This window comes from Chenopodium album, chromosome 9, assembly GCF_948465745.1.
Source record: "Chenopodium album chromosome 9, dcCheAlbu1.1, whole genome shotgun sequence".
In the NCBI taxonomy this organism is placed as follows: Eukaryota; Viridiplantae; Streptophyta; class Magnoliopsida; order Caryophyllales; family Amaranthaceae; genus Chenopodium; species Chenopodium album.
The window spans coordinates 628,077-700,165 of NC_137842.1; the positions used below are offsets into that span (position 1 = coordinate 628,077).

The following is a 72,089-nucleotide window of genomic DNA, read 5'->3' on the forward strand; positions in this document are numbered from 1 at the left end:
TTTAATTACAATATATAATTTTCAAAATTGCACAGTTTTTTCATTGTTTTTAATTATTATTTTACTCGTATTTAATAATTTCAGACAAAATTACAAAAGTTTAATTTTAATTTTTTTTACTGTAATTCTTAATGAATTTATTAAATATAAATAAATGGTAATATGATCATTTATCCGTTATATAACATATTTAATGTGAAAAAATAAATTTTTAATATTTTTAATAATTTAAATCCTAAATCATTATTCATTGTTTACCATCTTTTATTTCAATAGAATAACCAAATTCGTTCACAGATAACCTACTACATCTATAGATAAATGATTTATCTTTTCCTATATTTTACTTTATTTTTTTCATTAAAATAATTTAATTCGTGAATTATAATCTATGTGGCATTAAAATTTTAGATATATTAAATGCAATTCGTTACTTTTATCTACGTGGCTGACAGGGTAAAGTCGTATCCCCTAATCAAAAATAATTACCTAATTCACTAACTAAAGTAGATAGGGAAGTAGGGTCGATCTCCACAGGGAAACAAGTCTTTTTACTCCTAATTAAATATTATAATCTAAATTATTTAAGTAATCAATATTAAAAGTTGAATATGAAACTAAACTAAAAAGAGTAGGAAAAGGGAGAAAATAATATATAAAAGGATCTAGGGTATAGGTTCACCAATAAATAATATTCCGGGGCAAAATAGGGTAATCAGTCATTGACATAGCACAAATAACATGATTAACAGGCTCTCGCAATTTATTAACCAACATAGACCTAACAGGCTCTCGCAATTTACTAGATCTAAGTTCTTATTGAAAATAGCCTTTAATATCAAATTAACATCTACTCGATTCATCAATTTAATATTGCTATTTTTTTACAAGCCGCAATTGTAAAACATTAAAACAATTCAATAAGAAATTATCATGCAATACCAACAATCAATAATAGTCAATCATCAATGCATCAATTAACCAGATTGTAAAGGGCTCTCGCTACTTATTACAACCACATAATTAATTTATCGGTATTAAATCTCATCTCTCGAATCTTGACTTAACCATTTATAAATTAACTTGCCTATTGAAACTAGACCTAAACATTAATTCTCATCTCTCGATTCTTGAATCAATATTGTCAAACTCATGCATAAAAGATAGGCCTAATCTAGTCACAGAGCATTAAATCAATCAATAGGAAATTAATCTAGCATTGATAATCAACAACAATAATTTACCCCTTCATATTATTTATTAGATCCCCATAAACCCTAGAAATTAAACTACTCACACATAATTAAATATAGACTAAGCAAAGCAATAAAATAAATCATGATCAAAGGAATAAAATAAATAACTAAGATTAAGGGAAGAGAAATCGTCACCAAAGTAAATCTGGAATTAATCAAAGAAATAAGGACAAAGGTTTAGAGAGAGATTAAGAGAGAGAAAACTAAGTAGAGAGAGAAAGTCTAAGAGAAAGGATTAAGAGAAGAAGAAGTGGTGAAGAAGAGAGAAGAAGATCTCCCCCAAAAGAAGAGACGATCTAAAAACGTATTACGGAGGAGTATTTATACTCCGTACAAAAATCCTAAACTAAAACAAATTAATACGACTCTAATTGTTTCCTAAATAAACACGCGCCCGATCGGGCGAGGCACCGCCCGATCGGGCGCGCCTTTTTTCACCTCTAATAACAATCTCGCGCCCGGCCGGGCGCGCCTCCGGGCGCCAGCCTTTTTGGCCGGGCGGATCATTTGGGCCAATATTTGGACTTCGATTGGGCTCCAATTCTTCGGGCCAATCTGGGTTTCCTCTTTGGGTCTTGAATACTCGGTCCAAACGCCCCAGTATCACCTCTACCGAGCCCTTAATCACCGGTTCGATGACTCCAACCGGCCCTGGGCTATAAAAACTGGTCGTGCTTCTCCAGTGCTCGTGATTGCTCCAAAATATCTCGGGAAAATACTCCAAAAGCATAAATCCCTGCAAAAGTCAACCAAATCTACGAAAACACTAGAAAACACCAATTAGTAATAAAAGTGGCTCTAAAGAGCCAAAAACACTACTAATTATGACCAAGGGACGGGGGTAAAATACTATATAAAATGAATACATCAAACTCCCCCAAGCCAAACCTTTGCTTGTCCCTAAGCAAAGATCTCATCAATGAATCAATAAATATGCTTCACCCCAATAAGTAAAAATCAAGCACAAGCGATCCAGGGTAAATCAAATAAACACGCTTCAGAGTCAACCAATCAAATCCATCCAATTACCTTTCTTCCCTAACAATTGTCAAACAGAGCAAACCACAAGAGCATATAGAATTCAAGACTAGTGCTCACACACTCGACTCTCATTTATGTGGCGAGTAAAAGATGTACTCGATCGCTCTCCAACCACCCCTTTAATGTGAACAATGCCCTCCCAACTCACACTCTCGTGTGTATAAAAACAATGAACGCTCAATCCTACTAGTCGACTCGAAATATGCCAAATCATAACTTGCATTGATAAATAACACTTTCACATTCATACAATTCTATGCACAAAGGTCGGAAGGTCTTTAAAGCTTGTAATGTAAGGCTAGGGTAAAGGGTAGGATAAATTTGGGAATACGTGAGAGAAAAGCTATGCTTAAGGGAGCAATATCCTAATAAAACCCATGATCAAAAATAAATAATGATCAACATCTCCCACATAACCAACTCTAACATCAACCAAATATACTCCAATCATAATAAATAAACCCATCTCTTACAATTTCACTCATAAGATATAATAATGGAGTAATAGAGTGAATAAACAAACTTATTTTCCAAACTTAAAATTTTTTCCATTAAGGCTCAAAATTATTCTTTACAAACCTCCAACTAGAACATTTGAACATTTTTTTTTATAACATCATGCTTTATTTTTTCAAGAAAATATAACTCTCAAACTCATCAAAAATAAACATGATCAACAACAAAACAACTTCTCAAAATCCCACCCAAATTGTGCAAATAATAAGTACACTACAAACTCCCTCACCTCACTCACTAATAGCTCCCCCAAGCCAAGCTTGGGACTAGTAACCAATGGGACAAAATAGGCTTGTAATGTGGCTAATAAACAATAAAAAGTCAAGGCAACAACATGGGTAGCAAGAAGGGAACAAATGTATCTAAATAAATCTGAAAGCTACCTAAATGAACAAATGCCTTCGTCCTCCACAATGTGCATAATAATGAATCATATAAACATTACTTATAGTAGCAAACCAATACTAAAATTCATTGACATACCAGGAATTATGGAACTATCACACATTCCTTACCAAATCAACTAGTCAAGCAGTATATTCACAAATAGTTGGACAAAATTGACGCATGTTAAGGTTTCAAGACAATCAAACATCAAATCATGATCAACTAATCCACAATGCTCATCATCAAATACCAAGAATCAAAACAATTTTCTCAAGTAAGGGCACAGGGAAGCATGATTTACAATTCATTGGAACAAAACTAACCTAAGAAAGTAATAAAATCTATACTAAGAAAAATAAAAATAAAAAGAGAAGAGAGAGAGTGAAAGATGTACCATACAAACACGAGAACCTCCCCCCAAGCTAAATCAGACAATGTCCTCATTGTCTTAAAGGGAAGCTAGTATTCAAGGTGACTACTCTTCATCATCACCACATCAATGTCACCAAAGCCTCGAGGATTGCAATGCATCTCTTTGGAACAAAATTGGGCAAGAAAGAAACAAAGTGTTAGTGGGAAAAAGTTCAAATTTGAGTCAGGTACACTATTCTGATCATAACTTTTTATGTATAAATTATAATACATTGGTTCTAATTTCATTGGAAACTACACTTGAAGAGCTTTCCAACGATAGGTCACACGTAAAAATCGGAAACGCAAAAGTTATGGCCTGTCGAAGTTGACGTAGTTTGCTGACGCGTACGCGCGCCCGATCGGGCGAGCTCTGCCCGATCGGGCCCGTGCTACTGATTTGACGGGGCAGCTTGCTGCTGCTAATTGCCCCGGGATTCCTTTAGCCCTTCGATCTTTTCTCAACTTTTCTAGTATCTGTGCACAAAATCACACTCCCACAAATATAAGATATACTCTCCTCTACCTCTCTAAAACAAAACAAAAAGAAAACACACAAACAAATAAATAAATAAAAAAAAACTAAATAAAAATCAACAAAATACGGGTTGCCTCCTGCAAAGCGCTAGTTTATCAAGGTCCCGCTCGACCATACTCCTTCTCTCAATCGGAAGAATTCAATGCCTTGAGTAACTTATCAAACGCTCCTGCAAACATTTCATTAAGCACTATATAGGGCTTAATAGCAAGCACATTTATCCCTATAAAGAAAAAGTTAGGAGTACATAAAGAGAACTCAAGGGAGAAAGAAAAATGAAAAGAGGGAGATGAAAATATACCACAACCTTCTACTTCCTCCGCTAAAAATTTAGAATTAATAGAACGAACATGGAGGTAGTCATTGTCTTTATCATCCAATAATGACTTTAAAATTTTACCCTCACAAATAACCTCATCATCAACAAAGGAATTATCAACCACCGTTTCTACAACTAATGATTTTTCAATCACCGATTCGTCAACCAATGATTTTTCAACCACAAATTCTATAACCGATGGTTCTTCATCCTCAATAACATTCATATTATTATAGTGTCCATAGACTTTTTCATCAAGAGCCTTCCAATAACTTTCATTAGCAACTAATCGTTTCCGAATATGATCATATGTATACGGAAAGACTCTAAAATCATCCGGAGCACGCACAAAAAACTCACTATAAGGGCATTCAGGATTTTCATGACAAAGACGTTGACAACTACAGTAGTTAGGTGCTGCATAAAAATTATATAATTCTTGTAGTGACATAAGCATGGATATTTTCAACTCATAAAAAAAAAAATATTAAAAATTAAAAAATAATAATAATAATAAATTAAAAATAATCTAGACTCTAATAATAACTAGAAATAAAAATAAAACCGTTTCCCCGGCAACGGCGCCAAATTTTGACAGGGTAAAATCGTATCCCCTAATCAAAAATAATTACCTAATTCACTAACTAAAGTAGATAGGGAAGTAGGGTCGATCTCCACAGGGAAACAAGTCTTTTTACTCCTAATTAAATATTATAATCTAAATTATTTAAGTAATCAATATTAAAAGTTGAATATGAAACTAAACTAAAAAGAGTAGGAAAAGGGAGAAAATAATATATAAAAGGATCTAGGGTATAGGTTCACCAATAAATAATATTCCGGGGCAAAATAGGGTAATCAATCATTGACATTGCACAAATAACATGATTAACAGGCTCTCGCAATTTATTAACCAACATAGACCTAACAGGCTCTCGCAAATTACTAGATCTAAGTTCTTATTGAAAATAGCCTTTAATATCAAATTAACATCTACTCGATTCATCAATTTAATATTGCTATACTTTTACAAGCCGCAATTGTAAAACATTAAAACAATTCAATAAGAAATTATCATGCAATACCAACAATCAATAATAGTCAATCATCAATGCATCAATTAATCAGATTGTAAAGGGCTCTCGCTACATATTACAACCACATAATTAATTTATCGGTATTAAATCTCATCTCTCGAATCTTGACTTAACCATTTATAAATTAACTTGCCTATTGAAACTAGACCTAAACATTAATTCTCATCTCTCGATTCTTGAATCAATATTGTCAAACTCATGCATAAAAGATAGGCCTAATCTAGTCACAGAGCATTAAATCAATCAATAGGAAATTAATCTAGCATTGATAATCAACAACAATAATTTACCCCTTCATATTATTTATTAGATCCCCATAAACCCTAGAAATTAAACTACTCACACATAATTAAATATAGACTAAGCAAAGCAATAAAATAAATCATGATCAAAGGAATAAAATAAATAACTAAGATTAAGGGAAGAGAAATCGTCACCAAAGTAAATCTGGAATTAATCAAAGAAATAAGGACAAAGGTTTAGAGAGAGATTAAGAGAGAGAAAACTAAGTAGAGAGAGAAAGTCTAAGAGAAAGGATTAAGAGAAGAAGAAGTGGTGAAGAAGAGAGAAGAAGATCTCCCCCAAAAGAAGAGACGATCTAAAAACGTATTACGGAGGAGTATTTATACTCCGTACAAAAATCCTAAACTAAAACAAATTAATACGACTCTAATTGTTTCCTAAATAAACACGCGCCCGATCGGGCGAGGCACCGCCAGATCGGGCGTGCCTTTTTTCACCTCTAATAACAATCTCGCGCCCGGCCGGGCGCGTCACCGGGCGCTCCTCCCGCCCGGCCGGGCGCTCCTCCCGCCCGGCCGGGCGCGCCTCCGGGCGCCAGCCTTTTTGGCCGGGCGGATCATTTGGGCCAATATTTGGACTTCGATTGGGCTCCAATTCTTCGGGCCAATCTGGGTTTCCTCTTTGGGTCTTGAATACTCGGTCCAAACGCCCCAGTATCACCTCTACCGAGCCCTTAATCACCGGTTCGATGGCTCCAACCGGCCCTGGGCTATAAAAACTGGTAGTGCTTCTCCAGTGCTCGTGATTGCTCCAAAATATCTCGGGAAAATACTCCAAAAGCATAAATCCCTGCAAAAGTCAACCAAATCTACGAAAACACTAGAAAACACCAATTAGTAATAAAAGTGGCTCTAAAGAGCCAAAAACACTACTAATTATGACCAAGGGACGGGGGTAAAATACTATATAAAATGAATACATCAGTGGCGATATAATTTTTTAATGCAAAAATAAAAAGCAAATCTTTTTTCTTATTGGTCGAAATAAGTATATTTCTTATGTGGCGCGCCTAGAAGTGAAAGTTCGGTTTTCGATTTGGTTTATATCAGAAATCGAAACTGAATCACTCTAATTCGGTTTCTGAATTTTAGAAACCACATCGCACCACTTCACCTTTAAAACCAAACCAAACCAAACCAAACCAAACCATAAAAATTTCGATTTCAAAAAAAAAAAAAAAAACCCGAACCCAACCGATTTTTATTTGGCCTTAATCTGCAATTTTCTAGGCTTCCAAAATCCAAACCATATAAACCAATACTGCAGTAGCATAATAAGATTAAAACAAGTTCAACACTAGCTTCTAATTCAAGTTCAGAGTTGCAAAGGCAATCTGGAAAAAAAATTCACACTTTATCCGGAAAAAAAAATTGTTCAACATTACAACAACTTTAACAATTGAAACAGCAGTAGGATAACAGCAACAGGCAGCAGCATCATATATTGGCAGCAGCATCATATATTGGCAGCAGCTTCGGGCCTTTAACTCTTCAAACCTTCAAAGAATTCATACTGCATAGAATATACATGTCACTAAGGCATTAATAATTGAAAGATTTACCATGCATAGCCATATATAGAGAAGTAAAAGAGCTTAAATACATATAATACAACAAACTTAAAATTCGAAACAACATATAAACACCTCGGAACAACATATAATACAACAAATTTAAAATTCAGAACAACATATAAACTAACTTAAAGTTCCAAACTTAAAATACAGAACAACCTAACCAAAACAATTAAATTAAAGTATTAAAGTATGATGTATAATCTAAAAAACTAGTGGCTAACTAACAAAGGCAATACGATTTGAGATTATTTCGCACCTAACAACAGACATAACAACCAACACGATTAGGGAAAAATAAGAAAATAAAATTAACCAATGGACTTAATTCGAACATTTGGGAATAGATCTGTTATCTTTAAGTGTGTATGAAAGAGTGAAAGACGAAAGGGACATGAGAAAGAGAAAATTAGGGTTTGGGTATATATATGAAAGGGAAATGGATTGGAATATTTGAGTTTTGCACAATTCGGTTTAGAGTTTCGGTGTTCGATTTTTTGAGGCCTCAAAATTAATCAAAACCGAAGTATTATTGTTCTAGATTTGAAATCGATCTAAACAAAAAACCAAAAAAAAAAACTAAACCGAATTGTTAGTTCGATTTGGTTTAGTTTGGATTTCAGTTTTAAACCGTATTGCTTTCACCCCCTAGGCACGCCGAATGCTCCCAAAAAATGCCTACTTTATTTATATACATTAAATATTAATTACTCATGGTTAGATATCTAAGTAGGTAAATATATTGTTTTACAATTTTTTTTTCCTATATTTTGGAAGAAATTATTTTGCGTATATTATCTATCATTTTTTTGAAAAAAAAATGCTAAGGACACACCAGAAGATTACACGTGTCATTGCAAGTGTGTTTTTTTAGTATATAGTTTTTGATTGATGATGATTGATTCCCTATATTTTCACGTAATTTGTTAATTTAAAAATTATATTTATAAAGAAAATAAATTATACTCAATTTATGAACAACTATCTCATAGATATTTGGTCATTGAGCATGTATGATCTGTTTATATTTCGTTTGTAATAGCACTGATTCATATGTGAGATCATAGTAATAGTACTAAGTAGAAGTTGAATGATTATAATTTTAAAATAAATAATGAACTAAATAATATGAAATACCCCAAAATTTCTCTATAAACAGATCTTATGTTCTTCAAAATTTTTTTATTTTATTCAAATTTTTTTATGTTATTTTATGAAAGAGTTATTATTTAATTTATTTGAATGTTGTAAGGGACGCCCACGGAATTAAGCTGGCTGGGGTGTCACCCAGCTCCCCAATTTTCCAAAAAATTGGGAAGCTTTTGTTTTAGAGATAAAACATGATGAAATTTAAAAAATGTGTAATTATGTAAAATTTATGAAAGTAACTATATACTTATGTATGAATGTTTGATTTGTATAGGAGGAGCTAAATGATTCATCATAATTAGAAGAAGAAGGGAGGGACCTACTAAAGGTAATGTTTAATTATTCATTCAATCAATCAAAGTCTTAATCCCATAAGTGGGGTTGGCTAACATGAGCCAAAACTGATTATTCCGTGTAGTCATTGACATAAATATTTCTCCTCTATCTCTTTTGGTCCAATGCTTGATCCTCATGCAAATCCATATACCTCATATCCTTCCTAACTCCTTCCAACTAAGTCATTTTCGGTCTCCCTCTCCCTAATTTAAGCCCTCCATGGTCCCACTTTTCCACTCTTCGGACCGGTGCACCCTCGGGTCTCCGTCTTACATGCCCAAACCAACACAGACGGTTTTCTCTTAGTTTATCTCTGCTTGTCACACCTACTTTCTTGCGAATAACCTCATTTATGATTCTATCTCTTAGAGTGTTCCTTCACATCCATCTTAACATGCGCATTTCCGTAAACTCCATATTTTTAATGTACTCATTCTTAAAAGCCCAACATTCTGTACAATAGAGCAACACTAGATGGTCTTGTGGCAGCCCTATAGAATTTTCCCTTCAACTGTAAAGGAATGCTTCGGTCACATAAAACTCTTGTGGTCGCACTCCATTTAAGCCACCTTCAACTTAATCCTATTAGCCACGTCTTGATTAGTGTCACCATTCTTCTGGATGATCGACCCAAGATACTTAAAACAATCACTCATGGTAAAATTCTTTCCATCCAAACTCACCACTTCATTGCCAATCCCCCTATGAGTACCAAATCGACAAACCAAATATTCAGTCTTATTCCGACTTAGCTTAAACCCCTAGATTCAAACCTTTGCCTCCATTGCTTCAACTTGGCATTAACCCCATCCTTAGTTTCATCCACCAATACGATATCATCCGCGAACAGCATACACCATGGAACCTCATCTTGAATTGGTCTAGTTACTTCATCTAGAACCGTTGTAAAAAGAAAAGGGCTTAATGCAGACCCTTGATGCAATCCGATTGTAATAAGAAAATTTGTTGTCAACCCTCCACATGTCCTCACATTTTTTGACACATCCTGATACATATCCTTCACCAGGTCCACATACCTTCGTGAAATACCTTTCTTCAACATTGCCCACCGAAGTATCTCCCTTGGCACTTTGTCATATGCCTTCTCTAAATCAATAAACACCATATGAAAATCCTTCTTCTTTACCCTATAAAACTCCATCATTTGTCTTATCAAATGGACTACTACTATAGTAGATCTCCCAAGCATAAAACCAAATTGGTTATCCGAAATGCTTGTGCATGCTCTCAACCTATGTTCAATCACTCTTTCTCACAACTTCATAGTGTGGCTCATAACTTTGATCCCTTGATAGTTAGAACAATCTTGAGCTTCTCCTTAATTTGTTTTTATAGACTGGGACGAAGGTGCTCTTCCTCCAATCTTACGGGATCCTTGTGGCCCTCCATATCTTGTTGAAAAGATCTGTTAACCAATCAATACCAATCTTACCTAAACACCTCTACACCTCTATCGATACACCATTAGGGCCTACTTTCTTAGGATTCATCTTCTTCAGTGCAATCTCTACCTCTACTATCCCAATCCTCCGCACATACTCCATGTTGATTTCTTCATCTCTCACGGAGCTGAGGTATCTCCTATCACAACTCCATTACTTCCATTAATCGAAGTACCCATTCCACCTGTCCTTGATGTCTTCCTCTTATACTAGGACCATTTGGTTCTTATCTTTTTGTCACACTCCATCATACCAATATCCTTTCTTAAATCCTGTCTTCTCTTTGCCATTTTATAAATGACCTTTTCTCCCTCCTTGGAGTCAAACTTTTCATAAACCTCTTGATAAGCCTTTTCTTATGCTTGGCGAACAACTGTCTTTGCCTTACTCTTAGCCTCCTTATACGCTGCAAAGGTTTCTTTTTTGCTTAATTACTGATTTCACCTCTTTATTCCACCACGAAGTATCTCTCTGTATCGAAGCTCTTCCCCTTGATTCTCCTAAAACCTCTTTGGCCTCTTTCAGGAAACATTCTTCATTCATAACCAAGTCATATCTAGATCCACCTCTCCATCCCAATCCGCCTCCTTATTTACCTTTTCAGTAAAAACCTTAACATTTTCATCCATTAGAGTCCACCATCTTGTCCTTGGCTCCTTTTGTCTTCCTTTTTTCTTCACCTTCTATTTCAAACAAATAGTCATAACCAAAAGTCGGTGTTGGGTGATCACACTCTCTCTTGGGATGTTCTTGCAGTTTAAGCAACTTTGCCTATCCGTGCTCCTTGTGAGCAGGAAGTCTTTTTGTGTTGCATTTTCTCCACTCCGGAAAGCTATCAAGTGCTAATCCAGCTTCTTAAACCAAGTATTAGCCAAAATTAAATCATAATTGGATATAATCCATAATAGCTTCACCACTTGCGTCCCTCTACCCATGAACACTCTCGTAGCCATCTCGGCTCACCCTAACGTGCCCATTTAAATCACTTCCAATATATAATTTCTCTGTTTGGTGGACACTTTGTACCACCTCATCTAAATCCTCCCAAAATTGTTGTTTCTCTTTTATTCAAACCAACTTGGGGAGCATAAGCACTATAACATTCACCATCTCCTTGCCATATAGCAACTTCACCGTTATCAATCTATCATTTTTCCGATAGACCTCGATCACCTCTTTCGAAAACCTTTCATCGAGAATCAAAACAACGTCGCTCCTAACTCCACCATTCCTAGTCCTATGGCTCTTTTCTTAATTGGTCTATTTACTTCATCTAGAACCGTTGCAAAAAGAAAAAGGGCTTAATGCAGACCCTTCCTCCTCTATCTCTTTCGGTCCAATGCTTCATCCTCATGCAAATCCATATACCTCATATCCTTCCTAACTCCTTCCAACCAAGTCATGTTCGGTCTCCCTCTCCCTCATTTAAGCCCTCCATGGTCTCACTCTTCTACTCTTCGAACCGGTGCACCCTTGAGTCTCCGTCTTACATGCCTAAACCTACTTTCTTGCAAATAACCTAATTTAAGCCCTCCATGGTCTCACTCTTCTACTCTTAGTTTATTTATGTTTCCCACACCTACTTTCTTGCGAATAACCTCATTTATGATTCTATCTCTTAGAGTGTTCCTTCACATCCATCTTAACATGCGCATTTCCGTAAACTCCATCTTTTTAATGTACTCATTCTTAGAAACCCAACATTATGTACCATAGAGCAACACTAGATGGTCTTATGGCAACCCTATAGAATTTTCTCTTCAACTGTAAAGGAATGCTTCGGTCACATAAGACTCCTGTGGCCGCTCTCCATTTAAGCCACCTCGACTTAATCTTATGAGCCATGTATTGATTAATGTCACCATTCTTCTGGATGATCGACCCAAGATACTTAAAACATTCACTCATGGTTAAATTCTTTCCATCCATACTCACCACTTCATTGCCTGTCCCCCTATGAGTACCAAATCAACAAACCAAATATTCAGTCTTACTCTGACTTAGCTTAAACCCCTAGATTCCAACCTTCGCCTTCATTGCTCCAACTTGGCATTAACCCCATCCTTAGTTTCATCCACCAATACGATATCATCCGCGAACAACATACACCATGGAACCTCATCTTGAATTGGTCTAGTACTTCATCTAGAACCATTGTAAAAAGTAAAGGGCTTAATGCAGACCTTTGATGCAGTTCAATTGTAATAATAAAATCTGTTGTCAACCCTCCACATGTCCTCACATTTTTTGACACATCCCGATACATATCCTTCACCAGGTCCACATACCTTCGTGAAATACCTTTCTTCAACATTGCCCACCAAAGTATCTCTCTTGGCACCTTGTCATATGCCTTCTCTAAATAAATAAACACCATATGAAAATCATTCTTCTTTACCCAATAAAACTCCATCATTTGTCTTATCAAATGGACTATTTCTATAGTAGATCTCCCAGGCATAAAACCAAATTGGTTATCCGAAATGCTTGTGCATGCCCTCAACCTATGTTCAATCACTCTTTCTCACAACTTCATAGTGTGGCTCATAAGCTTGATCCCTCGATAGTTAGAACAATATTGAGCATCTCCTTTGTTTTTATAGACTGGGACCAAGGTGCTCTTCCTCCGATCTTGCGAGATCCTTGTGGCCCTCTATATATTGTTGAAAAGATCTGTTAACCAATCGATACCAATCTTACCCAAACACCTATACACCTCTATCGGTACACCATTAGGGCCAACCGCCTTCTTAGGATTCATCTTCTTAAGTGCAATCTCCACCTCTACTAACCCAATCCTCCGCACATACTCCATGTTGATTTCTTCATCCCTCACGGAGGTATCTCCTATCACAACTCCATTACTTCCATTAATCGAACCCACTCCACATATCCTTGATGTCCTCCTCTTATACTAGGACCATTTGGTTCTTATCTTTGACACACTCCATCATACCAATATCCTTCCTTGTCTCATGTCTTCTCTTTGCCATTTTATAAATGATCTTTTCTCCCTTCTTGGAGTCAAGCTTTTCATAAACCTCTTGATAAGCCTTTTCTTTTGCTTGACAAACAGGTGCCTTTGCCTTACTCTTAGCCTCCTTATACGCTGCAAAGGTTTCGTCACTCCTACATTTTCCCAATGATAGCTTAGCATGCCCTTTTTTGCTTAATTACTGATTTCACCTCCCACTATTCTTTTTACACCATGTCTACTTATCTTGATTATGTTACTTATTTACAGTATTATGCTCTTGACTATTTGTTTGTATCTTGTTGGGTCTATTCTCTGTAGATCTATTGGCTTTGTGTCGTTTGTTATATGCGTCGTGCCCCCTGTTGCTAGTCTTGATAATTGGTTTTTTTTTTCTCTATTCATTGTTTCACTTGTCTGAACATGTTGTCTGAATATGTTACCTTTGTATCCAATATGCGTTTTATTCCCTTTTGGAATTTTGATCTCTATATATAGCTCGTTAGTGTATGAGTATTGTGGGACTCTAATGATATCATCCCATTGTGTACTACTTGTTATAGATATCAATTACTTGTAACTTAAACCTTTCAAGTTTTATTTATGCTCAGTTCTGTCTTACATGCTATGTTTTTTTATGCATCTCCTCCATTTCGCTGCTCTTTTCTGTGCCTCTACTCTAGATTAGACCTTTCTCCTATGATTTTTATGGCTTGTTATCTAGATTTATATCTATTTCATCTAATTATGTCTTTTATATGTTTCTTAGCAACTAATTCAGATTATTACCTTGTTTTTTTTTTTTTTTTTTTTTTTTTTTTTTTTTTTTTTGTCGTTTGCATCTCCTTTACGTTAATGATTCAATTTTTTGATTCCCCTCTTTAGCTATGAACCTTGATTTCCATAAAATATATTAAGTATTGTAGCACCTTATTTCTTTTATTTATATGGCTTCTAGATTTTTCCCACCCTCTTACTTTGCTCATGTTTTTTTGGTGGCTTTTTATTGACTTAATTTCACTCCATTATATTGATGTTACTCTTGGTTCATTTCTTGAATTTCCTATTTGAGTTTTTTCAGTTCCATGACCTTTTTCCTTGTATTGTTATTTTGTTATTCATAACTTTGCCATGGTTATTTATGCATACTCTATTTCTTTGGTTTTTATTTTCAGATTCGATTTGGTTACAAACCAGACTTGGACTTTTGTTTGTTTATGTTTCCCTTTGGATCTATTTTTATCTATTTATTCATCTTTCTGATGGTTTATTAATTTTTACTAGCCTTCTGACCCGTACAATGCACGGGTTATTCATAAAAAATTGCATTGAAAGATGAATTATGAAAATCAATAAGCCACTATGGTTATAATGTGTGATAAAAAATATGATTAAAGAAATTTAATTTTTGGAATTGTAATTGAAAATGGGGATTAATTAAAGGAGGGGTTAAAATTAAAGTGAGAAACGGGTGGAGGGTTAAAATTAAAGAGAAAAAAGCAAAAGGTTGAATGGAAGAGGGGAGATGAAGATAAAATGTATATGGAAGATGAAACATATATATAAGTTTAATGAAAGAATTAAAGAAATATACTAATATAGTGTAATAAAAAATTAATTAATGATGTAAGAAGACATGTGGCATTTGGATTAGAGAAAAAGATATTGAAGTGTAATAGGATGGATACTTGTGTTTTCCTTGGTTATAGTTTTTAAATACTAAGGGTCTGTTATCTTACGTTGAGATTCAGTTAAGTTCAGTTAAGTTCAGTTCAGTTCAGTTCAGCTCAGCTCAGTTCAGTTCAGCTCAGTTCAGTTCAGTTCAGTTCGGCTCAGTTCAGTTTAGTTCAGTTCAGTTCAACTCCTAATTTCCTTCTCTTATAAAATATTCATTTCAGTTCAGTTCAGTTCAGTTCAGTTCAGTTCAGTTCAGCTCAGTTCAGTTCAGTTCAGTTTAACTCAATTCAGTTGAGTTAAACTGAACTGAACTGAACTGAACTGATATGGATATAGATATAGATATATATAGATAGATAGATATCGATTATGGGAATTTGGTTCCTAATGGAACTTATGATACTATTCCTTTATGGAATTTTGATACTAGTTCTTTGTGGATTTTTGATACCCTACTTTGTTTCCTATATTATTTATATTCTCCTTTTGGTCTATTTTTCAGCAAGTTTGTACCTTGGTTTATTCTAAGTGCAACATGTTATTTTCTAGACATTTCGACCCTTTTGTTTTACTATGCCTTTTGATTATTACTTGTATTTGTTATACAGATATGCGTACATTGTATATTTTTTTAATCCACCATCATTTGTAATGTTTCTAAACTAAATTTAAAATTAGTCCAGTTTCTAAACTCATTGACTCATTGCACAATAGTATGTTAGAAAATATGGTTGATCTGATATGTTGCACCTACTGCCTACTACTATAAATTGATAAGTTTACATATATTGTCACATTTGTTCTATGATATATCACCCACTTGGCGTAAAAATATATACTTTAATGTTCATTGATACTATTGATTATGGTGCATTGGCACCATACAACGTCTATATGGAGATGTATAAACTTTGTTGGAATTGAACCCATTGCCAGATAATTGCATATGTCATCGATGTCGTAGGTTCTCCGATAAATCAAGCAAGAAGAGCTGGGAAAGATGGTGTTGATGCTATTAGCTAGACAATAGCTCATTTGTGGATGTAAAAACATTTTCGTAATTTAATGTCAAATGTATTAGCATTGAGATCCGAGATATTCAGCAAAGGTTCTCTGTGTGCATTGGTCATAGGAAGAGCTAGGAAAATAGTTGCAATTGAATTGACATTTGTGTAGAAGCTAAGTCTGGTAAAACGTTGTTGGAATCAACATTAGTATAGTTAACAAACTTATAGGCATAAGAAGCGACAAGCGATAGTGTTATACAAGGCTGTGTAACAAATGTTGTTATTTTTACTTTTAATTTGTCATTTCTGTTATTTTTCTCTTGATGACATGTACTTCTACCTTATTCTCTTTCTTTAACACTCACAAATAACATTTTTCTTAGGAGTCCGTGTGAACTCATTAGTTAAAAATAGAGGTAGTAAATAAAGTACTCAATCTACATGATAGTAGACTAGTAGTATTTTGTGATAAAAACTCATTGAGTATTTTTATTGACATGAATACATGATTTTCAAGTGGGAAGATAAATAAGTATTTCAAAAAAAAAAAAAAAAAAAAAGTCATGGTGACTATTAGTTGACTACTCTATAATATTCAAGATAGAGGAAAAAAATAAGGCAAGTTAGGATGTAAACTCGATATTAAAAAGTAATTTTTGTTAAATACAAATGGATCGCGTTAATTGAAACACCCTAAAAGAAAAGGTGAAGCTTGTAACATATATTCTGTACTTTGTATTTCATATATTTATTTAATGAAATTCCAAGTAAAAATAACAATTGTTTTTCACCCAAAGTAAAAATAGCATAAGTGTGGAGTCTGTGGACTAAAGTTTGACAATAAAAAGCTTAATTATAATGAGGATTGGTGGGGTCATATGATAATATAATTAGTAAAATAAGTAATGATATGGATAAGAAAATATCTTAGTATTTGGTTATTCCTAAATTATCTACTTAATGATTGATTGATTAAGTTAAACAAATATTAAAAATGGATCATCCACCAAATTATCCAAACCGCCGCGATACTTCCTCATTTCTAGAGAGAGAAAGTTAGAGAATCATTTGAGCAAGCAGTCTACTCACAGAGAAAGAGAGAGTCAAAAGAAAGAGAGAAAGAAAGGAGAATTTTGATGAATTTGAAGTTCAATTGTTCTTGCAGTTGAATTTTATATGGTGATTTTGGGTCCTAAATTCCTGAATTTGACCAATTGCAGATTAAGAAGAATGAATGAGTCAAGGTTAGTTTGATTCTTTAAGGTAATACCCAGATTATAATTTTTTATACCCTAATAAAAAAATAAATCGTAATTTTGTTCTGGGAATTGATTTTGCTTGAAGCAATTGTTTGATTTAATGCCTCATTATTCATTTTTTCTGCAATTGAATGCATAGATTAATAGAAATGCTTTTGTTTAATTTCTGTTTTAATGGGTATGTAATTTCAATTCGAATTATAGGTTAGAGATGATGAGTAGCAATTACTGTTGCTTAAATCTTAATAAATCCCCGATTAGTCGGAGTCGAGTAGGCTCTAGATTACTGGGTACGCGCCGTAGTTGTATATTGTGGGTCACTCTCATCATGTTGATGTTGAAATATTGAATTAAATGGGGGAAGGATGAAAGAAGCCAGTGATTGCCCCTCCTCTTTAGGCAACTTGGAGGCCCTTCAATTATTATAAATTAAAGAAATAGGTGCAAAGAACCCCAGAAAAAAAAAGTTCTAATTATGTAAATTAATTGTCTTTTTCTTCACACAAGGTGAGTGAAATTGAGGTTGGAGGTGTAAATGAGCAAATGCAAGTAGGGTATTGCTGGGACCAGCTTAGCTGACCCCATCTCATCTTCTGCAATTTGGATAAATCCATCTACATCATTCATCGTTTCCATTATTTGCCTACTTCCTTGTAATTTCCTAATTTTGAAATATTTTTTTTTTGATTTTTTCTTTATTGTTTATACCTACTAAATCGGTATATAATTTATATGGGAGTGAATTTTTATTTTATTATTAATGTTGTTCATTTTTTTGAGGTGGGGGGTTTTTGCATTCTTGATGCTTTCCTAAATTGGTTATATTGTTAGGGCTGGCAAAATATCTAACAGTTTATTGCTATCTTTGTATGAACTTTTCCTGCCAACTGTTGTAATAATCTTTGTGTTTATTTTCTATTTTTGATGTTGGAAGTTTTGATTTAATTTTATTTGGGTTTTAATGGAATTTCATACTGTCAGATGCTTGGTTCAATTCTTTAGAGTTTTCATTAGCATTATATGTGTGCACAAGGGGAATTTAAAAGGGAAGATGTAAGAATAAGAAAGGTGTCGGTTGGGTTGTCATGTTATGATACCTATTTCGTCGTTTCGATATTTCGAAACAGTAATTGCTATAATTTAGAAAGCTGAACTAGAAAAGGAGATTAAAGTTGGGGATTATGTGTCTTTTAACTTTAAGGTAGAGAAAAGATAAAAGCTTGCCTCACTTTTATTGTTTGAATTTTGTTCACCTTCAATCCTGAACTAAAGTTACCAAACATAAAAAATTTACTGAAAGAAAGGGATAGAAACCATCAAAATCACAGTAGGAGTGAAAGACTAGTAAGTTTGTTGTGGGCCTGTGGCTGTAAGTTCTGTCTTTGTCAAGTAGGAATTGGTGGTTGTATACAGAAATGGTAATTTGAGTAATATTTTTATTTTTATGAATCTATCAACCACCAATTAGGCTATTAGCTTCTCTGTTTTGTATGATTTGTTTCTCTGCAGGCAGCAATCCATTTCCCTAATTGTGTGTAGCCTAAAACTCTTTTTTTTTTTTTTTTTTTTTTTCATTCAAGCTCTTTTTTATTTGGCTGAGCTTGATGCCATCTATTTCTTAATATCCACCTGTCAAATCTTGCATATATGATTTAATGAGTGTTACTCTTAAGATATTTTTTTGAGGCGTAACTGAATATTGGTTTTGCTTTCAATAAATAGGTCCGCATTTCACATGACTCCAATTGTTGAGTTATAGTTCAGTAACCTTTCATTCCACCCCCTCTTTGTTCGGGATTTCATGAATCTGATTGGAGGTAGCCGCTAGTCACCGCATCACCGGTCAGCGCTGATTTTTTTTTGAGTCTGCACCTTTCTTGTTTATGAATCTTGTCTGAAACACCTGTATCTCACTGCCCTATATCCTAGTTAGTTATTAACACAGCCGAAGTAAGTTATATTATCTTTTATTTCCTAGTACTGGATCCTGTGCTTTTGAAGCCCACATTGGTCTGGCTGTTGCTTCAATTGCCTAAACCTCAACTGTACTGGCTGAATGTTTGAGAGTAGATTCAAACAAGATTAGATGACTGTAGACGAAAAGGGCGATAGCAGTTTTTGGAGTAGAGAGCAGGATAAGGCATTTGAGAATGCAATTGCCACTCATTCTGAGGATTTGGAAGATAATTGGGAAAAGATAGCCGCAGATGTGCCTGGGAAGACCTTAGAAGAGGTCAAGAATCACTATGAGCTTCTATTTGAGGATGTAAAGGAGATCGAGGCTGGTCGTGTTCCGTTGCCTTCGTATAGTTCTTCTTCAGAGGGATCTTCAGGTCTTGCTGCTGAAGAAGGAAATGGTGGGAAAAAGGGTCAGTTTGCTAATGCAGGTAGTGAACCCAATCAAGGCAGCAAGGCATCAAAGGCGGATCAGGAACGCCGGAAGGGGATTGCTTGGACAGAGGATGAACACAGGCAAGTTTGCTATCTGATTTTGGTTTTGTATTTAGGTTTCTGTGTTCCTCTACCTGCCTGGCATAAGCAGCTGCTTGCCTGCTGCTATTTTTTTTTTTTTTTAATTGGTTTACTTCAGCAAATTGTTGTCACCTTTTCATTGGATGTTTTCATATTTAATTTTACTCTTGTGATTAGTGATGAGGCAAAAGAGAAAACACTGGAACATTCATTTCTCTTCCCCCTTCTCCTCCTTGAGAAAATGCCAAGTAGAGAGATAAGAAATGAAATTGGTGCTGCTTCTTGCTTATATTAGAGTCTTTTGTTTTGCAAAAATAAGACACGGCAGGTTTTTTTTCCATAATATATAAAACTGGCAGCTTCTCATCCATCTTTTCCGTGTCCAAAAGATGCTTATTCATTTAGTCTGTATATAGGTTGGCAGATCTCTATTTACTTATAAGTTAGGCTTCATTCACAATGAAAAAGTTAATATAGCATAAGTCTATATATTGGTGCAGAATGTTATTTTATGTACGATTTCCATTTCTTTCATCAACTGGGAGCTGTATGATGCCCTGATGAGTGGGCAATGCACAAATTTGCACCAATTTGAGGAAGCTACAGTAAAGATAGTCATAGTAGGTTTGCCTAGCTGCCCCCTTTTTCTTGGGATTTTTTTTTCTTCTTTTTTTGATTGGAAGAGGGGGGGGGGGGGGTTTGATGGAAGCATGTCAAGGGAAAAGTCTAAGTTTGTATCATAAAGTAGTTGCTCTTCAAATGAGAATTCAAGTCTATAGTAAGTGGCTCATGACTTTAGCTTGTTGCTGTCACCTGTTATCAATAAATAATTGAATTATTGTTTTAGACATATATCAATAATGCTTTTAAAATTGTGTCATACTGTGCTAGCCAATTAGGTTGTTTATTCTACGAATTTTCCAAACTTCATGTAGTGCAATATGAAGTCGTACTAATTTACTTTTTGTCTGCTCAAGAATTGGTTGGTGAGAGGAGGTAAAAGAAAAACAACTATTGAGGGGTAGATAATAGGAAGTATTAAAGAAGATGGAAAGGGTTGAGTTAGTGGACATAGTTCAATATTGGATTATATTGCAGTGAATAGCAGTGCATATTAATAAAAAAAATTGGAACTTTGTGATTTAGTTATGTTTCAGTTGGGTTTGCAATTTGCTTTTATATAATGATGAAAGTGTTAAGTAACAGGAAGGAATAAGTTTATGTTGAGTAATGCATTAAACACATATATAGAATTGACGATTAAGTTAATTATAATCTATGTATATATTAAAATAGAAAGGAAATATATGCTGATTGTGATTAGGGAGTATCTAAAGGCTGTTGGTGCTAAAGAACAATGGCCAGTGACCGATGATGGAGAGGATCTGTGGCAGTTTTGAGATTAGAAAAAGGAAGGAGGTCTAAATACGCTCGAGTGAGATAGCTAGATGCATTTTTTACCTTGCCCCTGTAAATGGACTGAGATTACTCATGCTTATAACAATAAAACAGAGAGAAAAGATTGGTTCTTTGATTAAACTAGATAATTTGATTTTTGATAAATTGATTTATTAAGAAGAAATAATAAAGATGGAAGCTTGAAAGATAGGTTAATAGCTTGAGGCTATCACTCTCTAACCGTGACTTGAGGCCATAACTCTCCAGGTTTCCCAATACAAATTTTTGCATATCTTCCTTCTACTACTCTCTACCTATTTATATCACTTAGCTAAGCAAGTACTCTCTCAAAACAGCTTGAGGCTATCACTCTTTAACCATGGCTTGAGGCCATAACTCTCTAGGTTTCACAATAAAATTTTGACTATCTTCCTTCTACTACTCTCTACCTATTTATACTACTTAGCTAAGTTTATAAATTTTTGCCTTTATCCCTAAAAGCCAACTTGGCAGCTAATAAGCCAACACAACAACTACAGCAGCTTTAAGGTAGTGCTTCCTCTTGTGGTGGTGTGTTAGCCTACCCCTTTTTTCTACCTCTTGCTGCAACTGTGAAAGATAGGTGGTGTATTGGCCTGATTCTTACAGCCCCCAACAGCTAAACCACCTGCATAATATGAAGAGATTTTGTTATTATGCTTGAGCATCCAGAAAAAGGATATTTAGCAAGGATGTTACTGGTGATTCCTCTAATAATTACAATGAAGAGGAAAGATGTCAAGGAACAAGGTGTTTGTCAAAATCTATGCTGTCTATCATATGAAGCATTTATTTTCAATCGGATGCCAGGGATCACACATCTTGGCCAATATCGGTAGGGATTTAGTAATTATGAAGTCCTAATTTTATGTGGATAACTGTTATTCATTTCTGATTTCTGTTGGGACCAGAATTTTAACTCGTGAAATATGAATATGGGCCATATGGCTCAGTCATCAAGTGTAAGACAGTAATATAGTTTGGTTGTACATTGTGTCAGCTGTCTCTACTCCCTTCTACATTTGGCTGATCTTGTGAGTTAGTGATGCCTTTTTTTATGACAAGAGCCAAGCCTTTTAGTACATGGCTTATTTTCTTCAACATATACATCAGTTGTGAGAAGACTTGAGAGTTGAGATTGTCTTGTAAATGCTCCTTGATGTCTCCTGCTCTTCAGTTGCTTGATTTGCTTGAGAAGATGGTAGGGAGCAGAAGCTTACTATTCTAAAAGCTTTCTTCTGAAGCAGTGTTTCAATTGTACAAAAAATTTCTTTTAAGATCATGCTTTGTACTAAGTGGATGGTCACACCAATTTTATGGATCTTGGGGACAACTGTTTAGTTCGTGCTTACATATTTTAAGACAAACCTGTTTCCACAAGGGTTTTGTTTGTGACCATATGACAAACTCTGATGTTCTAGCGTTCTTATGTGCTGTCAAGTAGTAGGTAGGTCAACAAAAGATCCTCTTTGTAGTTGTATAGAGAAGGCTGTGAATGTCTTCCCCTTCTCTAACTCCATCTGGAGCTAATTAAGGCACTGGGAAAATGAAGAGGCAGAATCGCACCATATTTTATATGCAGTAATTAATAGCAAAATTTTATATGTGGTACAGGCAGCATTTAAATTGCTTGCACAACAGAGTTAGTCATTATGTTCCCTCTAGTTTTAATAACTAAGATTCCTATCGTGAGAGCGTATTTGATCATGGTGCATTGCTGTTTACGTCTTTTCCAGCTAGTGTTATTAGAGATTGGGGTGTCACCATATGGCTACAAAGAGGATGTACTTTAATTCTAATCAAGTTGTTTTGCTTCCTTATTTGAGCATTGTTAGCTGTGGTGTGACTATGGATGTTACTGTGTTGTGCCTTCGTACCTGTGGGCTGACCAGGAATGGCCTGTGGTGTGGCATGGTGGCCTCAGGCCGTGCTGTTTGTGCCATCAAGTACAAAGGGTTGGTCCATAACACAGCATGACCCCACATACCTTTTGTGCTGTGCCTATACTTAATTTTTGTGCTTTATCATACTTTGCTGTTGTGGCATGATGGGAGTTCACTTCCCAGAATTGAGGCCTAGGCATGATCCAGAACACAAAGTGTCATGCTGGGTTAGACCATTCCTTTCTCGTGGTGTGTTCAGACTGCGGCAGCCCAGTGAGAACTTTAATTTTGTCATGTAAATGACATGTCCAGTTCAGACCATTTGTTTCAGAATGATTGCAAGTTCTAGTGTCATGTCTCTTTTGAAAGTCTCTCTATTGTGTGTGATTGATTGCGAGTTCTAGTATTATGTCTTTTATAAATGTAATCTTAGAGCCACCAATACTTTGTTTCTTGTCTTTGCTGTCATATCCTGGAAAGCCTGGGACATTGTTGAAAAGGAGACTCCATGCATATGGGGAGTTCATTGCGTTAGCCATACTTATAGGCTTGCTCATCGTATATGGTAAATACGACTATGTTGTTATGTTTACATAATAGATAAAGGTGTGTAGAACTGTAGACTGGCCTCAAGTATTTCGATTGGAACCTCTATTTACTTAAATCACCTTTTTTGAGAATTCTTTGGTGAAAATTGACATGATTGTGGTAAAAGGTAAATAAGAACTGTGATTATTGATCAAAGCATCAATCGCATGTATTAGGATTCAATGTCACGAGATGGCTTTATAAAGAGTCAAAATTATTTCTGGCTTCAAGTATGTTGTTGCCCTACTGTAGAAGTGGTGGTTGATTTACAACCATCTTGTCATTGATACGACAGGAGTTGCCGTGAGATTCAGGAAAGACCTGTCTGAGTTCCTGCTTCAGATTACCTTCATAAAATGAGTTTGATTGGAATTCCTTTGATGGTTACAGTTGATTTTCTAACTTAAAAGTTTTAGTATTTTCATTTCATAGCTGTTTCGTTGCCTGTCTTAAGCAGCTGTTAACACCTGTAAGTAAAATACTCATGGTGCATGGTTGAAGTATAGGGATCAAGTTCCATGATTTAATTTTGTACACAAGAACCCCTCTACTTTTTTGTTCATTTAGATCACATTGCACAGTGTATGTCAGTTTGCTGTTTGTTCATTTTACTTTTATTCTAGAAACTGCTGTAACTTTGTAAATTAATAATAAAAATTAAAAATTGCATACTTTTTAGCGCTGTGCAATTGAGCAATGAAAGTGGAAACTCAAAAACAGTGTTGTTTATGCCTTCAAAGTGTTCAAGGGACTTACCCATGTGGTTGTATATTGTAACACTCCAATGATTCCGTTCCATTGTTAGAAGGACTTAGGTGGGGATTGAAGAGTCCTAGGATATCGTATAATTACAGGCAACTTCAGTATATTATGAAGTTGCTTCTATTTTGTTTGCGTTAGTTACATTGTTGCCTTTGTTGGGTGTTTGGCTATGTTTCTGTTATGAACCTTTTTGTGTTTCTGGTGGTTACTACTCTAAGTGGGGAGATTTAAGTGGGGTAACACAGTGGTTTTCAACTTATTTAGCTGCTAAAAAACTAAGTTGAAGGAAGAACTTTTACATTATATGTATTATCTATATATCCAATTTATAATTTATTTTATATATACGTTTTGTGACAAAATCCAATTTATAATTTGATATAAAGAAGAATAGTGCTTGAGCACGAAGCATGTTTATGCTATATTTTTCTGTTCAGCTATCATTATACTTTGTATGCGGGTCTCTTATTTTACATTGCTTACCTGTTGCATGTTTTATACTTGGTGTGGTTTTCATTTTGGTGTGTATCTATTGTGAACAGGCTATTTCTTCTTGGCCTGGAAAAATATGGAAAAGGTGATTGGCGGAGTATATCTCGGAACTTTGTGGTAACAAGAACACCAACACAAGTGGCAAGCCATGCTCAAAAGTATTTCATTAGGTTGAACTCTATGAATAAAGATAGGAGAAGATCGAGCATTCATGATATCACCAATGTGAACTCTGGGGATGTTTCAGCATCCCAGGGGCCAATTACTGGTCAGGTAAATGCACCTGCATCTGGGACTGCGCCTGGAAAAACTGAAAAACAGGTTGCTCAGCCCCCTGCTGCTCCTTCAGGAGTGGGTATGTATGGCACTCCAACTATTGGACAACCAATTGGTGGGCCATTGGTTTCTGCTGTTGGGACTCCGGTAAATCTTCCACCTCCTCACATGGCTTATGGTGTGCGGGTACCAGTGCCTGGGTCAGTAGTCCCTGGAGCCCCTATGGGCATGGCTCCTTTGACGTATCCGATGCCGCACACCTCTGCTCATAGGTAAGATAGTTGATGATCAACTATATTAGATGTACAAATGGAAAGGAAAGAAAAGTTTGCTTTTCCCCCATGTTTGGGTGGGTAATGGGTTATTTTCTGAAATGAGTTAGAATATGGTTGCCTTGCCTGGGAATACTAGTTGTACTGAGGAACCTTGGTCACTCAAAAATATCATTCTTATACAAACCTAAAATAATTCATAGGGAGGTGAAACTATGCAGTCTTCTTTAGTTTAATTTGTATAGGCAGCTGTGGTAGGATATTGCTGCTCTTAGGGGGAACAACATTATCGTCCCCTAGTTTATTACAAAGATTGTCGTGCTATAATTTAGCAGCTAATTAGTGCAAGTAGTGTAGGTGCTTCTCTTAGCCAATGTTCATCTGTGGATTGTTTTTTTATAGATCCTTTGAGCTGTTTTCATTTAAGACCTCTTTTATTTGTAATTGGACTTTTTGCAAGCAGTTCTTGTGCTGTGTTTTTACATCACCCGATAACTGCAGAAGAAATGGCTACATGTTGCTATGATAAATTTGTTACTCGTATTATTTAGATATGCTATACGTATCTGGTTGTTATTAATGTTTATTTAGAGAACCATCAAGAACAAATGACATTGACGGAATATGATCTCAAATTTTGAATATCACTCTTCTTGTTTATTGTGTATGATGATCCAGCACTGACGTGCCGCACCTTTGTTTGTCATATTGCACTGACATGCGCCTTTATTGTGTATATAATTGCACAATGTAGTCAGTTAATATGGCTTGTTATTGTCTTGCTGATCTGGACATGCGCCTTATCTAGAAATTCGCATGATATTTTACATCAGGCAGTATGTAATCTTGCACTATATGAGGAAGGAAGAATAACGGAATTATGATTTTTTTTTTTTTTTTTTTTGGACGGAATTATGATGTTAGAAAGGCATGCGACAAAATTAAATGGAAGTTGGGTATTCGTCAAAATTGTAGCAGAGAAGACCATCCATATATCTTGGCCAATAATAATTCTTGGATTAATAACTTCGATTTTCCACAATTTATTTCAATTTCAATCTCAATCTAATCTGGTCTAGTCTGATCAATTGTTTTCTATCTATAATCAGATTATGAATAGACGACGTCCAAGTATTGACATGGCCGTGTCTAACTCTATGATTCTATCGTTTATATATAATCACTTCAGTCTAACATTATGTAGCTACAATCTGCTGATTAAGATAGAAGATCCTTTTGAGTAGTGAATTTAGTTAGTCATTATGTTGCATACTCGGTAAAAAGCTATAATTAGTTTTCTTCGGATATTTTGAGGTGGACAAGCATACCACTTTCTCATACCATTTGTATACCTTAACTTAGAACTTCTCATATCTCAACACGCATTTTATACTGGGTCATTCTGCTTGTAAGGAGCTTGCTTGTTTCGGTTTTGTCGGTCACCTAGTTTAACCAACACATATAGTATAAATATGTCAATAAACGATTCCATGCCTGTATTTGGATACTCTACTCTTAGGCATAAAATTTCCAAATGCTATGTCAATAATAAAGGGAATTTAGCTTGTTATTGTAGCCTTGTAGGATACAAAGACAGTTTGCATCTGTGTTGATACTCTGAAGTCTGTTGAGCTGAAGTTAATTTTACTTCAGTAATCAGTGCTAATTGTTACAGATGGAAATGTTTCGCTCAAGCTTGTTAATTCTTAGCTACTGATTGAAATGTAGTGCTTAATTGGAATGAGAAACATAATTAAGGAGTAATGTACAAAAGCAAATTGCGTGCCATCAAAAACTCGAGGGGAAAAACGTCTTTCCATCTCAGAGAAGCTGATGAGTTAACAGTTACAGAGCTAGCCATTCACTACTGTCTACACCTAGCTACATCAGAATCCTAGTTAATTCGGAATATAACTAGTCTGTAGTATTTCTATAAATGTAGCTTTGTGAGACTGCTTGTTGTAAGCATTTTAATGTTTTGTTGTAGTTAACGAATCCCATGAACCAGAACTCAAATTCATCCGCTGTCACTACTTGTAGATACTTTTGCGAAGGCTTTTTCATGTCTTCACTTGGATCCCATTTTCCGATCTTCATTAATGGTATTACTATCTGCATATACATAGATATTTCCACATTAATTAAGTTATTCAATTCAACATACATCAGTATCAGTACTCAAAAAGTTGAGAGTTAAGTGTTGTTAGTTGCATATTGCAGTACCTTGTAGTGGAACCTAAGAGGTTCTCCTGTGGGGGAGGAAACTTTCGCGATTGGCCTGTCACTGCAGAAGGCGAGTTTCTCTGTGGAGATGAATAGGCGACCTGCTATGGGACCTGCTGTGGTGTACAAACTGCAACGAGAAGCCCTCAACAACCGCTCCCCTTCTCGAAGGCTAAAGATTCTTCTAAACAATTTATCAACCCCTCCTACTAAGCTCAGTTTTCCTTTCACTGCATAGTTGGAATTAAATTGTCAGCAAAAATTAATTCTGATCTATATATTATAAAACAGTAATGAAAAATTAAAGCGTGATTTGAACATTAGTGTACATAAAGGTAACATGTATACACGTACCAAGCTTATTCATCGTGGTAAAAACTGATTCCACTTTACGCTGTTTTGTAGTGATCAATGATTTATCTACTTGGCCGGTAGAAGGTCCAGGCAATAGTTTGACGGTAGATGTTTTTCTTGATTGATCATAGCTTATTTTTGACAACCCATTTCGAAGGAGATGATCTCCTAGCATACTCTTCATATGCCTTGACTTAAACGCCTCAGAAGCATTCATTTTACCTTAATTAGTACGACTAATCGATCTCGATATATTAATTTAAGTAATTTTATAAGACTATAGAGAAGATTGTTTAAGGTGATGGAGAGCAAATAGTGTGTATTTTGGTAGTTGATGGTGGGAAGGGAGTTTGTGAAGGTAAGATTGAATCTATTTATAGAGGTCCATTGGAATATTTTTTGAATAAAATTTAGTGGGAATAAGTCATTAATGACTCAGCAAAAGTAAATATGACTACAAATGATTCCTTGCTAAGTAAGTTGCTGATCCAATTCAACTCTCATACATTTTTATTTGATTTGCTTTTCATAAAGTGATGACGAATTAATATTTAATCACTTCTATAATTAGAGTAAAATAAAGCCATCTTTAATTTATGAACCCAACTTCTAACACTATTGAAGCCAAGGAAGTTTATTTAATCTAATCTTATGGCTTTAAGTATTGAAGTCTAAAGAATATTCTCCTCCAATTAACTCATCCTTATCATGACACTCTCATTCAAAATTATCTATCATACTGTCATATATAACTTCTTGTAACTCACCCCTTATTTCTTAATCGATTAGTAATGATGATAGAAAACAATATATAATCCGTATATATGACTATTATGTTGAATAATGGAGAGACATACAAGTTTAGTTTATTTAATTACATACATGTAATCATACTTAACTACAAAGTTACATTATATCTGGAAAAGTTTTAGTGTTTTACCCATATTTATATTTCGCGGTGAGGTTATACTAGACACATCTCATGGCTGAACTATGTAGGAATGACTATAAGAAAATAAGTAAAGATGGATGATAAAGTTAAAAAAAAGTTAGAAAAAGCTATGAATCTAGGTATAAGCATGATGTTAAATCAACATTATTACAATTCTAATAAATTAAACCATAATCATCTTTTTGATGGACCAACTTATATAAGGTAATGTTTATACTAATTTAGTACTTCTTTTCTGCAAGAAAAACATCTTCACATGCATGCCTACGGCCCTAAGCATGCATACACGTAGGCCACAAAAATCAGCTGATCGGATCAGAGTTTTTATATAAAGTGGATAAGCTAACTTAAACCGCTAATCAAGGAGGTGGGTGTGGCATTGCATCACAAAGTTGTTCTGCCACCACAAAAAGCTCTATTGCCGATAGATTTATCATACTCAATTAACTGCTTCAACTGCTTTTACAAACTGTTATTACAAAACAGGGAAAATGTAACAGAGGAAATCAAGTGTTGCCTGATTGCCTAGCTCATTGTACAAGGGATCAAACATGATGACATGAGGGACGCCTTCTTGAATGTGAAATCTTGCCTGAGATCATGTCTTACTTTCATGATTTTTGTCGTGAAGAAGGTAATTAAATTACTCGTTTAAGTTATCGTTTAATATGAAGTAATTTATATATGAGCAATTTGTATGATCTATACATATATATGTTATACTTCGTATGTTGATATTAGTGTGCATGTGTTGCACGAGACTTTTTAAAACAAGACATAAACCGATTGTTCAATGGCGTGAAAATAAACCTACAATATCGAGTTACAATACTATAGAGTAACATACATACCTACATACAAAATTGAGTTACAATTGTACGTACATTAAAGTACCATACATACATGCCCTCAAAAAAAAAAAAAAAAAAAGTAACATACATGCCTACAATATTGAGTTATAATCCTAACATGATTTTTTGGTACATTATTTCAAATATTATATATGGACTGAATGCTAATCATCATTTAGGATTCGGTGCTTAATGCTAACCTAAAGGTTATAGCTCCATAAAATTAAAGCAACAACTGCTTAGCACTGAAGAATTAGTACAACCACCCAAGCCAACTAATTAAATTCTTTGCATGATCATCAAAAAAGATATATGCTTCATTCAAAAATTAGCCAATCACACAACAAAATCCAACTAAAATTTGCAAGTAATTAATTCCAACAACTCAATCTTAGGTGGGGAATTTGTTTGATTGGACAATAATTTATATTTTGGACGTATATTTCCGGCCTCCAACCACAAATTTACATGAGAATATATTCATGCATGTACGATGTATCACTTTTATAATAGTAATAATGTCTAACTTTTAAGGAAATTAAAGAAGATTTGCTAATATTCATGAAAAAAAAAAGAAGATTTGCTAATATTCATGAAACTATATTCATGCATATTCTTTCAAGGTACATAGGTTACGACTTACGATCATTAACTCCATATCTTAGAAAGCATGGTAGGATATCTTCTTTTTCTTTTTATATTAATCTTTTTGCATTATATAGTTTGTTACTTTTATGTATAATTTTGCAATAATTCTCAAATGTTATTATTGGTTATAGTTCAAATATAATGAATGGTTTCCTTAACAATAGGAAGACAAAATTTGATTTGGTTTGACCAACTAAACTGATTGTTTGTATAATGATAGCATACATACTTTTGAGCTGCCATCCCTCCTGGCATAAATTAAATCATCTTTCTGTTATAGTGTGTATTACTTTATTTAAGCTAAATACTTTGTATTTCATTAATTTCATATGACTTGTGCAATATAAATCAAGAGCCCGCTAAAAAAATATATACGTATATCAAATTGGAGGGGATTACTTTAATTTGCACAAGTATAATATATATGTAAGGAATCATGTTAGATTGTACGGTTATTGAGTAACAATTTTTGTTTAATTGTATGAATTCTCCGAATTTGTTATATTTTGCTTAATTAAGAATGTCTGTAAAACTTACTACTATACATCACACTTACTACAAAGGGGGAATTGATATAATATCTCCAAAATCACAACATATTAATCATGTTAGACACATCTTGTGGCAAACATATATGGGTTCGGATTCTTACGTGCTACACATAATAACTTGTAACAAATTAAATAACAATCATTGAATTTATTGGGACAAGTAAATGGGGTAGAAAAGGTTGTGACTTTAGGTAAGCAATTGGATAAATTAGCAAACAAGAAATCTTATACAATCACTAGCTAAATCTTGAATTAGCTATATACTTATTTTTGTTGGACAGTCTTATTAAGGCAATGTTTAATATTATTGTACTGATTGTTAATTTCTGCATGGAAAAAAAACATCATCACATGCAAGCATGAATATTTGATCGATCATAAGTTTACAAGAAAAGAGACTAGACATCAGAAAGTTGCATTGCCAACACAAAAGTTTCAGTGCTGATGCTCCAAAAATATTAAAGGTTTACTCACTTTTACCCAACTAACATCCCTTAACTGCCTCAACCGCATTTGTTTTTTTTTTTTTTTTGAAATTAAATTTTATGCCAATAGGTATAGTAAAACCAAACAAAGCTTTTCTTGATTGATTATTTGTAAACAGAACAAGCATGGCATCTCTTAAAAAAAAGAAATATTTTTCCAATTTCTATATATCTTTATTTGAGTTGGACTAATTGATCGCCTAATAACAGTTAGAAAGCTAGTCCCTCCGTCTCATTGTTGATCGCCTAAATAATAATCTTTTTGTTGTACGTACTATTTCGTAGTTTCAAATGTATTACAATCCGTTTTAAAGTTGTGCAACAAAATTACAAAACTAAATAGGAAAATTGGGAGTAAATTTAATTTGGATTAGTTGTTAACTTGTTAGATCCTTAATACATGTATTAAATTTGTATTTGTTGATAATTTGAAGATCCAAGGATGATGTGAAATGTCTAAAAATATCAAGATTTACCAATCAACCTCATTCCTCCTCTTATAATAATACATATATATGAGCGCGCCCAGGTTTCTCAAATTGATAAACAACAAACGTTTATCAAATGGCATTCTCGTAATTATTTTGCCTAATTTTCGGCGAAAAGCAATTAAATAATACATTAATGGTCCCAGTCTAGCTGGTAGTGAAGGACCCTTAGTAACGGATAGTTGTTAACGCTTAGAACAACTTCATCAACTGATGAAGTTACTTTTTCAGAAGAAAGAGAAAAGAACTCCTCGAAGGTCATAGCAACAATGTCAACAAGCTTGTCAACTCAACCACCATTTCCACCACCATATATATTTCCGGCGGCTGCGCCGCCAATTAAACGAAAACCCTAAGAGAAAATGGTGAAATTAAGGGTATGGTTAACCCTAAAGGGTAAGGTTTATCTTCGTCCTCCATTAAAGATCGATGCTTGAGAGTATGTGCATGTTTCCTTCTCCGTTAAAGCTGAGGAAGATGAAAGCTAAGAACTTCATTCTTGGAATGAAAAATTAATACTTTATGTAAGTGAGCTTACCATTTTTAGATTATACTTACCATTACTAATTGTCCATCTCCAATGGTCGAGTGGTATGGTAGAACAATTGAGCTGCTATGGCATAGGAGGAGAGAGAAATTACAGGAGAGAGGATAAGAGAGAAATTAAAGTACTGCCCTTAACTTTTCAGATGAAAGTACTAGAAGGCCCCTTGATAAACGGGGCTTGTTTCTCAACATGATAAACTTGAATTTGCTCCATATATATATAAAACGTCATGACATAAATGGTTTCCTCCACTACTTACTAGATAACATTTCTTGTTCTCTATTCAATTATAAGTTGCTCAAAATTTCTTTCATATATAGTATATTGTAACTAAGCTTGAATATCAAAGTAGTGAGACGGGATATGAATGCTCAAAAGAGTTTCAGTGATGAATCTGATGATTATTTTATGTACAACTATGAAGAGTTTGCTTCAAGATGTTATACTGTTTTTCAAAATCAAACATTAAAACCAACAATAATGTACCGCGAATATGATCAAGAATAGAAAATGCAACCTAATTAGGTTCTTATTATAATACGTGAACCAAACAATACCTATTTAAGTAGTAACACCAATATGAGGAGGGAACAAGGGAAAAGAGAGAATACTCGATATGTCATTGTATGTAGTTATTTATACCCGAATGTTAAACAAACTTTTGGGTGTTATGATTTATGAAGTTAAATTAAGAAAACTTTGTTGCATATGAGTATCCTTAAATTTGAAAAAACTTTTTATCTTAACTATTTAAATCTTCCTGATATGAAAAAAGCACTTTTTAAACTTCCAAAAGTATGTTTTATGACTCAAAAGTTACTACGCATTGCAACGATATGATGCTGATTCAAGCATGAAATGGTGGCCATATATGTTTTACTAATTCAATTCTATGGTGGCAGAACTTGCCATGCATGAGTCACACTCACACCTCAATCTTGCAAGTTCACACATCAGCAAGAAAGTGAAATTTAACTGAACGTGTCTAACTAATTCACGTTTGGATATACGTCGACTTTTTACTCAAATTGAGATAGGAAATAAAACATGTTCTAAACTTTAACTTGTCGAGTGGTTCTTCTTCAGGTAAATAGTTTCAACAAATCTTTAAAGGTGTACGGTTATGAAAATAGATCAATATCAAAGAAAATGTCACAATAAATTTAATACTATTAACGTCATCACATTAATGAGTGCACCTAGCTAGTGCTAGATTATTCCGACCTCTAGTAATTAAATAGATCAAAAGTTGTACGAAGTATGTAAACAATCAAAGAACCTCTTTCAAAATAATGGATAATAATAATGTTGATCAATAATTCAATGTAGTTATTTAGATTAAAACAATATACATTATTGTTAATTATCTCGACGTACCTCTAACCCTTCTCTAACAGAATTTAATTAGTTGCGAATACAAAATTCTTTAATTTTAATAAGGTGGGTTTTGATAGATTTGTACTGATAGTTTGGCCTTTCAGATTCTTCAAAAGCTTCTTTGCTTACACAAGCATACATGGATGGTTTGTGCATCATCATCTATCACCTTACTCGTACATATTACTAATTATGGTTAGACTAGATTAATTATGTAACCAAAAGAAAGATTATAGGTAAAACTAAAATAACCAAATTAAGGCCAATTTTTCTAAAGTTGAGTTTGGATCTATTTGTTTCCTCTTTACAAAAAGGAACAAAACATCAGAACATGGTATCAACTACCAACTTCTTGAATAAGAAAAATAAATCATAAAATTTTGGATGCTTGTCTAAAAGTTTCAAGATTATTCTATATCCAACTTGCTCCATTCTTACTACTAGTATATATATATACATATTCTCGTATTCATTCACCATCATAAGCATCTTAAGTCCTCATTCGATTTCAAACTCGAAAAGAGCTTACTGATAGCAAAAAAAAAATTGTTTAACAAGGTCTAAATTTTTACAAGAAATGGAAGGAGCAGATGCATTCAGATCCTTAAAGTGTATGCTAGGTGATCATGTCCTTAGAATTGAGTCGTCGATAAATGATCAAAACAAACTTGTGAAGTTGTTACCAGCACCATCTAGCCGTAGTGCAGATGGGTGTAACTCAAAAAATATGATTCAGAGTAAAAAAGAATCAGTTATCAGCACAATGAACAAGCTCGGTATGTTAAAAACAGAATAATATGTGCAATTTTAATAACTAAACTCTTTATGATTTCTAGGACTAAATTTTTTTATATACTGATTTGTTTTAACAGCAAAAGGGAAGCTGAGTTTAGGAGCAAAGATTCTGCAAGTAGGCGGGGTTGAAAAAGTATTCAGACGAATATTTACTGTCAGTGAAGGAGAAAAGCTTCTGAAGGCTTCTCAGTGCCGTTTGTTTACCACAGCCGGAGCTCTTACAGGCCGCCTTTTTATCTCCACGGAAAATCTGGCTTTCTGCAGCGACAAAGCCGTTGCCAAGTATTCTTCTCCTTCAGGAGAAACTTGTAGATATCATTACAAGGTATATCAATTTTACTAACTAATTTAATCATATAGTACTGTCAATCAATCTATAAAATATCAGACTGTTCTGTTTTAATGTTTAAACTGATGAAGTGTATTATTGATCTAAATGCAGGTTGTAATCCCTCTAAGAAATATCAAGCAAGCCAACCAAAGTGAAAATGTAAAGAAGCCATCGAAAAAGTACCTACAAGTTGTGACCAATGATGAGTATGAGTTCTGGTTCGCGGGATTCCTGAATTACAAGAAAACTTTCAAAAGCCTACAACAAGCACTTTCTGCGACACTATGAGCCTTAATTCCATGGTTCATAATTGAGTGAAAGCTTGACATGGATTAATTAGTAGGAAAATCATTTATTTTTCTACAATGATCAATCAGGCCGGCTTTATGTAGATATATATGTAAACAAGAGTAGCTTTGTAAATGCTGTTTAGGATTACTGAAACATTTTATCTTCAGTAAATGAACCTGTCCATGCAGCAGTATTAAGTAGACAAAAATTGTATAACTCAATTTTCAGAAACAGGATGGTTTAAACTTTAAAGCTATCTCTTATTTGATGAATAATGTCACTGAAAAGCAAATTTATGACTCGCGATTTGATATGATTATCTTTAGGCCTTGCAAGACGTAATAGACAGCACATATCTGAGCCCCGAATTGATTTTCATATTGTACTACAACTCGATAGAAATCAAGAACATCTATATAGCAGAATACTGAATAATTTTTAAGATGAATATTTTCCTATAGATAACTCATGCCTAGTCAAAATCTGGTAGAATGAACAGATTAAATCTGGTAAAAGAAGGTAGGAAATACGAAGTATGTTATTAGAACAATTTGAATTTCTACCTAGCATTTACGGCTGCTCCAAAAAAGTACAGCATATTGTCTACATAGTCACATAGATCAGAAGAGCTTACAACATGGTGTACCTTAAGGTTGCATAACAGCTATTGTCAATTTGTCAGGTTTGTTGCCTTAATATTTTGTTTTTTGGCTCCTTGGTTGCGTAACAACCACACTCGGGTTTGTTGCCTTAGGACGTCTACATGTATGGAACACGGTCACATAATAAAGATGGTTAGTGGTTACTTAGCTTGACCAAATAAATATGGACCAGTAGTTGATCATACAACTAAGGCATCACCAAGTGGTTGCGCAGGACAGAATAACAGTTTTAAGTACTTGCTGAAGTATTTGGATGTGCCAAGTGTTAATAGTCATACACGGGGTAACCTTTACCCCCAAACTCATACTCTTGCTTAGTGCTATACTGTAATATATGCTTCTTCCTTGGTTAGTACATATAACTATTTCTATACAAAATTTAACTTTAATTTTGACTAAATAAGTAAAACATAAATTTTATTATATAAGATGTCATGACATTTGATTCAATACATATATTCAGTGTATCAACGTTTGATTATTCATTCCTTTGAGGTTTTTTTGGAGATGTTAATGACCAAAGTTCGACATTAATTAATAAGCATGAAAGTCAAATCGTTACATGTATTTAGAAATGGAGTAAATAGTCGATGTCTAATCTTGAAGCTAATTTTATTTTATGTAATTATGAATCTTAATTGATAGTGAAAGAGTCAATGGATGTCCAATTCCAGATATTTTATGAATTATATATGAACCTCTTCCTGATATTTTTCCTGTCAACAGACTTTCAGATGACCAGAAGCTGATTCAGCTAACTTTTTGTTGCATGTGAGTATCCTAAATGTTTGGGGAAGTTTTAATTTTTAACCTTTCCAAAGCAAATCTACCTGAATCCAAGCCTAAGGAATATCCTTCATTAGGAAATTAAAGGAAAAAGTAAACTATCCTTGCCCAAAGTATATGTTTTCTGACTCAAAAGTTGTTATAGAATATAGATTGCAATGTTGCTGATTCATATATGACATTGCTACTGTCCATGATTTTTTTTAATCTTTCCCACGACGGTAATCCTTGTGTCAAACTCACACCTCAATCCTGCAAGCTTACAGTTCAGCAGAATCAACCAAAAAACAGAACGACAACATAAACGCGATCAAAAGAATCAGTGCAATGGAAGTAATGTGTGGAATCTGCTTATCAATGTATAAATCAACATCAGTTATTAGTAAACTATCAAATCTGTCAGCCAAGTCAGTTTTAAGTTGGCTAAACTGATCAGATTTGTACAGGTCAATTGTTAGGTCTTTTTTTAAAAAATCGGCTTTATAACAGGCTGCAGGCCTTATAAAAAATGTGTTCAGCACCATATATTTTTGTACGAGTTTTGTTTTGTACAAGAATAATGACCCTTAAGATATTAATTTGGCATTTTAAGTAAAAGAAACATAAATTTTTGTTCTTATAAAAACCTTCTGCCTAAAATACAGTCACAATTAGGAAATATAGTCACAAATCTTGATGTGTTTTGCAACGATCTTTTGATTGTTTATCAAGAAGATAAACTCGGAAACTAACCTTCACAGCGAGAAATTCCCTGCTTACCTATTTATGTATACAAACATGTTACATTAAATTATTTGAAGTCCACCAACACCACTTGCTAATTTTTATCAATTGTCTCCACCTGTTACTATAACTAAACTAAACAGATTTAAACCTAAAGATAAAAAAGGGAGACAAATACTTTTCTAAAGTAGATTTTGCCTCTTTATAAAAAGCAATCAAACATAGTGGTATCAACTTCTTGAATAAGAATTCATACTTGCTGATCCTTGGATGACTCATTCCTTGTAAAAGTTTCAAGATTCTTTCACCAACTTGCATTGCTTCACTTCTTTGCTATATTATATATATCCATGGTTGTAACGCGCTTCATTCCCTCCACTAATCATCACATAAAACTTGCTACACCCATTCTCAAGTTTCAACCCATAGAGACTCATACAAAAAAACAAACAAGGTAAAAAAAATGGATGTTGCTAATGCATTTCAGTCCGCGAAATGTACACTTGAGGATCATGTCCTCAGACATCAGCACAAGCCAATGAAACTATTGACTGCACCCTCTAGCCATAATGTAGATGGGTTTAACTCTACAATTATGAAGAAGAGTAAAAAGGAATCAGTAATCAGTGCAATGAACAAGCTTGGTACGTCACTCTATATATGTATACTAGTGTATCATACATGTTATATCAGTTTATTTCTGTAAATTCTAAGAATAATTCTGTTTTTCTAGGGACTAATTAGTTTTTTCGTGTTTGTTCCACAGCAAAAGAGAAGCTGAGTTTAGGAGGAAAGATTCTAAGTATAGGCAGAGTGGGAAAAGTATTCAGACAAATGTTCAACCTGAATGAAGGTGAACAGCTTCTGAAGGCTTCTCAATGCTCATTGTTCACCACAGCAGGACAGCTTACAGGCCACCTTTTCGTCTCCACTGACAAGATAGCTTTTTGCAGCGACAAAGCCATTGCAAAGTATTCTTCTCCTTCAGGGGAAACTCTAAGATACCATTACAAGGTAAATCAATTTAAATGCCTTAAAACATACCATAAATACAGTATTACTGTCAGTAAAACTATTTATCAGTTGCTTTTTTTGTTACTTAGATTGTAATGTCATATTATTAACTAAAGTGCATTGATCTATACAATGCAGGTTGTGATCCCTTTAAGTAAGATCAAGAAAGCCAACCAAATTGAGGACATGAAAAAGCCATCGAAAAAGTACCTACAAGTAGTAACTGATGATGAATTCGAGTTCTGGTTCGTGGGATTCCTAAATTACAAAAAGACATTCAGAATCCTGCAGCAGACACTCTCTTGTGAGCCTTTGTTACACAAGATTAAGTGAATGTTTTACTTTAGAAAACCAGGAAAATGAATTGTTTTCCCAACGCAATTAGGCCTTGTATAGAGATAGATACACATGACAATGCAAGTACATAGATAGCCAGCTCTGACCTGTAAATACATTGGTTGGGACTATACTCGACGATAGAGAGAAGGGATATGTAGGGAAAGTACAGGCTTTCAGCCAGATGAATGTGTACATGAAATACGCTCTTCTAATGGCTATATGAGTATTTTTAAGATGCTAGAGTGTAAACACAACATGGATTTTATTATCTACTTCCTTCTGTTGTATAAGTGTATAAATCAAAACGGATTTTGGCATTTTTCAAAAATAACGAACAACTATATGTTCTTTGGATTTTAACTATATACAATAATTACTTATGTTATTTGGGTTTAATTATATGTTCTGATTATTATATGTTAATGATTTTGTGTTATTTTTACAAACTTAAAATTAAATATATGTTCATTAAAAGACAAATGTATGCCAATTGATATTGAAAACTTAATTTAAATTTTTATTGGAGAAAGCTAAATGTGAAATTTAACTCAATTCATTAAAAATGATTTTCATGCATCAGATGCATGTATAATTTCTTACATACAATACGTCTAAGTGAACATAGCTAATAAAAGCCAAGGCATAGTCATATTTTTTATCTATTATTATTATAGAGACAAACGTCGTAGGATATATTTTATGGTCATTGTCATAGTCAAAATAATATCTATTTATTACTCATCAATTTATAATCAAATAAATTATATGTGCACTATACATTTGGGTGCTACCCAAATTTCTACAAATTCATCGTACATAATATTGTCAAGTCAAGGTGCATGTATATTTGATAGAGCTGTCAGTTTCTGACCCGAACCGTTAAACCCGACTGTTTCGAACCGATCCGAAAAGGAACTGAACTGTTTAAAACCCGTTTTTTGGAAACTGAAAACTGACCCGACCCAATTTTTTCCAAACCGAAACTGAACTAAACCGAATTTGTGCAAACCGTTACTAACCCGACCCGATATCAAGCCAAACCGTTACAACCCGAAACTGAAAGCAACCCAAACCGATTACGTTTAAACCCGATAGTAACCCGACCCGTTTTAAACCGAAAACCGTTAAAACCCGATAAAAATCCGATAAACCTAAATCGTTCCAACCCGTAACCCGTTGTGACCGAACCGGTTATAATCCGTAACCCGTTGTGACCGAACCGTTTACAACCCGTAGCCCGTTATGACCAAACCGTTTAAAACCCGTAACCCGTTATGACTGAGTCATTTACAACCTGTTACCCAATATGTTTATGATCTAATCTGTTTCAACCCACTACTCGATAAACCCAACTTATTTATGACTTGACTTGATTATAACATGACTCGTTCCTACCCATTATCTGACTAATTCGACTCGATAATCATCCGACTCAATTTTAACCCGATATGATTTTGATTAGAAACCCGTTTCAAATTGGGTAAACTCGTTTTCAAACCAACCAAGTTCAATCTAAACCGATTATAACCGAAACAATAATGGTTGGACCCGATTTCACCCGATCTATTTTGAACCGAAACCCATTTTCGAACCGACCCAGTTAAACCCAAACTGATTATGACCCGAACCAATTACGACCCGTCCTGATTAAGACCCGAACTGTTTTTAACCGAAACCCACATTAAATGGGCTAAACCCGTTTTCAAACCGACCCAGTTCAACCCAAATTGATTATGACCCGAACCGACTAGAACCCGACCCGATAAGGACCCGATCCGAATAGAAACTGCAATTAAAAAAACCAAACCGAACTGACCCGATAATTTTCAAAACTGACCCAAACCGACCCGCTTATTATTTCAATCCGTTATAAACCGACCCGTTATAACCCGAAACTGATAAACCCAACCCAAACCCGAATTGTTTAACCGAAATGACACCCCTAATATTTGAAGATAGTGACAAAATATAAGATTTCTTCGCTTCCAATTAAGCTGATTTATCAGTAACAAAAATCAATTGCACGTTTCGACAATTCCATGTGTCATCTTGTCAGCAACCAGTCATCTTGTATACTTATTGAATTGGATTATAACATTATTTAAACAATATCCGGATTAAAATAAAAAGAAAAAGAAAAAGAAAAGGTAGTCAAACATACTACAGTAGTCACAACTCACAAGCTTGGAACTTGTCAAGTTAGCGCTAGATATTGATTTGAGTAGGTGGCTGGACTCATAATGCATGTGTGAGGGATTTTAGTCTAATATAATATAATTAAAGTTATGTAAAAATTTAACGATGAAAACAATCATAGGGTAATTTTTTAGATAAATTTTATGATAAATTTTTTCGTTTAATTTATAAAATTTCTCAAAAATCACATAGCACAATCTCAACAATCAAGTTTAATTTTGCGTTGTATTTGATTTGATCGGGTATCTTTTATTAATCGAGTATGTATATCCTTAATTAGTAAGCAAGCCAATGTCAATCTTCATTTTTAATACAAGAGTATATACCTTGCCTTTTTGTTTTATATATAAATTTTCAATTAGATAAGGTAAATTAGAATAGTAAAAACTTTTACAATAAAACCTACCTTAGCCTCTTTCAATTTAGGTCTAAAATGTTAGAAAGATAGCATCAGAAAGTCACATTGCCGACTCAAAAGCTACAATGCTTACACATGGATGATACATCCTTAAACCCCACATCACTTTCTAATTCATTCTTAGACTTAACATTTTTGAAAATATATATATATATATATATATATATATATATATATATATATATATATATATATATATATATATATATATATATATATATATATATATCTTATTGTGACTTTATTTATTTAAAGATATTTTAATTTAAAAAAAAAAACAGATCGTCATCACTTTTGGAAAGCAAATGAAATCTATACAATTATACATGCATGAAACCATCAACTTATTACCTAGCAATGCAAGAAATCTTGCATTGTATGGTGGATTGGTGGTGGCTTTTTTTTTATTTTATTTTATATATGTGAAGTATATATTTATTTCCTTTTGCTCCTATATAAACCAATGAATGACCTTAAATTAATTTTATATTATAACATTTTGCTCCTATATAAACCTTCTTTTGACAAACATATTTTCCATCACCAACTACATACCATTAGCTTCAATTCATCTTTAATTTAAGAGAAACTTCTAGTCTTATCAAGAGTTAAAAGTCATTTATTCACACTAATTAAGTTGGCAAAAATGAATGTTTCAAAGGCATTTCAAACATCAAGGAGCATGAAGAGTATGCTCGGAGATCACTTGCTCCGAAATGGTTTGCCAAGAATAACTTATGATCGAACAAGAAAAACATCATCGATCAAATTATTGCCTGGACCTTCTTCCGGTGGCCAAGTGGATGGAGCCTTGATCACTTCCAAACAACGCAATAAAGGGCAATCAGTCTTTACCACGATGAACAAACTTGGTACGCACAACCAATCTTCAATTTATATATGTGTAATAATACTTTATTTGGTAGTTTCCTATATAATTTATACTTATCATTAATTATGTACAATATTAATTGTCGGCGTTTATTTTACTTAATGCAGTGAAAGGAAAATTGAGCTTGGTAGGAGGGTTTGACAAAGTGTTTAGACGAGTATTTAGTGTACGAGAAGGAGAGCAATTGCTAAGGACTTCTCATTGCAGCTTGTATACCACGGCCGGTCCCATAGTAGGCCGCCTATTCATCTCCTCGGAAAAACTTGCCTTCTGCAGCGACAAGCCAATCGCGAAAGTCTCCTCCCCTGCCGGAGAACCCCTTAGGTTCCACTACAAGGTAATACCACCCTTAATTAAATTAATGCCCTTGCTCAAGCCTAAATTATTTATACGTACGTTTGTACATGTTTGGTATCGAATGAATCAAATTTTAACGTGAATGAAACTGTGTTCGTGCAGGTTGTTATCCCGTTAAGGAAGATCAACAAAATCAATCAAAGCCAGAACTTGAAAAAGCCATCACAGAAGTATCTAGAAATAGTAACCGCGGATGAATTTGAGTTTTGGTTCATGGGATTCCGATCATACAACAAAACTTTGAAATTCTTACAACAAGCAGTCTCCCAAAGCTTAATCTGTTGACTTGTGAAGAAGAATTTGATTAATTAAGGAAGATTTATATCTAGTTGTAGTGTACATATATAACTCTGTAAATTCTAGTACTAGCTATAGTATATGCACTTGTTTGTCTAGGATTGATAGTAGCGGAACTTGTACATAGTGATTTGTTTGAGACTATCCAATTCAAATTTTATATTATTATATATAACTATTCAAATTCTAACACAAGTTGATTGCTAAGATTCAAATTTCAATTAGGTGAAATATATAATTACATTGATAACAAATACCTAGATCATATAAACAGATTTTGCGATCAACTAATGCAACGTCTTTGATACATGCAATACGTATAATCTCTTAATCTTATGTTAATAAAGTTGCGCAATTAGCTATCCAGTGGAACAAGAACATTAAAGTAAAATAAGGCCCGAGCTGAGCCAGCATCAACAAACCTTTACTGCATACAATATACAATACAAGAAAGAACGGAACCATGCATCAAAGCCTCAAAGGCCACCCCTCGATCACCACAATGGTCATCATTAATTGGTAAATGAAAATGTTGTTTATATAATTAGGATTTGCAAGATTTTAAAAGATATGATAAGATGGTTTAGCAATTAGGCGCTGGCAGTCATGCTTTACTCACGTTGGTCTAACATTATCGACAATCTCAAGTGTCAATTAAGAGCATTAGGTATACTTTCAAAAACCGCGTTGCATGAATATGAATCCATGTGGCCTGCCTGTTGTTACGTGACTAGGATCTGATCTTCGACTATTCCACTTTCCACCTCATCTTATATCAGCGGAGCAATAAAATATACAACTCGGTATAATAACATCATAGAAAAATAATAATGTACCAGTACTACGTATATTCTTTACGTCTATTGGAACACTTCATCTACTATATATCATTTGTTTTTATAATCGATCGAACCTAGTTACCAATAGTCAAACCTCCCTACAAATTAAAAAGGCCCATGTTATGAGTTGGTCACATAACTTTTATTATAATATCATTTTTCTCGGCCATTATCTAAAATAACCATGCATTTCTATTAGCAAACAAAAACTTAGTTTATTAACTTTAATGGTCAAGTTGAATTGGTGTCAGCGATCTTATCTATTATGGTAATGTACGTGCATGGTAGTTTCCATTCGTTGATAACGATTAACGCATTACATATTATAGCTTCCACGAAAGTATACATACCAGTTAGAGCTGTCAATTCGGGTAAATGGGTTGGGTAAGAGTTGGTTGGGTCAACTTGGGTCGGGTCAATTCACATTAATTCCATGACCCATGTGGGTCGGGTTTGGGTTGGGTCATGCTTGAGTCGGGTCACGTGGGGTCATACTTCTTATCGGGTTTGGGTCGGTTTTAGGTCAGGTTAATAACAGGTCGGGTTACATTCAGGTCGGATGAACAATAGATCGGGTTTAATTCGGGTTAAAACGGGTTAGGGTTATTCTCGGGTTTGAGTCGGGTTCGGTTCAAGTCAATAATTTGCGGGTTAGAATCAGGTCGGGTCATTCTCGGGTTTGAGTCGGGTTCGGTTCAAGACAATAATTTGCGGATTATAATCAGGTCGGGTCATTTTCAAGTCGGGTCATTCTCGGGTTCAAGTCGGGTTCGGTTCAAGTCAATAATTTGCGGGTTATAACCAGGTTGGATCATTTCCAAGTCAGGTCATTCTCGGAGTCAAGTCGGGTTATGTTCAAGTCAATAATTTGCAGGTTACAATCAGGTCGGGTCATTTCCAAGTCAGGTCATATTCGGGTTCAACTAATTATAAATAGATAATTATCATTTTTATCAAGATAATTATTTCCTTTGACTATAATATATATGCCAATATACTAGGGAACTATAGTTTATCATTTAGGAAGATAATTATATCATTTGACCATACAACAAATATATATTATATTTAACTCTTTGAGGATGATGCTCCTTTCTTTTGTTAGCCTGGACCAACTTGGTCTCCTAGACAAAATGTTTCGATCAACAATAATAAGGTGGTCTAAATTGCATTTAAGGTGATTTAAAATCGGGTAAAAAACAATTTAGGTTGAATTTAGGTCGGGACGATAACAAGTCGTGTTGATTTTCAGTCAGGTTAGTAACAGATCCGGTTGAATTTTTGGGTCAGGTTAGTAATAGGTCTGGTAATTAAGATTCGGGTCAGGTCAATAACAAGTCGGGTTGAATTTGGGTCAGGTAAATAACAAGTCGGGTTGATTTTGGGTCGGGTTTGTAAGAGGTTGGGTTAAATTCGGGTCGGGTTGAATTCAGGTAATTAAGGTTAATAACTAGTCGGGTTAATAATTCGGGTTTTTACGATCGAGTTAAAACGGGTTTGGGTCAATTTTGGTTCAAGTCGGGTTTGGTGCAAGTAATTGAATTGGCAGTTGTAAACCAGTAAATCGATGCAAGTTGTAAACCGGTAAATTGGCCGTTTAAAAGCAAATTGAATGGTTCCACACACCCAATTGGACGACTCCCGGATAGTATTAGGGACCATGGTAAACATTTCGGCAATTTTTATTTCTAGGCGAAAAAAAGTCAAAAAATTCCAAAATTAAAGGCTAATATCCACGCTTTTTGAGAAATTTTGGAGGTTTTAGGGACCGATGTCAAAAAGTATTGAAATTCTATGGGATACAACTCCGGGGTCATATAATGCTGTTTGGAGCCACATATGATCATTATTTGTTGTCATAAATGTTCTTGGTAGGCTTAAATTAATGAAATCGGTGCAAGTTGTAAACCGATAAATTGGTCGTTTAAAGGCAAATTGGATGGTTCTACCCACCCGATTGGACTCCTGGAGGGTATTAGAGACTAAGGTAAAAATTTCGACAATTTTTATTTTCAGGCAAAAAAATATCAAAAAATTTCAAAATTGAAGACTAATATCCACGCTTTTTGAGAAATTTTATAGGTTTCAAGCCCAAGTGTAGAAAAGTATTAATATTTTAGGGGATACATCTTGCATCTTGGGTCATATAATGCCGTTTAGAACCATATATGATCATTATATGTTGTCATAAATGATCGTAGTAGGCTTGAGTTAATGAAATCTGTGCAAGTTGTAAACCGGTAATTAAAGGTCGTTTAAAGACAAATTGGATGGTTCCACCAACCCAATTGGACCCCTGGAGAAAATTAGGGACCATGGTAAACATTTCGGCAATTTTATTTCTGGACGAAAAAAAGTAAAAAAATTCCAAAATTGAAGACAAATATCCACGCTTTTTGAGAAATTTTGTAGGTTTCGGGGCTCGGTGTCGAAAAGTCTTGAAATTTTAGGGGATACATCTCTGGGTCATATAATGCTTTTTGGAACCATATATGATCATTATATGTTGTCATAAATGTTCGTGGTAGGCTTGAGTTAATGAAATCAGTTTAAGTTGTAAATCGGTAAATTGGTCGTTTAAAGGCAAATTGGATGGTTCCACCCACCCAATGGGACTCCCGAACGGTACTAGGAACCATGGTAAACATTTCGACAATTTTTCTTTCCAGTCGAAAAAAAAAATCAAAAATTCCAAAATTAAAGGCTATATCGACGGTTTTGGAGAAATTTTGGAGGATTTGGGGCCTGGTGTCGAAAAGTCTTGAAATTCTAGAGGATACATCTCGGGGTCATTTAATGCCGTTTGGAACCATATATGATCATTATTTGTTGTCATAAAATGTTCGTGGTAGGCTTGAGTTAATGAAATCGGTGCAAGTTAATTATAAACCGTTAAACAAAGGCAAATTGGATGGTTCCACCGACCCAATTGGACTCCCGAAGGGTATTAGGGACCATGGTATACATTTCGGCAATTATTATTGCCGGGCAAAAAGAATTCTAAAAATTCCAAAATTAAAGGCTAATATCCACGCTTTTTGAGAAATTTTTGAGATTTTGGGCGCGGTATCGAAAATCTTTGCAATTTTAGGGAATACATCTTGGGGTCATATAATGTCGTTTGGAACCATATGATCACTATTTGTTGTCATAAATGTTCGTGGTAAGCTTGAGTTAATGAAATCGGTGCAAGTTGAAAACCGGTAAATTGGTCGTTTAAAATCAAATTGGATGGTTCCACCCACGCAATTGGACTACCGTTGTGTTAGGGATCATGGTAAACATTTCGGCAATTTTTATTTAATGGCGAAAAAGTCAAAATTTTCCAAAATTGAAGGGTAATGTACACGCTTTTTGAGAAATTTTGGAGGTTTCGGAGCCCAATGTCGCAAAGTCTTGAAATTTTTTGAAATATATCTGGGGGTCATATAATGCCGTTTGAAACTATATATGATTATTATATGTTGTCGTAGTTGTTAGTGGTAGCGTTGAGTTAATGAAATCGGTACAAGTTGTAAACCGGTAAATTGGCCGTTGAAAGGCAAATTGGAATGTTCCACCCACCCCAATTGGACTCCTGGAGGGTATTTAGGACCATGGTAAACATTTCGGCAATTTTTATATTCAAGCGAAAAAAGTCAAAAAATTCCATAATTAAAGGCTAAGATCCATGCTTTTTGAGAAATTTTGAAGGTTTCGAGGCCTGGTGTTGAAAAGCCTTGAAATTTTAGGTGATACATCTCGTGGTCATATAATGCCGTTTGGAACCATTTATGATCATTATATGTTGTCATAAATGTTCGTGGCAGGCTTGATTTAATGAAATCGGTGCAAGTTGTAAACCATTAAATTGGTCGTTTAAATGCAAATAGGATGGATACACCCACCTAATTGGACTCCCGGAGGGTATTAGGGACCATGGTAAAAATTTTGGCAATTTTTATTTCCGGGCGAAAAAAGTCAAAAAATTCCAAAATTGAAGGCTTATATCCACGCTTTTTAAGAAATTTTTGAAGTTGGGTACGGTGTCAAAAAACTTTGAGATTTTAGGGAATACATCTCGGGGTCATATAATGCTGTTTGAAACCATATATGATCATTATATGTTGTCATAAATGTTCGTGATAAGATTGAGTTAATGAAATCAGTGCAAGTTGTAAACCGGTAAATAGACCGTTTTAAAAGCAAATTGAATGGTTCCACCCACCAAATTAGACACTCGGAGTGTATTAGTTACCATGGTAAACATTTCGGCAATTTTTATTTACGGGCAAAAAAAGTCGAAAAAATTCAAAAATTGAAGGCTAATATCCACGCTTTTTGATAAATTATGGAGTTTTTAGGGCCCGGTTTCCAAAAGTCTCGATATTCTAGGGAATACATCTCAGGGTCATATAATGCCGTTTGGAACCATATGTGATCATTATTTGTTGCCATAAATGTTTGTTGTAGACTTGAGTTAATGAAATCATTACAAGTTTGTAAGCTTGTAAATTGGTCGTTTAAAGGCAAATTGGATGTTTCCATCCATCCAATTGGATCCCTAGAGGGTAGTAGGGACCATGTAAACATTTCAGCAATTTTTGTTTTCGGGCGAAAAAAAGTCAATAAATTCCTAAATTGAAAGCTAATATCCACGCTTTTTGAGAAATTTCGAAGATTTCGGGGCAAGGTGTCGAAAAGAAATGAGATTTTATTAGATACATCGCGGGGTCATATAATAACGTTTGAAACCATAAATGACCATTATAAGTAGTCATAAATGTTCGTGGTACGCTTGAATTAATGAAATAAGTGCAAGTTGTAAACTGGTAAATTGGCCGTTTAATTGCAAATTGGATGGTTCCACCTGCCTATTTGGACTACCGGAGGGTATTAGAAACCATGGTAAAAATTCCGAAAATTTTTATTTCGGGCGAAAAAGTCAAAAAATTCCAAAATTGAAGTTAATATATCCACGCTTTTTGAGAAATTTTTGAGGTTTCGGGTTCCGGTTTCGAAAAGCTTTGAGATTTTAGGGGATACATCTCGGGGTCATATAATACTGTTTTAAACCATAAATGATCATTATATGTTGTCATAAATGTTCGTGGTAGGCTTGAGTTAATGAAATCGGTGCAAGTTGTAAACCGGTAAATTCACCATTTAAAGGCAAATTGGATGGTTCCACCCAACTAATTTGAATCTCGGAGGCCGGGTATTAGGGAACATGGTAAACATTTTAGAAATTTTTATTTACATTGCGAAAAAAAAAGTCAAAAAATTCCAAAATTTAAGGCTAATACTCACGCTTTTTGAGAAATTCTAGAGGTTGAGGCCCGGTGTCGAAAATCCTTGAGATTTTAGAGGATACAAATCGGGGTCATATAATGCCGTTTCGAACCATATATGATCATTACATATTTTCATTAATGTTCAGGGTAGGCTTGAGTTAATGAAATCGGTGCAAGTTGTAAACCGATAAATTGGCCGTTGAAAGGGAAATTGGATGATTCCACCCACCCAATGCGACTCCCGGACGGTATTAGGGACCATGGTAAACATTTTGACAATTTTTATTTCCGAGCGAAAAAAAAAATCAAAAATTTCAAAATCGAAAGCTAATATCCACACTTCTAGAGAAATTTTGGAGGATTCGGGACCCGATGTCTAAAAGTCTTGAAATTTTAAGGGATATATCTCAGGGTCATTTAATGCTGTTTGGAACCATATATGATCATTATTTGTTTTCATAAATGTTCGTGGTAGGCTTAAATTAATGAAATCGGTACAAGTTGTAAACCGGTAAATTGGTCGTTTAAAGGCAAATTGGATGGTTCTACCCACCCGATTGGAATCCCGGAGGTTATTAGGGACCAAGGGAAACATTTCTGCATTTTTTATTATGAGGCGAAAAAATATCAAAAAATTTCAAAATTGAAGCCTAATATCCACGCTTTTAGAGAAATTTTGTTGGTTTCAAGGCCAAGTGTAGAAAAGTATTAATATTTGAGGGGATACATCTCGCGGTCATATAATGCCGTTTGGAACCATTTATGATCATTATATGTTGTCATAAATGTTTGTGGTAGGCTTGAGTTACTGAAATCAGTGCAAGTTGTAATCCGGTAAATTCGCCATTTAAAGGCAAATTGGATGGTTCCACTCACCTAATTGGACTCCCAGATATTATAAGGGACCATGGAAAACATTTCGGAAATTTTTATTTACAGGCAAAAATTGTCAAAGCATTCCAAAATTTAAGGCTAATATCCAAGCTTTTTGAGAAATTTTTGAGGTTTCGAGGTCCGGTATCGAAAATCCTAGAGATTTTAGGGGATAATTCTCGGGGTCATATAATTCCGTTCGGAACCATATATATTTGACCATAATATGTTGTCATAAATGTTCGTGTTAGGCTTGAATTAATGAAATCGGTCCAAGTTGTAAACCGGGAAATTGACCCTTTAAAAGGAAATCTGACGGTTCCACCCAACCAATTGGACTCCCGAAGGGTATTAGGGACCATGTAAACATTTTTTTCAATTTTTATTTTCGAGCGAAAAAAGACGAAAAATTCCAAAATTGAAGTCTAATATCCACGCATTTTGCGAAATTTTGAAGGTTTCGGGACTCGGTGTCAAAAGGTCTTGAAATTCCAGGGAATACATCTTGGTTTCGTATAATGCCATTTGGAACCATATAAGATTGTTATATGTTGTCATATACTCATAAATGTTCGTGGTATTCTTGTGTTAATGAAATCGGTGCAAGTTGTAAATCGGTAAATTTGTCGTTTAAAGGCAAATTGGATGGTTCCACCCATCCAATGAGACTCCCGGAGGGTATTAGGGACCATGGTAAATATTTCGTCAATTTTTATTTCCAAGAGAAAAAAGTAAAAAATTTCCAAAATTGAAGGCTAATATCCACGCTTTTTGAGAAATTTTGGAGGTTTAGGGGCCCGTTGTCGAAAATCCTTTAAATTTTAAGGGATAAATCTCGGGGTCATACAATGTCGTTTGGAACCATATATGATCATTATATTTTGTCAAAAATGTTCGTGGTAGGCTTGAATTAATGAAATTGGTGGAAGTTGTAAATTTGTAAATTGGTCGTTTAAAGGCAAATTGGATGGTTCCACCTACCCAATTGGACTCCAGGAGGGTATTATGGACTATGGTAAACATTTCATCAATTTTTATTTTCGGGCGGAAAAGTCAAAAAAATTCTAAAATTGAAAACTAATGTCCACGCTTTTTAAAAAATTTAGAGTCTTCCAGGCTCGGTGTCTAAAAGTCTTGAAATTCTAGGGAATGCATCTCGGGATCATATAATGTCATTTGGAACCATATATGATCATTATATGTTGTCATAAATGTTTGTGGTAGGCTTGAGTCAATGAAATCGGCGCAAGTTGTAAACCTGTAAATTGGCGGTTTAAATACAATTTGCATCGATTTCACTAACTCAAGCGTACCACAAACATTTATGACAACAAAGAATTAATGAAATCGGTGCAAGTTGTAAATCGGTAAATTAGCCTTTTAAAGACAAATTGGATGGTTCCACCCACCCAATTGGACTCCCAAAAGGTATTAGGGACCAAAGTAAACATTTCGGATATTTTTATATCAGGGCGAAAAAAAGTCAAAATTTCAAAAATTGAAGGCTAATATCCACGTTTTTTGAGAAATTTTAGAGGTTTCAAGGGCCGGTGTCGAAAATTATTTAAATTCTTGGGGATATATTTCGGGGTCATATAATGTCGTTTGGAACCATATATGATCATTATTTGTTGTCAAAAATGTTCGTGGTAGGCTTTAGTTAATGAAATCGGTGCAAGTTGTAAACCGATAAATTGGTCGTTTAAAGGTAAATTGGATGGTTCCACCTACCCAATTGGACTCCCGGGGAGGTATTAGGACCATGGTAAACATTTCGGCAATTTTTATTTCCGTGCGGAAAAAGTCAAAAAATTCCAAAATAGAAGGCTAATAATATCCATGCTTTTTCGGAAATTTCGAAGGTTTCGGGGCCCGGTGTCGAAAAGCTTTTGATTTTAGGAGATACATCTCGGGGTCATATAATGACCTTTGGAACCGTTTATGATCATTATATGTTGTCATAAATGTTTGTGGTAGGATTGAGTTAATGAAATCGGCGCAAGTTGTAAACCGGTAAATTGGCAGTTTAAAGGCAATTGGATGGTTTCACCCACCCAATTGGATACCTGGAGGGTATTAGAGACCATGGTAAAAATTTCGGCAATTTTCATTTCTGGGTGAAAAAAGTAAAAAAAATTCAAATATTGAAGGCTATATCCACGCTTATTGAGAATTTTTGCAGTTTTCGAGCCCCGGTGTCGAAAAGTTTTGATATTTTAGGGAATACATTTCGGGGTAATATAATGTCATTTGGAACCATATATGATCATTATTATTTGTTGTAATAAATTATCGTGGTAGGGTTGAATTAATGAAATCGGTGTAAGTTGTAAACCGGTAAATTGGTCGTTTAAAGGCAAATTAGATGGTTACATCCACCCAATTAGACTCTCGGAGGGTATTTGAGATTATGGTAAACATTTCGGCAATTTATATATTATTCGGGCGAAAAAAAGTCAAAAAATTCCAAAATTGAAGGCTAATATAATGCATTGAGATTTTAAGGGATACATCTCGGGGTCATATAATGCCATTTGGATCCATATATGATCATTGTATGTTTTCATAAATGTTCATGATAGGCTTGAGTTAATGAAATCGGTGCAAGTTGTAAACCGGTAAATTGGTCGTTTAAAGGCAAATTGGATGGTTCCACCCACCCAATTGGACTCCCGAAGGATATTAAGGACTAAACTATTCGGCAATTCTTATTTCAGGGCGAAAAAAGAATCAAAATTTCAAAATTGAAGTCTAATTTCCACACTTTTTGAGAAATTTTGGAGGATTCGGGGCATGGTGTCGAAAAGTTTTAAGATTTAAGGGGATACATTTCGGAGTCATATAATGTCGTTTTGAACCATATGATCATTATTTGTTGTCATGAATGTTCGTGGTAGGATTGAATTAATGAAATCGGTGCAAGTTGTAAACCGATAAATTGGTCGTTTAAAGGCAAATTGGATGGTTCCATCCACCCTATTGGACTCTCGGAGGATATTTGGGACCATGGTAAACGTTCGGCAATTTTTATACCCGGGCGAAAAAGGTCAAAAAAATCCAAAATTGAAATATCCATGCTTTTTGAGAAATTTTGGAGATTTCGAAGCCCAGTGTCGAAAATTCTTGAAATTCTAGGGGATATATCTCGGGGTCATATAATGTCGTTTGGAACCATATAGATCATTATTTGTTGTTATAAATGTTCGTGGTAGGCTTTAGGATGATGCTCCTTTCTTTTATTTGCTGGCCTGGACCGACTTGGTCTCCCTAGACAAAATGCTTTGATCAACAATAGTAAGACGGTTTAAATTGCATTTAAGGTGATTTAAAATCGGGTCAGGAACAATTTGGGTTGAATTTAGGTCGGGTCAATAACAAGTCATGTTGATTTCGAGTCGGGTTAGTAACAGATTGGGTTGAATTTTTGGGTCAGGTTAGTAATAAATCTGGTAAAATTCGGGTCGGGTCAATAACAACTCGGGTTGAACTTGGTTCAGGTCAATAACAAGTCGGGTTGATTTCGGGTCGGATTTGTAACAGGTTGGGTTAAATTCGGGTCGGGTTAGGAATGCGTTGGGTTGAATTCAGTTCAGGTTAGTAACAAGTCGGGTTAAATTCGGGTTTTGACGGGTTAAAACGGGTCGGGTCAGGTCGGGTTTGGGTCACCATTTTTTCGGGTTCAGATGGGTCGGTTAATAATCGGGTTTGAGTCGGTATTTTGGGTCGGGTCAACTTTTGACAGCTCTACATACCACTAATGTTTAATTCACAAATTTTAAAACAGATAAGGTTAATTTTTAATTAGAAAACTAATTAACCCTTAATTAGCTCCTTGACTTCAATAGTGTATGTTAGAAAATAGAAAGGTGCAATGTGTGATGGGTGGTTGCATCAGAAAGTAACGCTGCCGACTCAAAAGCTAAAAGGCTTAAACACGAATGATTATATTTCTATGATCTATTTGTGCTTTAATTTCACTCTAATTAATTATTTAAAGATGGAAAATATTACATAAATTTTCGTCATCACTTTTAGAAAAGCCAATCAAAATATATGAATTGATTTGAATCATCACATCACCAACTTACTTAGCAAGTAAATAAATTGATGGCCCTAAATTTTTACTTTTAGTTTTCCTTTTGCTGAGTCATGGATGACTAATTCCACCTAATCTTTATTTTAAAAAATTGTACAAAATATTTCATACAACCCTTATATATATAACTTTAGTCTCACCTTCACAAACTCCCCTTTCCACCACCAACTACCAGAATACACACTATTTGCTCCATCATCGTAAACAAACTTCTCAATAGTCTCAAAGATCGATTTTATTATCGCAATTAAGGTAAAATGAATGCTTCTGAGGCGTTTAAGTCAAGGAGTATGAAGAGTATGCTAGGAGATCACCTCCTTCGAAATGGGTTGTCAAATTTAAGTTATGATCAAACAAGAAAAACATCTACCATTAAATTGTTGCCTGGACCTGCTATAGGCCAAGTAGATCAATTGTCGCTTATCACTTCTAAACATCGTAAAGTGGATTCAGTTTTTACCACGATGAACAAGCTTGGTACGTATATTTTGTAAACGATCACCTACCCTTACATTTATGTAAAATCATCTGAATTTTTTTTATCTGAATTAGAATTATAATTATTTTATTGTTATTTATTTTATTCAAACTATGCAGTGAAAGGGAAATTGAGCTTGGTAGGAGGAGTTGACAAGTTATTCAAAAGAGTGTTTAGCCTTCGAGAAGGAGAGCGGTTGTTGAGGGCTTCTCGTTGCAGTTTGTACACCACAGCAGGCGCGATAACAGGTCGCCTATTCATCTCCTCAGAGAAACTCGCCTTCTGCAGTGACAGGCCAATCGCGAAAGTTTCCTCCCCCACCGGAGAACCTCTTAGGTTCCACTACAAGGTACTACATTATGCAACTAAACGGAACTCTAAATCATATATTATATATATATATATGTACATGCTAATTTGGTGATGTATATATAGGTTGAATAATTGAATTAACGTGTGATAATATTCATGTATATGCAGATAGTTATACCATTAAGGAAGATCAAAAGATTGAATGAAAGCGAGAACATGAAAAAACCGTCACAAAAGTATCTACAAGTAGTGACCGCGGATGAGTTTGAGTTCTGGTTCATGGGATTCGTTAACTACTACAAAACATTGAAATGCTTACAACAAACAGTCTCACAAAGCTTGATTTGCTAGCAATACACTACAAGCCGGATTGCCGGAATCATACAACAAAACTTTAAAATGCTTACAACAAGCATCAGTCTCCCATCAAAGCTTAATATGTTAACTTGTAACTTAAATTTGATTGATTAACGAAGATTTATGTCTAGTTGTAGTGTACATATATAAGGCTATAATATCTCTATAAATACTACTATATACTAACTAGTGTATGCACTTCTTTGTCTAGGATAGAAAGTAGCTGAGCTTGTACATAGATTTGTTAATTTGGGACCATCCGTTCCCATTCAAATTTTTTTATATATAACTATTTAAATTTTAGGATACGTTGATTGCTAAGATTCAAATCTTAATTAGGTGAAATATATAATTACATTGATAAAAATTACGAATCACCTAGCTCATGTAGTAACGTTGTATACAGTATACTTGTATGTACTATGTAATAAATTTATTTTGCCTTCAACTATTGCAGTGAATTGGGACACGTATAATAATCTCTTAGATCTTATTGTAGATACGTAAATTTTATATAAGTGTTACATTGGATAGTGTCCATATTGGTACGAGTCAAATTAAAAGTCAACATATTGACTCGGGTTTACTTGACAATTAATTAAATTTAATGGCTATTTCACCAAATGCCACTGAGTACTTTGAAAATTCACCAAATGCCATCCAACTTTTCAAAATTCACCAAATGCCACTCACAAACAGTATAATGACATGACGTGCCATTAATGAGGTTTGGACGTTAACAGTCCGTTATTGCAAAACTTATTTCATGAAATGCCACTGAAGAGTTTATATATTTCACCAAATGCCATTACTTTATCAGGTTTTACACAAAACCCCTCTGTTTTAATGAGTTGCAACGGCTAGTTATTTTTGTAACATATTTTAATTTTTTTGGGGGAAAACTAGCCGTTGCAACCCTTTTTTTGTATAAATTTGTCCCTAAGAACAACAAAGGCAGTCCTTTGTTATCTAACCATGAGTTTGCTATCAAACACATCTTCCTCAATATAATAAATGAGTGTGCATATGTTAGAGTTCTAAACAAATTTTGCAAGTGTGGTAAGAAATACGCAATTAGAAGCTCGGAGTCAACATGTAATCCACAAAGGTTGTATTATAAGTGTGACTCATGTAATAGCTTCAAATGGTGTAAAGCTCAAATGCACGAAGCAGGTCAAAGTAGGGGAAGCTCATTTGTAAGGGATGACTCAGCACAAAGCAACTTGTATGAAGAAGTGAAACAATTGAAGAAGAAAATCAAGCAACAACAAAAAGTTTTGAATTGTATAATGAAATTAGGGGCACTGATGTGTGTTGTAATTGTGATTGTAATGTTGAAATGAAATGGATTAATGTAATTTTGCAATGAAATTTAATAAAGAGGGAAATTTAATTATGTCCATACTATAAAATAGCTTCCTGTATATACAAAAAAAGCTTCCTGTTCAAAACATAGCTAACTGTTTGCATAAGTTTCCCAAAAATATAACATGGGCATGTCAAAATAAACAACACACCACACACTACAGTGATTATGTTCAAAAAATTACATTGAATGTTCAGGCTGCTGTGGGTGCATTAAGAAAGGGAGTTGCTGTCCATTCATGCTGCTGCTTTCTTTGATTTCTTCTTGGGATGAGAGGTGACCTTTGATGTGGTTGCTTCAGCTGTTGAGGTTTTTTTCCTAGATGCACAAGTCAACATGTTGTGCCCCAATTCACCACATAAGATGCACTTAACTGTAGAGTGCCTCTTCCCTTTTCTAGCTTCATTTGGCCCTCTTTTTCTTTGCTTTTTTGGTCTTCCTGTAGATCTTTTTACCATTGGTGGTAATATCTCAGGAAGGTTGACTGATGGCCAATGACTTGGGTCAGGCATTGGGTGCATATGCTCTGCATAAGTAAGCTTGTATGCCTTCCCTTTGAAGCAAGGAGCTACAAAGTCTGTAGGTTGTAGCCTCAGGTGATATATAACCCTTAGCACATGTTTGCAAGGGATCCCTGAATGCTGCCACTTCCCACATCCATAAGTGCCTCTGCTTAGCTTTATGGGAAAATGCACATGTTGGTCTCTAACCTCAAATTCATCACCACCACAAGGGGTTGCATAGCATAGCCTAGACTCATCTGATCTTGCTTGCAGAATCTTTGTGGCATACTCAGTTAGGTCCATATCCCCCATGCCCATATCTTTGTCAAACCTTGAGCCAATCCTCTTCATTGCCCATTGCCTTATTGTTGCAATACAACATTGACATAGCACTATCAATACAAAGAATTCATTTGTGTTAAAGCTAATATTTCTGTACTGTGTGGTTACCTTCAAGTAATCTCAGAACAGGGAGATCTCTGTAGGGTTGTGTGCATGATTTGAATGATTCTACAAAATTTGTAGTGTTATGATCACAACACAATGCAGGATCAAACTTATGCCTAGACCAAACCTCAGTGCAGCTCTCTAGGTATTCAACAGCCTTAGGATTGTACTCATGTATTTTCTTCATTGCTTTGTTGAATACATACTCATTATATGCATCTGCTGCAATCCAGAAAAGCTTATGGAAGGTTGAACCACTGAATCATTTGGCCTTGCAGTTTGTGTACAAGTGCTGGCAACACACTCTTCTTGTTGCTCTAGGGAATGTTTCATGGATTGCTGTGTCAACACCCTTCATGCAAAGCTATTAGTTAATACCTAAGACAATATATCATCATTTAAAAAAAAAACTTCTGAAAGGTGGCTTACCTTCATCCTGTCAGAGATGAAAGTCCAATCATCTCTACTGCAACCTTCCTTGTCAAATAGGATTTTCAAGTTCCTTAGGAAATAACCCCAACTGTCAATGGTTTCAGTCCCAACCACCCCATAAGCTATGAGAAAAATCTCATTGTTCCCATTAATCCCAAGTGCAGTCAGCAAGATTCCCTTGAAATGCCCACTTAAGTGAGATCCATCAATGCCAATTATGGGTCTGCAGCCCCTCAAGAATCCCCTACATTGGGCAGCAAATGAAAAAAAACAAGCCTTGAATCTTGGTGGCTGATTTGCAGTTGATTCACCCTAACTGACCAGAGCATAGCTCCCTGGGTTAGTCTCTTTTACCATTTCAGCATACTTAGGCAGTAGGGAGTATGCCTCTCCAAACCCCCCATGAATCCTCTCCTTACACATTGCCTTCACCTTGTAAAAGAGCCTCTTTTTAACTTCAATCCTGTACCTTTCCATACAAAGTCTTTGTAAAGACTCAACTGGGATGTCAGGATTTGCTTGAATGTCTGACTGCAGATGTCTACACAGCCACTCAGAAGTTACAACTGGGTTAAGCTCCAGCCTTCCACAACTTCTATGCTCCCCTGTTAAAGTTTTGATTGCCCAGCTCACCTTGTCTGTCATGGTGGAAGCATGGATTCTCCAGTTGCAACCATCTACTGCACACCTTGCTATATATCTTGTTTTGCCACTCTTCTCAACATAAACACCAAATCCTTCTTGTATGCAGTAGTCTTTGAAAACTTCCATAAATGACTCCCTGTCCCCAAGGCTCTAATTTGATTGCTCCAAACTCCTGATGTGTCCAAATCTTTCCATTCTTGTAGGTCTTATCCATGGTTGAACTACCATCTAGATAATCCTCAAATTGCTTATCCTGAATGTCATCATATAGACAATCTATCTCTGTCTCATCCTCTATGAAATCACCAATATCTGATTTAGAGTCATCTTCACTATCTGATTGCATATAATCATCATCTTCACTATCACTACTAGACTCAGCTGACCTCTGCTCACTCAACTCATCAGGTACTGTGTTTGTACCCTTATTTCTTTCTGATCTCCTCACAGTAACAGATTGCCCCTCAAAATTAACCTTTTTTGCTGCACTCTTCTTGGACCTAAATCCCTCAGGTCTTGATCTGCCTCCCTTTTTAGGTTTGGAACATTGAGCTGCTATTGATTCTGGTTGTTGAGTTGAGGTGTTTGGTGGTACTGTTGCAGTTTGTGGTTCAGGTGAAACTGGTGGTGGACTTACATGAGGTTCAGGTGAAACTGGAGGTTGAGGTGGTTGTTGTGGTGTTGGGGTTGTTTCTGGTTGATTTGAAGCTGGGTGTTGAGGTGGTGGTGTTGTTTGTGGTTGGGTAGAGGATTAACTGGTTGTTTTTTTGGGGGTTGTTTTCCTTGCCCTTTTTTGGGGGGTTGTTTTCCTTGCCCTTTTTTTGGTGTTGTTTTGGGTTGGTTTAGAGGTGAAGCTGGGTGGGAGTGTTTAGGTGGAGTTGAGGGTTGAGTACTTTCTTCAGCCACAGGCTGAGATGGCCCAGGGAATACTTCATCAGCAACTGGAGTGTTAAACACTCTTATATACTCAAAATCACCATCATCAAGATTAGACACAGGAACCTCAACTGCAACCTTAAAGGCTTCCTGTTCCTTCAACTCTCTCTCAGCCTGGGCCTTCTCCTGTTCCAATCTAGCCTTCTCAGCCATGGCCTTTACCCTTTTATCCCAATTAGCCAGAGCATCCTTAAACACCTGCCCAAGACTTTCTTTCTCCTCTAACAAAATTACTACTGTTTCCTTACCTTGAAACCAATCCCACATTCTCAACATGTCCCTATCCCCACACAACTCCAATTTCCTATTAGTCCTAGGTGGCATTACATACAAACTAAAGTATTTAGGAAGGATCACATTTTGCTTAACAGAGTCCTCAAACATGAACTCATACAAGTCCATTAGACTAGTTCTGTCAGTATCATCAACCAGGACATCAAACCCCTGATCTCTGTAATGGACATCAAGCCACACTCTACTCATCCTATCAACAACAAATTACAGACATATTACTTCACTAAACAACAACACACAAGATTCATATGAACACACCACACAGCATAACAGACCAAATCATTACCAACAATGCCACTACAAAAATCGCAAAAAATGTAACTCAAATACTTCACATTCAAAAACCATAACAATACCAAATCAATACACAACAACTAACATTTTTAACTTGAAATTTAAGATTATTTCACACAGTCAAGTCAAGTCATCACATTTAACAAGAACATTGCAAAAAACCCTAACCCTAACTCAATTCTCGCAAAAAATGTCAGATTCAAAATGCGAAAGCAAGATCGAAAGTGAGAATATTACCTTGTTTTCTATCTCCAACACCCCAAAGTCGAATTCATCAAGTGCTTTAAGCTTCAACTTCCTCCCCTACTTGTCAGCGCTGTTCTGGTTCGCCCAACTTCAACAGGAAAAAAAAAAGCTTCAATTTTTGGGAATGTCTGGTACAGGTGTTGAAGAAAGCTTCTTGATTGATTATGATGGATTTAGGATTTGAATAAGGGTGAACGCTTGAAGAACAGAGAAGAAGAATGAGATGACTTGTGGGTTTTTTTTTTTTTTTTTTTTATCTAACTTGAACAAGTCAGAGAGTCAATGAGGTTCAGCGCGCCATTAAGTCCAACAAAGGGCATACTCGTCATTTCGCAATAACGGACTGTTAACGTCCAAACCTCATTAATGGCACGTTATGTCATTATACTGTTTGTGAGTGGCATTTGGTGAATTTTGAAAAGTTGGATGGCATTTGGTGAATTTTCAAAGTGCTCAGTGGCATTTGGTGAAATAGCCGTAAATTTAATTATTTTGGGTGAAATAAGTTAAATTAGCCTTAGTTATTTTCATTAAATAGCTCATTTAATAGCAAAAACCTACTAAAATGGGCTAAGCTACATATATGAGTCAAGATTACCAAGTTCAAAGCCCAACTCCATTGTACATCAAACCCAAATCCTAACCCTAAGAGTCACTCTCTCTACAAATAAAGCTCTCTAACAACATTTGGAGGAGAGAGACAAAAAACCTAGTGGAAAACAAAGAGAATCAAAATACAGAGAAATCCTCTCAAATGTTAAAAACCTCTCTAGAGTAAACCTCTCATCAAATACTCTAAAATTCTCCAAAGAACAACAAACATTCGACGTGTCGTTCTACTCTAAATGATCACCCGTGGAAGAGATCAAGCCTCGACGGCCCTCAACACAAAAAAAAGAAGGAATTCAAATCATCAAGAACACCCGTACGTTCAACCTCTACATCAAATAGTCATTGATCGAGATCAAGCCTCGTCGACCTTAATCAAGAATTCAAGTCAAAGGTCTACATCAATAACAAGTCAAAGGTCGATCTACATCAACATAAGTCAAAGTTTTGCATCAAATTTTAGATTAAGATCAAGCTTCGTCGGCCCTCGTTCAAGAATCAAGTCAATCTGTGAATTACGTCAAAGTCAAAGTGGAGATCGAATCAGAGGATCAAATTAGAGATTATTGTACCCAAACTTCTCAAATTAATAAAATTAACACTTTGCCGCATTTGTTTTGAATCTATATTTACAGATTTAAAATTTGTGTTTACAAGTTTGGCACGCTCGGTGGGACAATTTTTACCTTTCATCTCATTCTGCATAAATCGAAATGATGAAGCACATAGAAGAAATGATGATAAAGACGGTGCACAAGACGACGTCGTTAATGCATGTCATGGCAATCGAAGCAAACACTGTCAAGGAGGAGTTAGCAAATATGAGGCTACTTCTTGAAAATTTTGTCAAGGACAACAGAGAAAAAGGGGCACAAAATAAGCTCCAAAGCAAAAAAATTGCTGCACTCAAAAGAAAACTCGAGAAACACCTAATCGAAGAAAGTGAAGATGATAGCAGCGGGTCGAAGCTTAGCACAAAGACAAAGCTTAGTTCGAAAAGTGAATAACCCCCTGGTGATTCATTCAGCTTTCAAGCAATCCAAGAGATGATATCCAGATCAATGGTATATATTAAACAACAACTTGGTACGTAGAGATGTCAACAAAGATGATTGCTACAGCAAATCTTGTACCAAGAGGATTGATAAGATGAGAATGACAAGCGGTTATCAACCTCCAAAATTATATTCCAGCAATTCGATGGGACAGGAAACCCCAAGAAATATATTGCACACTTCATAAAGACATGCAATAAGCCAATAATGCTAAGACCTTTGAAGATTTTCTTGTCAATCAAATTGTTCAGTCTCTCAAGAGTGTTGCGTTTGATTGGTACGCAGATATACCTCGAAAATCTATCAATAATTGGGAGCAAATGGAAGAAATGTTCCTCGATTGCTTCTTCAATACACGTCACATTGTCATCATGAATGAGTTGACACAAACAAAACAGTCGAAGGATGATCCAGTCGTGGACTACACCAACTGATGGACATGATTAAGTCTTCAATGCAAAGATCCCTTGTCCAAAACTTCTGCGGTCGAGATGTGCATCCAAGGCATGCATTGGGATAGCTTACATCTTGCAGGAAATCAAACCCAAAACATTCCAAGACTTGGCGACTCGAGCTCATGAGATGGAGTTTACGATAGCCAATTGTGAAGACGGATCTGATTAGATGATCATCAAGGTAAAGATGAAAAAACGCTCCTCGAAACTCTTAAGCAAGAGCCTAAACTGCATAACAAAAAAAAAGATAAAAAAAAATCACACATTGAACTACATTTGGATTGGTCAAAAAAGTAAATTTTAGTTAGTTATTGGTACGTAGGAATCTTGGATACATAAAAATTTATTCAAGGGCAGCCATAAAAAATTTTGCACGAAATTCATTGGAAGATTCAGAGAAAGCTGCAAGCACTGGAGATTCGTAAATTGTCGAACGTGGACATTGAAGAAAGCTTCCAAGCACTAGCGATCCACCAAAATTTTTGAAATCTGGAGAAAGCTTCTAAGCACCAGAGATCATCAACTCAAAGTGTTAACATAAACGAAGATAGGAGAAAGCTATCAAGCACCGGTCTGCCGAAATTCTCAAGATCTGGAGAAAGCTTTCAAGCACTAGAGATCAACTCAAACAAAGATTGGAGAAAGTTATTAATCACCAGTATTTCACCAAAAATTTTTGAAGATCTGAAAAAGGCCACCAATGCAAAGCACCAAAGATCTGCAAAGGAAACAAAAAAAAAAAAAAAAAAAAAAAAAGGAAATTTGAGGTAGCCTCCAAGCTAAGCACTAATGTCTCATCATTCTTGAGATTCGGAGAAAGCACTATACCACCAAGCCAAATAAACAAACTCAATTTGACATGGATCATGAGGAAGACTTCCAGCAACCTTATCGTTTTGAGATCGATTTGGAGAAAGCTTCAAGCACCAAATCACTGTTGTCGATTGATAGGGGCACTCATGGACCACAAGAGGTTCTAATTGTCAGCTCGATATTGCCCCCTACTTCATGTAGTTAAATAACTTCTTGGTCAGCATCAACAAGACGATTTTGGGAAAGCAAACTCATCACTAACATGGTTTCATGCGAGTTGAAAGTCGATCAAGATCATGATTGTTGCACCTAAAATAGATGATTTCATTTTATGTATAAAAAAATTAATTCATAAAAAAGAAAATAAAAAGTCTCGTGGATGTCATGATCCCATCATGATCATGATAATAATTTTCAAAATAAAAAAAAGGGAAAGAAAAAAAAAAGAATTGGTAGAAGCAAGTAATATAACATTGCAGCCACGAAATTCTTTGAGCAGCTTTGATCAACGTTTGGTCGGATGGGCAAACGTGGTCCAATTTGCTTGAAATTTTGACATGAGGTCGAAAAAACATGTAGCTGCAATCAGGATAGTGTGATCTTGCAAATGTTCTCTGGTTCATCAAAAATAGAGGTTGGATAGAAACAGCATCTTGGAGTGCATGTGCATGGCTTTGCGGGGCTTAAGTTGCGTAGCTTCAAGCCGTCAAATTACAGGTTGTGAGGCTCGAGAAGACTTCAATATGTCAAAGTTTGGGCCATGAGGTTTGCGAGGGTCGAGTTTACAGCCCCGATTTTTCAAGTTTTGTGTCACGAGGCTGAGTATAGCTTTGATATGTCAAAGTTCTTTGTGACGCTTGAGTGATCGGCATGTAAGCTCTAAGGTCTAACTTCTCCAATACCTCGACACACTCCATGGTGAAGGATCTCTCCATTAATAAAGGACATAGAATATCACGAACCTGAAAAATAAAATGTGTGAGGTGAATCAATCGCTCATCATGGCTTCAAGGTGGTAAGTGAGTGTTCAATTCATTTCTTATTGGTGCAGCTCCCTTTCGGTGCGTCGAACTACAAATTCTCCATGGCGTCGAAGTAGATAGTGTGGCGTGGCGCGTGGCGTGGCTTAGTTGCTCCTTCTTTTATAGATTTTGTTTGAGACCTGACATTTGAGTAGCAGCTCCACCATATCATTGGATATACAAACAACCATCACCACGGTCTAATATTTATTTGAGGATGCCCCATTTTCTCATGGTGAGAAACAAATTCACATGGCATTTTCGTAAAAAACCAACAACTTTATTCAACTTTATTCAATTGTGAAGCCCACAATAATGAAAAGTTTTTTATTTATTCACGAAAATGCCATTATGAGAAACAGGGAATTTCCCTATTTGTAGTCGAAAAATCAAGTTATGAATTGCTAACTCAGAAGTGATAATGACGCTCAATGAGAAATGTTGATAAAGTTAAACTTATATTCAAAAGTTGTTAGAGCCTTTCATGGAAATTGGTTGCTAGGAGCTTTATCTTAAGTCCAAAAAAAAGAGAGACAAATGAGAAGATATGCATTTCGTGGATATTAGATAACAGTTCAAGCATATCTCACAAAAAAAAAAAAAAAAAAAAAAAAAAAAAAAAGGAAATGAATTGAAGTTCCAATTCATAAGGTACATGAAATACTATTTAGGTGCGTAACCATGATAAGGTCATCGCTATCATGGTTAAACTACTAAAAGCATTACGTGCTTTTACTTTGCATGGCAAGTAGTCAAATTTAATTCGGCCGACTAAAATTATCTAATCTGAAAGAGAGTGAAAAAAAAGGATTTGAGCTCAATCACGATCAAACACTCCAAAGTCGTGTCCGTGACCGATCTTAAAGGGAGCAATTTGTAGGCACGTAAAATTTATGTAAGTGCCACATTGGATATTGTACGCGTCAAAAGTCAACATATCGACTCAGGTTTATTTGATAATTAATTAAATTAAATTATTTTGAGTGAAATAAGTTATATTACCCATTTTTATTATTTTAATTAAATTATTCATTTAATAGAAAAAACCTACTAAAATGGGCGGTTAAGCTACATAAATGACTCAAGATTACTAACTCCAAAGCCTAACTCCATTGTACATCAAACCCTAACCCTAAGAGTCACCATCTCTATGAATAGAGCTCTCTCACATCATTTGGAGGAGAGAGAGAAAAAAAAACCTAAACGAAAACAAATAGAATCAAAATACAGAGAAAACCTCTCAAATCTTCAAAACCTCTCCAGAGAAAACCTCTCATCAAATACTCTAAACTTTTCCAAAGAAATTTTCTCAAAACCTAGAAGAAGAAGAACAAGCATTCAACGTGTCATTCTACTCTAAAAGATCACCCGTGGAAGAGATCAAGCCTCAACGGCCCTCAACACGAAAGAAAGAAGCTAAGGAATTCAAATCATCAAGAACACTAGTTCAACCTCTACATCAAATAGTGATTGATCGAGATCAAGCCTCGTCGGCCCTCAATCAAGAATTCAAGTCAAAGTTCTAAATCAACAACAAGTCAAAGGTCTACATCAAAGTTCTGCATCAAATCTTAAATCGAGATCAAGCTTCGACGGCCCCCGTTCAAGAATCAAGTCAATCCGTGAATTACGTCAAAGTCAAAGTGGAGATCGAATTAGAGGATCAAATTAGAGATTGTACCCAAAATTCTCAAATAATAAAATTAACACTTTGTTGTATTTGTTTTGAATCTATATTTACAGATTTAAAATTTGAATTTACAGTTATAAATTTATAATAAAGTTGCGCAATTAGCTTAAAATAAGGGAGGTTTTCTCAAGCAAGGCCAAAGCTAGCTTAGCATCAACGAACCTTTGCTACAAGGTGCAAACAGTACAAGAAAGAATGGAACCATGCATGCATCAAAGAACAATCCCTCGATCATGGGTGACAAGGTAATTCATGGTGAAGCTTGCAAATGAATTATTGCACGTACGATTGGTCCACATCCATTAAACCATATGAATTACAACAATACACTATACAATTATAAGTTTTTAATCTCCATCATACCAATTCTTGGTGAATGACATCGTGCATACTTAAGAGTATTATAAAACGTGTGAAATTCGATATATATAATTAATATCGACCTAATATTTGTGGACTTCAGTACAACGTAAAAGTATAAATAAATGTAAAGTGTTAATTATTCAAACAAACATGAAATATCTATCTGATTTGCTTGATGTGGTATCATAATGTATTATGCACATTTTGAGGTGTGAATTCCGATCCACTTATCTTTTTACCCATATTCTCAAAAGGCCCAAACTTTAAAATGTATAAGAGGTATAAGATAAGATGTTTCCACATTTCCTAAGGAATCTTTTAGTTAGAACATATAAAAATTTAAAATGGTTATCAATGGGTCAATAAAAATGTTGTTGATGATATTAGGACTTACAACTAATACTACAAATAGTACATTTTGAAAGATAGATATGATAATATAGTTTTGCAATTAGGAGTTGCCACAGTTTCACTCGCATTGCTCTAACATTATTGATAATCTGTGACAGTTTTAACCAAAAAAAAAAAAAAAATTCAATATTTGAAATTATATATCTCAAGCTTCCGTATTCTTAAAGTAGGGATGATTAAAAGTCTTTTAATCAAAATCCTATATTTAGGATTAATAATCAGAAAATAAAAAATAATTTTTTTTAGTCAAATTTTTTTATTTTTTTTATTATTTTAATCTAATATAAAATAATATAATAAAATAATTTAAAACAAAAAATATACCACATAAACCTTACATAAGCAAGTCTTCCTTTTCTTATTCAAAGTTTGTCGTAATAGCGAACTCTTGAAAATATTAAAATACAAATTAACATAAATATAATGATTCTTTTTACTAAAAGTTTTTGTAAAAAAATAAATTTACTTACGCTCATTTTGTAGACTTCTCTTCCTTTGGGATAGTTAAGGAAATCAAAAATCGATTCGTCAGGTGTGCCCAACGTCCTATAAAAATAATAATAGCTAATTAATTTTGAATTTTGAAAAAAAAAACAAATTTAAAATAATGAAATAAATAATTAATGTAATTTACTTATATTTGTTGTTAAGAACAAAGGTCAACATCAAATAATTTGATTGGGTTTTGTTTGAAACATCACAGCAACCAAAAATATTTTGTTGCTAAATGGATTTTCTCCTTGAATTATTTTAGCAAAATTACAGCCAATTGACCAGATGTCTATGACTGTATCGGAGTCTCGTGATTCATATAAAATCTCTATAGCACAAAACTCAGTAGTAGCTTCCTTGAAAAAAAGTTAGATATAACTTTAACATTAATATTTATTAATAACATGATTAAATTGCAAATATCAAAATTCACAAAAATAATTATTTCATATAATGGCCACAAACACATACGAATTTATTAATTAATTAATTTTTTTTTGAAGCAATATTAATTAATTAATTTATTTTCACGTAATTTGTTAATTCATAAAATACTATTTTAAAAGAAAAGATTTAAATATTCTATAATATAACCTATTAAAACCACATAACAAACTTTCAAAGGTATAATAAAAATATATAATATCAAATTAGCATATTAATTAGCTATAATTGTTTTCAAATTTGTTACAATAAAAATTACTTACCTATAAACTATATGTTTCTTTCATCAGATAATTAAAAAATTCGTTAACACCTAATTAATTCAACACTTTAGGTGTACCTAACATGTTTTACATGTAAAGAAAATAATAATAATTTGTTTTATAAATTAGAAAAATCAAACATATAATATTGAAATAAATGCGTAAATAATGAATGCAAATAAAATATATGGATCATTAAATTCAATAGTTGTTTCTTGAAAAAAAAATATTAAATAATAAACCTTACAAAATAAAGGGTTAACTTTATTATTTTTTAAAAAATTAAAATTGTTTCATATTGATTTATTTGTTTCATATAATTTAAAATATTTTTATATATCTTATTGGGAAATATTTTTATGGAAAAATTGGAAAAATAATTTCAACTTTCACGTATTGGCTTTAAATAATCCAAACTTTGGATTATTTTTAAATAATCCAAAATTTGGGACGTATTTGCTTTCATTGGTTTTAATTGGTCACACAATCTATTGTAATATTTTATCAGATATGTGTCAACACGTGATTGGTCATAAAAATATAAATTTATTATAATACAAGTAATGTATATGCTGGAAAAAAAATTGAATCAAATAAAATTGTCTCCTTCATTAGTGATACTAAACTCTAATTTTTTTCTTTGAAGAAAACCAGATTCCTGTCAACCTTTTCTGCTCTTTTTCAAATGCTCTATTGTATATTATCTCTCTAATTTTTGCCTTATTTCTGTAACACATTTACTCACTCTTATTTTTTTTTCCTTATATTGTCTATTTTCATTGGATTTGATGAATTCAATTGAGAAATTTTAACTACATAAATTATTTTTAAAAAATATAAGTAGTATTAAATATATAGAAGTACTACTTAAGAAATTATTTATAAATACTAAAAATAAGAACCTAATAAAACTACATAACAAACCTTTACACTTTGTTTAATTTGGATGGAGGGAAATGGAAGGAAAAGAAGGAAAGATCGAGAAAGGGAGGGGGACAAACTTTCTTGTTTGGGTAAAAGATTAGGGGAATGAAGGGAAAGTAGAGGTAATAATCCATTTTCTCGCTCTCTTTAATAAGCATTATCCCTCCAAAATTGGAGAGATTCGGAGGGAAAATGGAATTCACCTCCCTCTCCCTTTCTTCTCTCTCCTCTTCTATCCCTCCCCTTCCTTTCCTTACTTGTTTCCTATTCACACAAAACATTATAAAAATAATAAAAATATATAACATCAAAGTAGCATAGCTATAATTGATTTTAAGAAAATCAAGGTTTTAAGTGTGTTTCCAGAAGAAGATTTTTATGAGCTGCTATTTTTCACACAAAAAAAATTATATAAAAAAAAAATAAAGAGTGTTATAAAAAGTGATTTTTGACAAAATTTCCATTTTGAATTTAAATGGATTGTTCTTAATTAATCATAATTAATTCAGTGATAAATATGATATATGTGCATGCATGTATGTAATGGATGGTTGATAAAATTGACGAGTGATATAAACTCGTGTCCGATATATTTCTCTCTCCTTTTATTTATTTTTTATTTTATTTTTGTCCATTTGAATTTTTACAATTTTCAAGGCGTGTGTCTTACCATGTATATAACTCCATTTTTATGTATGTAAAAATTATAAAAAAAATTAATATTTATAAAATATACGATGTAAATCCAACAAGATCTATTATATTAAAGAATTGCATAATTTTATGTAATGAGACAAAAATATTTATGGTTTTTTCACCAAATGGCCTTGAACTTTTCAAAAATTCATCAAATCCCCACAAGTTTTTCATAATTCACCAAATGTCACTGACGTTTGTTAATATTCACACTGTGACCTCTGGTGTTAAAGTTCCGTTAGCAATAAAATTAATTCACCAAATGCCCTATATTTGTTAAATAATTACACAAAATACTCTTATTTTTGGAACTACAATGTCTAGTTTGAACTTTAAGAAAACTAGCCGTTAGTTTTGATTTTCACCCTTATTTGCATAAATACTTGATACATAGCATCTCTCTTATTTGCTTAACCTCAAAATTTTAACACCATGATTTATCAATCTAAATAATCCTCCTCAATGTATGAGTATTTTTGTGTAAGAGTTGCAAACATCCTCTATTCATAAAAAGAAGTGTCAGAGACCTCGCAAACATAGAAAAAGAGGGCCAAATGAAATATAGGTGATTACTTACGGGCTTGGACAGAAAACGGATCGGGTTATAGTTCATATTTTGTCCAACGGACTTAATATAGCAAACTCAAGCCCCTTTTTATGCGGCTTGACAATTAGTCTATACCCACCCTAGTAAACAGTCTGGGCTTGTCCGCCGCAGACTCAGAAGTTCTTACTGCAAAATTTCTCCTACTACAACAAAATTTGTTCGCAACTCTTACACAAAATTTCTCATACATTGAGGAAGATGATTTAGATTGATTTCTCAAGGAGTTAAAAATTTGTGGTTAAGCAAATAAGAGGATGCTATGTATCGAGTATTTATGCAGATAAAGGGTGAAAATTAAAACTAACGGCTTGTTTCCTTAAATTTCAAACTAGACGTTGTACACTTGTACTTCCAAAAATAAGGGTATTTTGCGTAATTATTTAACAAAGTTAGGGCATTTGATGAATTAAATTTTATTGTTAACGGAACTTTAACGTTAGGAGTATTTTGAGGTCACGATGTGAATATTAACAAACGTCAGTGGCATTTGGTGAAGTTTAAAAAACTTGAGGGTATTTGGTGAATTTTTGAAAAGTTCAGGGGCATTTGGTGAAAAAACCGAAATATCTATATTATCTATTATAGATTATTGAGTATATGTGGACAAATTTTTTACATAATTACTTCCTCCGTTCTTTTTTACTTGACCCGCTTTGACTTTTACACTATTCACCACCTCCTTTGACCGTGTTTTGTGAATAATATGTAAGGAAAAACATATTTATGTTGGATCATTTTGAATTCGTCTCAATAAGTACTATCATAATATATAACTTTTATATTTTTTAAATATGGAAAATTAAAGTTATTAACCGTTAAAGTTTTGCATTGACAAGCGTGATAAAAGAAACAGAAAAGTAAAAAAGAACAGAGGAGTATAATACAAACGACTGATGGGACAAAAATATAAACGACTGATGGAGTATAATACTCTCCGTAGCCGTCATTTTTGGTCGTCCAACAATCAACATAATTGTGTGCATTTGCATGTGTAATGACTACTCTCAGTACATTTTTGGTCAAAGAAAAGAAAACTTTTAATAACTACGTAGTATATCCAATGCATGAATCTATACACGCATGTCTTCCCACAACTATAAAATTTATTGCTATTATCTTAAAGGGTCTTTTTAAGCGGTTGAAGAATAAGGTGGATTAAAAAATATCTTCCATAAACTCAAGTCATTTGGTAGCTATATTTTTCCATAGAAAATAAAAATAAAAAATCAAACAATGTCGTTGCTACCTAGGAATATATAACAATTTGTTTATTGGTTCTGATCGAACTTGTGTTTAAGGATAACATGCATTTTCAAGAAAATCAAACAGTGTTAATTAGACAAATTAACTTATCATCGAATTGGGTTGGTTAAATTTAATTTGAATTTAGTCAAAGTATAAGATACAGATTGAGCTTTAATTGAGTAATTTGCTCCACGTAAGTAGGTAATATATAGCTTAGGTTGATTGATTTATTGACATATATAATCAACTTATGAGTTGAAGAACCCTATCCATATATGTCGGCCGACCCCCGTGTTATTGCCAAAATATCTAAAACAATGAAATTAAGTACTTTATCGTTGAATTTTACACACCTAGCTAGCTAATTCAATTCACATGTAGATAAGGTTAATGCAAGCATTAACGAACAACCTTTAGAAAACCACTTGCCGTTGTATAGTGTTCAAAAGTTAGCTACCATCACAAAGTTCGTTTGCCAACTCAAAAGCTTCTAAAGCTTATTAACCATCAACAATCATTCACAAACCTTGACCCCACTTTTTCC

The 72,089-nt window shown here is 34.4% G+C and overlaps 6 protein-coding genes and 1 pseudogene across 9 annotated transcripts; 5 read left to right on the forward strand and 2 right to left on the reverse strand.

Moving 5' to 3' along the window:
* Positions 1-17,062: 17,062 nt before the first annotated feature.
* On the forward strand, positions 17,063-26,132 carry LOC145558174 (transcription factor SRM1-like). 3 transcript variants are annotated; one of them, XM_081619322.1, is made up of 3 exons: positions 17,063-17,310; positions 19,029-19,778; positions 24,991-26,132. In XM_081619322.1, the coding sequence occupies exons 2-3, from the start codon at positions 19,393-19,395 to the stop codon at positions 25,490-25,492; spliced, it is 888 nt and encodes a 295-aa protein (XP_081475448.1). In that variant the 5' UTR covers positions 17,063-17,310; positions 19,029-19,392; the 3' UTR covers positions 25,493-26,132. The 3 variants fall into 3 exon arrangements, with proteins under 3 accessions (XP_081475448.1, XP_081475447.1, XP_081475449.1); XM_081619321.1 differs by having other exon boundaries at positions 17,063-17,291; XM_081619323.1 differs by lacking the exon at positions 17,063-17,310 and adding an exon at positions 17,808-17,959.
* A 1,122-nt stretch (positions 26,133-27,254) lies between these two features.
* On the reverse strand, positions 27,255-28,397 carry LOC145559318 (GEM-like protein 4). Its single transcript, XM_081620741.1, has 3 exons — positions 28,066-28,397; positions 27,712-27,941; positions 27,255-27,600 (listed from the first exon to the last, which is right to left on the reverse strand). The coding sequence occupies exons 1-3, from the start codon at positions 28,280-28,282 to the stop codon at positions 27,403-27,405; spliced, it is 645 nt and encodes a 214-aa protein (XP_081476867.1). The 5' UTR covers positions 28,283-28,397; the 3' UTR covers positions 27,255-27,402.
* Positions 28,398-34,382: 5,985 nt separating this feature from the next.
* On the forward strand, positions 34,383-35,666 carry LOC145559319 (GEM-like protein 4). Its single transcript, XM_081620742.1, has 3 exons — positions 34,383-34,740; positions 34,837-35,084; positions 35,202-35,666. Exons 1-3 carry the CDS (start codon positions 34,542-34,544, stop codon positions 35,376-35,378), a joined length of 624 nt encoding a protein of 207 aa, XP_081476868.1. The 5' UTR covers positions 34,383-34,541; the 3' UTR covers positions 35,379-35,666.
* A 1,961-nt stretch (positions 35,667-37,627) lies between these two features.
* On the forward strand, positions 37,628-39,374 carry LOC145559320 (GEM-like protein 4). Its single transcript, XM_081620743.1, has 3 exons — positions 37,628-38,196; positions 38,319-38,566; positions 38,705-39,374. Exons 1-3 carry the CDS (start codon positions 38,016-38,018, stop codon positions 38,897-38,899), a joined length of 624 nt encoding a protein of 207 aa, XP_081476869.1. The 5' UTR covers positions 37,628-38,015; the 3' UTR covers positions 38,900-39,374.
* A 2,528-nt stretch (positions 39,375-41,902) lies between these two features.
* On the forward strand, positions 41,903-43,254 carry LOC145559321 (GEM-like protein 4; annotated as a pseudogene). Its single transcript, XR_014092690.1, has 3 exons — positions 41,903-42,391; positions 42,519-42,748; positions 42,871-43,254. The product of XR_014092690.1 is annotated as a GEM-like protein 4 (transcript).
* Positions 43,255-54,317: 11,063 nt separating this feature from the next.
* Positions 54,318-55,599, forward strand: LOC145559322 (GEM-like protein 4). The gene is made up of 3 exons (XM_081620744.1): positions 54,318-54,623; positions 54,744-54,973; positions 55,105-55,599. The coding sequence occupies exons 1-3, from the start codon at positions 54,404-54,406 to the stop codon at positions 55,285-55,287; spliced, it is 633 nt and encodes a 210-aa protein (XP_081476870.1). The 5' UTR covers positions 54,318-54,403; the 3' UTR covers positions 55,288-55,599.
* Positions 55,600-56,895: 1,296 nt separating this feature from the next.
* Positions 56,896-58,686, reverse strand: LOC145559247 (uncharacterized). Its single transcript, XM_081620685.1, has 4 exons — positions 58,363-58,686; positions 58,039-58,218; positions 57,816-57,948; positions 56,896-57,554 (listed from the first exon to the last, which is right to left on the reverse strand). The coding sequence occupies exons 1-4, from the start codon at positions 58,684-58,686 to the stop codon at positions 56,896-56,898; spliced, it is 1,296 nt and encodes a 431-aa protein (XP_081476811.1).
* Between the last annotated feature and the right edge of the window lie 13,403 nt (positions 58,687-72,089).

Bases quoted from the DNA above. Each gene is read 5' to 3' on its own strand.
- LOC145559322 (XM_081620744.1), top strand. From the start codon at position 54,404: ATGAATGCTTCTGAGGCGTTTAAGTCAAGGAGTATGAAGAGTATGCTA. The intron at 54,624-54,743 runs GTACGTATATTT...CAAACTATGCAG, and splicing joins TACCACGATGAACAAGCTTG to TGAAAGGGAAATTGAGCTTG. The intron at 54,974-55,104 runs GTACTACATTAT...ATGTATATGCAG, and splicing joins CTCTTAGGTTCCACTACAAG to ATAGTTATACCATTAAGGAA.
- LOC145559247 (XM_081620685.1), bottom strand. From the start codon at position 58,686: ATGACAGACAAGGTGAGCTGGGCAATCAAAACTTTAACAGGGGAGCAT. The intron at 58,219-58,362 runs GTCAGTTAGGGT...GGGCATTTCAAG, and splicing joins ACCCAGGGAGCTATGCTCTG to GGAATCTTGCTGACTGCACT. The intron at 57,555-57,815 runs GTATGTATTCAA...TTGTATTGATAG, and splicing joins GCAGCAGATGCATATAATGA to TGCTATGTCAATGTTGTATT.
- LOC145559319 (XM_081620742.1), top strand. From the start codon at position 34,542: ATGGAAGGAGCAGATGCATTCAGATCCTTAAAGTGTATGCTAGGTGAT. The intron at 34,741-34,836 runs GTATGTTAAAAA...TTGTTTTAACAG, and splicing joins CAGCACAATGAACAAGCTCG to CAAAAGGGAAGCTGAGTTTA. The intron at 35,085-35,201 runs GTATATCAATTT...ATCTAAATGCAG, and splicing joins CTTGTAGATATCATTACAAG to GTTGTAATCCCTCTAAGAAA.
- LOC145558174 (XM_081619322.1), top strand. From the start codon at position 19,393: ATGACTGTAGACGAAAAGGGCGATAGCAGTTTTTGGAGTAGAGAGCAG. The intron at 19,779-24,990 runs GCAAGTTTGCTA...TATTGTGAACAG, and splicing joins TGGACAGAGGATGAACACAG to GCTATTTCTTCTTGGCCTGG.
- LOC145559320 (XM_081620743.1), top strand. From the start codon at position 38,016: ATGGATGTTGCTAATGCATTTCAGTCCGCGAAATGTACACTTGAGGAT. The intron at 38,197-38,318 runs GTACGTCACTCT...TTTGTTCCACAG, and splicing joins CAGTGCAATGAACAAGCTTG to CAAAAGAGAAGCTGAGTTTA. The intron at 38,567-38,704 runs GTAAATCAATTT...TATACAATGCAG, and splicing joins CTCTAAGATACCATTACAAG to GTTGTGATCCCTTTAAGTAA.
- LOC145559318 (XM_081620741.1), bottom strand. From the start codon at position 28,282: ATGAATGCTTCTGAGGCGTTTAAGTCAAGGCATATGAAGAGTATGCTA. The intron at 27,942-28,065 runs GTACGTGTATAC...CCAACTATGCAG, and splicing joins TACCACGATGAATAAGCTTG to TGAAAGGAAAACTGAGCTTA. The intron at 27,601-27,711 runs GTACTGCAATAT...ATGTATATGCAG, and splicing joins CTCTTAGGTTCCACTACAAG to ATAGTAATACCATTAATGAA.